At 37.8% G+C, this 72,089-nt stretch overlaps 2 long non-coding RNA genes and 1 other non-coding gene across 5 annotated transcripts; 1 reads left to right on the top strand and 2 right to left on the bottom strand.

Annotated features, from left to right (window-relative positions):
- Positions 1-21,274: 21,274 nt before the first annotated feature.
- Positions 21,275-23,686, bottom strand: LOC110878998. 2 transcript variants are annotated; one of them, XR_002558366.2, is made up of 5 exons: positions 23,446-23,661; positions 23,172-23,346; positions 22,270-22,624; positions 22,012-22,071; positions 21,275-21,584 (listed from the first exon to the last, which is right to left on the bottom strand). It is a non-coding gene; the product is annotated as an uncharacterized LOC110878998 (long non-coding RNA). The 2 variants fall into 2 exon arrangements; XR_002558364.2 differs by having other exon boundaries at positions 22,270-23,346; positions 23,446-23,686.
- Positions 23,687-38,493: 14,807 nt separating this feature from the next.
- On the bottom strand, positions 38,494-48,915 carry LOC110878997. Of its 2 annotated transcripts, XR_002558363.2 has the most exons (6): positions 48,740-48,915; positions 48,551-48,649; positions 48,019-48,155; positions 47,890-47,927; positions 47,521-47,628; positions 38,494-38,609 (listed from the first exon to the last, which is right to left on the bottom strand). It is a non-coding gene; the product is annotated as an uncharacterized LOC110878997 (long non-coding RNA). The 2 variants fall into 2 exon arrangements; XR_004867409.1 differs by lacking the exon at positions 47,890-47,927.
- On the top strand, positions 40,680-44,346 carry LOC110878996. Its single transcript, XR_002558362.2, has 9 exons — positions 40,680-40,834; positions 41,148-41,259; positions 41,468-41,535; positions 41,649-42,163; positions 42,376-42,442; positions 42,876-43,051; positions 43,140-43,205; positions 43,609-43,677; positions 44,123-44,346. It is a non-coding gene; the product is annotated as an uncharacterized LOC110878996 (transcript).
- Positions 48,916-72,089: the final 23,174 nt, after the last annotated feature.

The following is a 72,089-nucleotide window of genomic DNA, read 5'->3' as shown; positions in this document are numbered from 1 at the left end:
TACAATTTTTGCAAACCACAGGGACCAACCAAGCATCTAACTCTTTTACAAAATTACCCTACAAGATCAAAATTACCATATTTGTAGAGTAATTTTGATAATTACTCTACGCGTAAAATAATTACAAAAATGCCACCACTTTTTCAGGAAAACCTTCGGTTCGTACGTTTTGTACGTTAAAGATATTTGTATTTGATCTTTTGTCCATAATTATAATAGATTACTTTTATGGCATCATATCTACTTTTGCTTTAACCCTAAATCACCCATAGCTAGGGGTGCAAACAAGCTGAGACGAGCCCAAGCTTGACCAGGCTTGAGCTCGATTAACTTATGAGAGCTCGAGCTCGGCTCATTGAAAGTTTCTCAAGCTCAAACTCGACTCGTTTATTATCTATTAATTAATATATTAAATAAAAATAATATAACTAATTGACTTGTGAGTTTGATAAGTAAAGCTCGTGCTCAGAGTCATTTACTAAACAAGCTTATTTTTAGGTTCGGGCTCGAATCGTAAACAAGTTTAAATAAGCTCGGCTCATTTACTAGACAAATTTAAATAAGGGATAAATGTTAATAAATATTAATAGAAACTAATATTACACTAAGGCTCGACGAGCCTGACGAGCTTCAAATGGCAGGCTCGAGCCCGGGCTCGATAATTAGACGAGCTTTAATTTAGGCTCAAGCTCAGCTCGGGCTTGATAAGGCTCGACCCGTTTCGAGCTTTTTTTCGAGTTGATCTCGAGTAGCTCGTGAGCCACTCGGCTCGTTTGTACCCCTACCCATAGCCGCCATCATAATATTCATCATCTGCCTTCATATTTAACAAGAAACGACCTCAGCCATGACTGAATCGAAGGCTCTTCATCCCGTTTATTCTTTTGCTAATATATAGAATAAAGTTCATGTCTTAGATGGTGCTAAAACTAGCTATTTAGTATAGGTAAAACTGTTCAAACTACATGGAAATGAACATAAAGTGTCAAACCACATTGATGGAACCCCCGCTCTGATGACATCCGATAAGGAGTGTGATACATGGGATGAAATTGATGCCCTTGTCTTTTAGTGGATACATGGCACCGTGTCTGATGATCTCGTGGTACGACTATTGGAAACATATTCAAAGGCTCATCATGTATGGACCAAGCTTAAGAATATTTTTTCTCAATAAAATAAACTTGTGTGCAGCTCGTGTCAAACATGAGTTTACAAACATTAACCATGCAGCATGCTCGTGTATAGATAGCACTTTAAAGGTTGAAAGACTTGGCGGAACAACTCATTGATGTAGGGCATCTGGTAGGTGAACTACGACTGATCATCTTGCATATGGTTCAAGGACTCCCTCCTAAGTTTAATACAACTGTGTCGCTTATCATTCAAACTCACACCACATGAAGGATGAAAGAAATATGATACATATGGAACAACAGAGGTAAGCAACTCATCAATCCCCGAACCAATTTGTTACCCCTCTAACCAACAGTCAGACGGTTCCCCACCGGCCGCTGCTAGGTCAGTTGTCACCATCGAGTTTCTCTCAACAACCTTATGACTGTTAGAATTATAAACTTAATTATGTATATTTATTATGTAATTAGGATAATTAAACTTATGTTATGTATATATGTAGCAAATAAGAGAAGAGGTATGACGGTTGATGAATACCGGTTCAAACGGGCAGTTATTCCCACCAAAGAATAACCGCCATGTCGACCGACACCTCTTCGTGTATAAATAGACATTTGCCGGCAACCTTTGCCGACACCAAGATATTTTCACAATATCCATTTCAGTTTTAGTTTCCATTCTGTTTTGTATGTGTGTCCGTTATCGTGCACAAGACATAGGTTAATATGGAATTCACTTCCAAACCTTATAGATCCAATTCGGATGTTAATGATTATCAGACAAGTGATAATCTTCCGCTGCCAACAAGTGGTATCAGAGCCACGGTGGGAAATCGAAGAAAATCGATCGATATTACACGATTTCGGGCACAACCGGATGAAGAACAAAACAGAGGATACGGAGACGGAGACGAATTCAACCCCGATCGCACAACTCCGCGATCACGAATGTTTGCAAGAACGAAGCAAGAAACGATGCCTTGCAAACGGTGTTCCGATGAAGTGAATGAAAGACGAAGATCAGAAAGGGTTGAAGACGGCTATGGTATGGGCCGTAGTATTCACGCAGACGGGGAACCATTCAAGAGTACCATACGGGGAAAAGATGAAATACCAAGTATGAAATTCGCAACACGTGCGGATGACGAAGAAGACGTTCATTCGAAGGAAGATGAATCAAGAATTAGAGAACAAGAAACTGAAGAAAGCAATCATGAATTGCAAGTCTCTGTTTTAGAGAATGTATTCATGCATCGACAGAAAAGAAATAGAGACTCAGGGATACACTTTAGCGACAAAGAAAGGAAGGCTTTAGTGATAGAAGAAGGATTTTACACGACAGAAGGACGATTAGCAATGAAATTGGAATTTATGAGGCTGATGTATGCAATATATTTAAATGTTTTAGTTTATTACTATAAGTTTAAATATACTCGGACAAGAGTGCATGAGAAAGAGATAGTGAAGAAGGTGATGGATCTGAGAAAAAGCCGAAGTCAAGATGATGAAATCCAAGGCACTATTGCGGATCAAACGGAGAGGAACACAAGGAGTGACAAGGCTGCTGAACATGAAAGAGAACACTATGCTTTGTTTGCCGATAATAACTGGGAAGGGATGAAGAAGATGCAGGCAAAACGACCCGGAGTGTCCTCATACATGCTTCTAAACATAATTAAGTTTAGGGGAGTGTGTTAGAATTATAAACTTAATTATGTATATTTATTATGTAATTAGGATAATTAAACTTATGTTATGTATATATGTAGCAAATAAGAGAAGAGGTATGACGGTTGATTAATACCGGTTCAAACGGGCAGTTATTCCCGCCAAAGAATAACCGCCATATCGACCGACACCTCTTCGTGTATAAATAGACATTTGCCGGCAACCTTTGCCGACACCAAGATATTTTCACAATATCCATTTCAGTTTTAGTTTCCATTCTGTTTTGTATGTGTGTCCGTTATCGTGCACAAGACAGAGGTTAATATGGAATTCACTTCCAAACCTTATAGATCCAATTCGGATGTTAATGATTATCAGACAAGTGATAATCTTCCGCTACCAACAATGACTTCAAGGCACATCAAATCTCAAGGGGAACGTTTGTGCTCACAAGGGTAACTACCGATGAGCCCGGAACTCAAATAATTGAGGCTTCAACTCATGGCCTTGGTGGAACGGGCCTCCCCTGCTCTCACCCCGCTCAAGCGACGTGGACCAACCCATGGAACAACAAGTCTCAATCGGCCCACTATGGATATTCGGCCCCATAGATGCAGTCAGTTAAAAAATTCTACTCCCCAAAAGTCGGAAATCAATCAGCCAAACTACCAGCTGGAAGCTACATGATCCAGCAACAACCCTATATCAACCCCTTGAGCCCAACTAAACTTGGTGTAGCCACTCACACCATGGCTCTCAATATAGCTTTTTATGCTTGGTACATAGATTCAGGAGCTACCTCTCACATCACTTCTACCAAGTTGAAATTCATACTCCTTTTACTATATATTTAATTGTGATATATTCGTTGGTAATGGAAATACGTGGTATGTTACCCTAGTCAGGTCATGGCTCGCATCATGTTACCAGTCAAACCTTTCAATCAAACCACATTCTTCTAGGCCCTCAGATTGTTAAAAATCCACTTTTCGTTCATTAATTCACTCGTGATAATTGTGTTTCCATTGAATTTTACCCTTACGGTTTTTATGTGAAGGATCTCAAGACTGGAAGGATCCTCTCTCGCCATGACAGTTTAAGAGACTTTTGTTCGTTCACGTCACCTCCAATTGCTTTTATCCTTTCTTCAAATGGACATAAAGTGTGAAACCTCATTGATGGAACCCTTGCTCCGACGACATCCGATAAGGAGTGATACATCGTATCTGATGATATCGTGGTATGAATATTAGAAACATATTCAACGGCTCTTCAAACATGGGTAGCAATTGATGAGAATCCATGTATGACAACAAGTGTTGTGCAAGTGGGACAAAAGTTGGAAGTAGTGTGATGATGTGTTTCTCATTTTTTTGGATATCGAAGTTACAACCTTTTGTAGGGATGTTCTGGCCATCTTCATTCCACCGGTTTCGATGGGAACAAAGGGTTCGAGCACTGGTGTAGGTGTTAGGTTTGGTGGTGGGACGCTTATTGGCGCCGATAGTATAGTTGTTGGTTTTGGAGTTGGTGGAGGTGGCGGTTTTAGTGGCGGACGAGCGACTAGTGGAGGTGGTGGAGGTAGACCGAGGCTAGCGGTGAACTCAATGAGGCATTGTTGGTTTTTCTCGATAGTAGCTCACATTTTATCGAGTAACAACATGATTTTTGAGGCCATGAGGGAGGTGAATTGGGAAATGAAACACAAATGATAGAGATCCGTTGATTGGATCAAGCTCAAAAGATAGATAACCATTAGGGGTCAAACTCCAAAGAACATAAATTAAGAAGACAAGAAACTTTGCAACAATTTTCTGATTTCCTTTCTTTATGCAAATGAGATCACAATTTTAAAGGAATGAAAATGAAGCACGTTCCCCTAAGTATTAGGGAAACTGTTGCAGCATGGATAAAATGCTGACGTGGATACTAATGATAGAGATCTGTTGAGTGGATTAAGCTTCAAAGATAGATAGCCCTTAAAGGGGGTCAAGCTTCAAAGAATATAAATTAAGAAGAAAAGAAACTTTGCCACAATTTTCGGATCTCATTTTTTTATGCAACCGAGATTACAATTTAAAGGAATGAAATAGAAGCATGTTCTCTTAAGTGTTAGAGAAACCATTACAACATGGATAAAATGCAGAAGTGGATATGAAAACGTGCTACTTTCGTATGTGGATGTAAAAAATGTGATACATAGAAAACGTGCACTAACAATAATAATAAAAGAATTTTGAAAAGCTATTATAAAAAACGTTCAATGATCTTTGGACTCTAACGGGTCGGGTGTGGGGCGTGGATATGATGGTAACACTCTTCGTATTAGCAAATAGAAGAACTTAAAATCAAGTGCTTCAATTCGAAACTCACGTGGGTGGGTTGGGAATGAGATTTGATATTGATGATGTAAAAAATGAGATACATCATATTAGAGCATTTACAATGGTGGTCAAAGTCCATATTTGAGACTGCCCAGTTTGCATGCTATATCATTCCAAACTCCATTTTTTCCTGCAACAAGAAACCATTCCTAACCTCCACATCACACCCCATTTTTGACACTAAAAAAATATGTTTGTGATTGGGTGGTTCCCACCATTTCGGACCAAGCTCGTTCACTCAAGCAAACCAGACCGCTTGGATCCGGTGGGGGGTGGTCCGCTCTGCGAACTTGCGCAACGGACGCCCCATTGTTTACGCTCTTAGCTTATGTCGTAAATGCTAATGGTAAATGACCGCATCTCCCGTCACCCTAATATCTCCTATAACCTCTTCTCATGCTTAGGTTGTGGGGAGTGGGGCGTTGGTTGGGGCGGGAACACATCTGATAAAAGGCGCTAATCCTTAGTAACTAAAAATAGTTCTATAGAGGAACACATCTGATAAGATAAGATAAAACAGAATCATTAACGCAAAAACGCAAGATTTAAAAATGCACAGTGCCAGCCTTAGGGCAAGTAAACTAAAGCCCCTTGCTTTAGGCCTCCTACTCATCTAAGCCCCCATTTAAAAAACCAATTTCTTGTTATTTAGGTTCACAGAAGTCATCAGAAAAGAAAATGAAGGGGCAACGAAGGATTTATTTTTTTTCAAGTGATTTTTGGGATTCTAACCCGATATTTAACGAATATGATCTTCTTTTTAATTCGTACTTTTATTAGTCATTTTTTTTTTCATTATGAACAACACTTTGTTGTTGAAGCAAGCTATAGAGTTAATATTTTTATCCTCTTTATCATATTGAGTTAATATCTTTTCTTTTCTCTTATTATTTGTGAGTGTTTTTATTAAATGTCGCAATAGCGGCTAATTTTTTATAATAATTCATATAATATTTTTTTTTCCTACAAGATTTTTGTATAATATATAAGAATACAACGGTTAAAACCGAAAAAGGCCCCAAACTTTGAATTCGTTTTAGGCCTCCAAAAATGTTGAGCCGGCCCTGAAAATGGATGTATATACTTTAATAAGAAAATCATTATGCACAACACAATATAGAATGCATGCAGGGACGGACCCGCATTGGTGCCACCGGGGTCCCCGGACCCCAATCTTTTAAAAAAAATAGTAGATTCGGCATATTAAATTGTATATGGACCCCATAAATACAATTAGGTGGACACCATAGAAATAAAAAGAAAGCTAGTGTAGTGGTAAATCTCCCTCTTTTCCACCAAGAGGTCATTGGTTCAATCCTTGATAAGCCCATTTTTCTTATTTTTTTTAAAAATCTAGTTCAAACCTCACTTTAACTCGACCCGAACGAGGACCGACCTGAAAATGGACCTCATTGAAATAAAATCCTGGGTCCGCCACTGAATGCATGTATATACTTTAATGGTTGACCACTTGACCGACGATACTTTATGCACAACACAATATAGAATGCATGTATATACTTTAATAAGAAAATCATTATTTCTTTTGAACAAAACAATACAAAAATTCCAATGGGTTCATTTCCTTGAATCAAACTCATGATGTGTTTTAGTGTTTTACAGGTTCATTTAACCCAATGAATCATTGGGGGTATTGAACATGTTGCCATGAGCACAATAAACACCAACTGTTTCAAAGATTCAATTGCTTGTCTTGTCAATTTGCGTCTCTGCTATGTATATCTACCTCGGCTTCTTCAATCAACTCTAGCTCACTTACTTATTTTATTTTCAAGGGATCGATGCTACAATAATGAGAGAGAAACCTAAAATGGTGATCTATTGTGCGGGCCAGTTTTTCGCTGGTCATTGTTTGTTTAAGTTAATTGTTTATCGGTGTTTAAAAAAAATAACCTAAAAAACATGATTTGGACTCTCTAGTTGTAGCCGTCAAAGAAGATAGCCTAAAGATGACTCTCTGATAAAGAAGTTCTGTTTCAGACACTTAGACCACCATTTATAGCGCCCCATCCCCATTTCCTAGGCGCCAAAGAGGGGGGGGGGGCTATGGAGGGGGCTCCATCTCTTTAACGAGTGCCAAAGGGTTATGCATGTGGGGCCCATTCATTCCCACCAATCAGTTTTCCTCTTTTTAGTTTCCTTTTGTATATTGTTTAAAAGGGGCTTTAAATAGGCGTTATCCCATACCGTGCAAGGTAACGATAAATCACCTCGCTTATATGGCCTGTAAGTGGTGCTGACGTAACATTATAAATCCCCTACCACACAACTCAGCTTTATATTCAGCACCAAAAAAAAAAATGCACATTAAATATAAGCCAAAGCAAAAGTTGTTGAAGAGCTTAAAAACAATTAATAAAAGATGCGACTACGTTTTAATGATAAACTATGATTAGACAAGCCATGTCGATCTTCGGTTCACTGGTAATACGCACTTGCTTTTCGAAACAATACCTTGGGAAAAGCAATAGTGATTGATCGATTGATGGGTTAGATTAACTAGTTAACGGTTGTTAATCTCATGACCCAAATCTTAAAGTTTAATCATAGCTTCCTTTGAAACCTTTTGTGTATGCAAGTGGATCATAATACTTTTTGTGTATGCAAGTGGATAAACAGTGTAAATGAAGATCCTAAAAACCAAAGGTGTGTCATGTAGTTTTGTAAAAGTAAATGATATATGATATGAGTAATGTTCTGTATCCAACAAATTAACATCCTTTCGACTCTTTAAGACTTTAGACTAGAGAATGATGTAACTATAAAGTGTAGCTCCCTCATATTTCCGTGTATGAGAATTGATTAGAAGGCCACAAAAAGATCGTAAAAGTTGAATTTGGAACAACTTTTGACTTCTACGCTCTTTTGTTAAATTATACGTTATAAGATAGAGTTTTGACGCGCATCATGTAATCCTATAAAAGATTTGAACAAAACTAAAAAAAAAAATAGCTGGTTTGTTTATTGAAACTTGTTTAGATCTATTCTCATAATTATTACAAATTTTTAACTATAAAGGTTTAATAAGTAAATATTTCGTTACCGATAAAAAATTACATAAGACTGACAGGTATACGGGCAACAGGCTGCACCGCAACTTCCTTTTGAATAGCAAATCCAATATTTAAAAATTTGGTTATTGGCGTCGAGAAATTGCTATGCACGACCCTCTGCACTTTGTCCAAAAATAAAAAAAACTTCACTAGGAAGGGAACCAAAGGTATCAAAGGCAAAAAGAAAAAAAAAACTATTTAATTTACTAGATTAGTTTTTTTTACTAGATTAGTTATAACAGAAAATAATGGTTATTAAATGGTTAGTTTTTTTTTTTTTTTAAAGTAAACTTCATTAAAATACACCTTCGATCCAAACGGACAAAGGTCAAACAATAAACAACACCCTCGACTCAATCGGGCAAAGGGCCGACAATTACAACCGGTATTTACACAATTCCACCCAATTAATATATTTACAAGGAGTTCTATTTCTAACCCACCCATAACCCTTCGATTTAACCTCCCCTAAAATATCTTGTGGACTCCGTCTTAACTGCTTGAAAACCAATTCATTTCATCCTTTCGAGATACACCAACACGCAATCATCACCAAACCTTGAATGATACTCTTTGCTTTCTTACCTAGACGCGTGAAATTGTTCATCTCCATAATGTCTTTGAAGTCGAAAGCATATATCTGTGGCACTTTACACCAAGCGCTGAAAGCCGACCAAGCTCTCTCCACCAGCGAACAATCAGTAAATAAGTGCTCCACCGTTTCATCAAAATCTTCGCAGAAAGGGCACAAAACCGAAGAAAGATTCACATTCCTTCTTCTTAAGTTGACTCTCGTAGCTAATCTATCCATATTGCCTCTCCAAGCCATAATGTTGCATTTGATCGGCACCCATTTACACCATTCAAAGTTAGGGAGATGGCTATCTCCTCTATCCTCAATTAGAGCCATCTTAACTGCCGTCACCGAGAATCCTTCCCGATTGTCGTCCTTCCACATCCACAAATCCTCATTCTTTGAAAATGACGTCCTACTGAGAACCTCTTGACATTCCTGCCATTCCTTAAGCTCAATATCTGATTTTGGTTGTCTAGACCAATTCCACATAAAACCGCTATTTCCTTGATTTCCATCCCTTCTGTCTGCAACCCTGCATAATTTAGACAATTCCAAACCGAAAAGTGTGGCCATCTTTCCACAAAAGGTGTATCACCCGTCCAAGTATCCAACCAGAAACGAATCTCCTCCCCGTTCCCCACCTTACCCAAAATCAGACTGTTTAAACCTTTCCCGTTAATTTTCAAGTTAGAAATCAAATTCAGAATATTTTTTCCAACATCCCGTAATTTTTCCATTAAGCGGAAGGAAGCTCCTTTGATTGTTTTTATCATGACAAGCTTCCACCACCTTTCTTCATAAATTTTTATTTTCAACTCTATACCTCCACCCCCATTTAAAAAGAAGAGCCATATTGATTTCTTTAAGTCTGTTAATACCCAACCCCCTTTTGATTTAGGCCACGTGAGCCAATACCAAGCCACCCAGTTCATTTTGTTATTTTCATTTGATCCCGCCCAATTTTTTTCTCTTTTTCGCTTCAAAAATCTTTATAATTCCCTCCGGAACCTTGTATAATGAGAAGTAATAGATAGGGAGACTTTCCAGCACATAATTAATCAGAGTGAGTCTCCCCCATATAGAAATAGTTTTAGCTTTCCACACCGACAATCTTTTGAACCATTGGGTGTCAGCCCAATGGCCACCAGCCCGCATTCTCACCCGGAGGTGGCGGGTTCGAGTCTTGCTCGTTCCCAATGCCCCTACGGTAGCGGATTTACCCCAGACTCAGGCTTGCTGGGTGGCGGTCTGCAAGGTGGGATCACCTCGGCGGTTGGGAGGATCGTGGAATATCTCCCCCCCCCCCCCCGACAATCTTTTGTCAAAAGCTTCAATAATCGGAGTCCAATAATTAATTCTATTCATGTTAGCTCCCACCATAATTCCCAAAAAAGTGAGCGGGATTTTATCAGAATTTGTAACACCCCGAAATTTATAAAACTTTATATTAGTATTTTGAAGTACAAAATAAATGAGAATAAGCTAACTAGGGAATAAATAACCTAGTTAGTTAGTTGTCTTGTAGTAACACATGAAGGAATTAAAATGCCTAAATTATAAACTAAACAAAAGTTGAAGGGCTTATGTTGTAAAACTTGAAACTTCATTTAATAAAAATAAAATAACACACGCCGAACACACACAAAGGTGTGTCTGGTCGATCAAGAACACAGGGGCGACATAAGGCTCCCCACCAAACCCTAGTTCTTGTCAAAATTGATCAAATTGAGAGTTCAAATCAATTCCAAATCGAATTTCAAGCACGAATTAGTGATCACCTTGTTGAAGGGGTCATAAGGTATGCAAAATCTTGATGTTTTGATTCATCTTAAATTCTAGGTCAATTATGAAAATCGAAATTGAGCTTGATTATGTGTTGTATACATGAAATTGGAAGTGATATAATGTTTAGGGATAAACCCTAGATGATTTCTTGTTAAAATCATGCATGATACTTGTAGGGTTCATAATCACCATTGTAGGTGATTAATGGGTTTTGTAGGAACTTGATAAGCACTAAGATTATGATTCTTGTTCTAGTGTAATCCGAGTTTTATGAAGAAATTCCTGAAATATTGATGCTAAAACATGTGAAAATCGCCTAATCAATGTTGATTTAGATGAAAATGACAAGTCATGAACTTGGTTCTAACTATGTAAAAATTTGACCCGCTAGGTGTTTGTTAAAAGGCCTAAGTGAGGATTAAAATGTTAAAAATCGGATGAAAACGCAGATTTGATTATTATAGCAAATTATGCGTTAATGATTATGAAAATAGTTCTAAATTAGTTGTGAATTGAACTCTTTAGGCAAAGAATCTGGATCGTCGAGCGGACAAGCCGGAGGGGATACGCGTTTGAAGGGTGTGCTCTAAAGGTACGTGACTTTAGTCCCGTGGTATTATGCATAAATGTTAGAAATTAGTGTAATTGGTGTCATAGCGTAACGTACGTGTTTGATGTGTCATTGAAGTGGCGAAGCCCACTCGACAATCAAACGAGTCAAAATAATGGTTGTAAATAGTTTTGCTTGTCATTAAAGTGATGGTTTTCACTCGACAACCAAACAGGTCAAAACTATGCTTTTAAAGTGATCATGTGTGAAGAGGCTTGAGAGTCTCATATTGCATTAGTATTGGATAGTAATACGTCAATGAATTGGTATGCTAATTTAAGTTTACAAATCCGTGATATCGGGTCAAACGGTAGAAATCAATTGTAAGTGTTGGTTGAAGCGGTATGCTTGAATTTTGAGAAACAAGCATAAAATTCTAATTAGAGCGTAAATCCATGGAATGGCGCGGATACGCCAAGACTTATAAGCCCGGGGATTTGGGTAATTACGTCTAAAAAGTTTTAGAACTGAAAAATGGTACTAAGCACATATCGCTAATGGGTTGAATAATTGAAACAAAGATTTTGTAAACTATTCGTTCGTAATTCGGTTTTCATTGTGTAAAATTTACATTGTTGAATCCGTAATTTTATTACGGACTCATAGGAAAAAGAATTGACTAAAACAGACAACCGAGTAAAAAGTTATGATGGTTTAAAGTTAGATATTTACAAATTTTCGCAGCTGGGCAAATATGCAGGTCCAGAAACAGGATCTGCTGAAAAATGCACTCCCCCGCGCCACGCGACGGGGCAACTCAATTCTGGCACGACATGCGGGGCCACCCGCGGCACGCGAAGGACAAACATGGGTCTGGCGCGTGGCGCGACAGACCAAGATCCATTTTTTTTATTTTTCTGTTACGTGTATGTTATTGGAGCTTGTGTATGCTCATTAATAAGTTGTCAAAACTAACATTTGATATGGTTTTGACCTCAGGTGATGCTCGTTAGCTATGGATGTCGATCAAGCAAGGGGATCAAGAACCGAACACAAGTTTTGAGTGCTTCCGCGCTAATCTAATTTAGTTTAAACCATGATGTTTTGTAAACAATACTGAATGTTGAACATCTTTATCTAGTTAGTTGACTATGTCTAAACTCTATAACAATGTATATCCTAGTTCTAATAAAGTTTTTCGCTAATTATGCATTTTGATTTAAAAAGTCGGTATTTTATGATTAAACAAATGAATAAATAAGATGAGTGTTATAAGTTGGTAATCAGAGCTCAAGGTTGTTAACAAAATGTGTTCGGTTCAAGCTTGATCAACATCCGCTAATAGTTAATTATTTTAGTAGGTTTATTAATGTAAAAGAAAAAATATGACGTGACGTGCACGGGAAGAGTATGTTAACACACTCAAACCCGGAAAGTGCACTAAACAAGAACGGTTAAAGCAAGTCGCGAACTTGGCTAAACCAGAGCAAATAAAGTATATGTTATAGGTGAGATGTTTAACGGTTGGTGTAAACATTTCAGTTTTAAAGATGACGGATGAAGGTAATGTTAATGCGGTGCCGATAGTCACCGAGCAAATGAAGGAAGTGATTGCCGAGGAAGTAGGAAAGGCAATTGAAAACAACGTATCCGGCTTTATTGATAAAATCCAGAACACTGTACTATCGGTAGTTGATGAGAGGATCAAGAAGTTGGAGGATAGTACCAACATAGCTAAAGAAAAGTCGGGAGAACGCAAAGGCTGCTCATATAAGGAATTTATGGCATGTAAACCACTCCTTTATAATGGAGAGGTGGATCCGATAATATGCCAGCGTTGGTTAAGCGATATTGAGGGAGTATTTGAGAGAACCCACTGCGACACGAATGACTTCGTAGCTTATGGTATGGGTAAACTTAGAGGCCAGGCAAAGGATTGGTGGGATAACAAGAAAAAGGAAATTGGAAGCGAAGCGGCTAGGGCAATGACCTGGGACGAGTTTAAGGTACCATTCCTTAAACACCACAGTCCCAAGGCGGTTATCAATCGGATCAAAGAGGAATTCATTCAGCTTAGGTAGAAAGGTGAATCTATCGATAAGATCACGGGGATCTTTCTCGATAAACTGAGGTTTTGTGATGAGTTGGTGATTTCCGAAGAACAGAAAGTGTATTATTACTATAATATGCTAAGTGCAGAATATCGGGAGTTTATGACTCCCACGAAGTACGAGACTCTCACCGAAATCATTAATACTGCTCGGGAAAGGGAGGTAGAGCTGAAGAAGCAGATAGAGAGAGGGGAAAGAAGGGCACAAGTTGTTAATCCAAGCCCCACAAAAAAGGCACGTACGACTGAGTCATCAAAGAAACAGGAGGGAAAAAGCGGGTCGCCAAGCTGCAAGGTATGCGGGAAAGGGCACAAGGGTGAGTGCCGGTTTAAAGATTAGCCATGTCCCATATGTGGGAAGACAGGGCACACGGCTGCATTATGCCCCGGGAAGGTATCGGTGTGTTATAAATGCTACCAACCGGGTCACATGAAATCGGAATGCCCGGAGCTAGTCGGGAAAAAGGATGGCAAGGATTCACATACGGAGACTCCAAAAGCAAAAGCCAGATCCTTCCAGTTAACGGCAGCCGAGGCGAAGGTGGAACCCGATGTGGTCTCATGTATATTCTCCATAAATTCAATTCCTGCACATGTGTTATTTGATACGGGTGTGAATAAATCCTTTATTTCACATGGATTTATTCGAAATCCTTCATTCGAACTGACGAAATTACCTATGCCTTTAGAAGTAGAAATAGGTGACAACAAAAGTTTTATCGTATGTGACGTGTGTCAAAATTGTAAAATGAGTATCGACGGTGAAGAATACTCGATATATTTGATTCCAATGTCGATGGGAGAATTCCAAGTAGTGGTCGGGATGGATTGGTTATCCCGACATCACGCGAAGGTCGTGTGTTTCCGCAAGGAGATTAAGTTAACATCTCCAACTGGAAAACACGTTACCATCTATGGCGAAAAAGGGGGTAATCCCGTTATGTGCTCAATGCTAAAAGCTCACAAACTCATGAGGCGTGGATGTAGAGCGTTCATGATATACGCAAACGAACCAGATAAAGAATAGCCAAAGATTGAAGACGTACCGGTGGTACGTGAATATGCCGATGTATTTTCGGAAGATTTACCAGGAATACCTCCAGAACGGGAGGTAGAGTTCGGAATCGAATTGATTCCGGGCGCGAAACCTGTGGCCAAGGCGCCGTATCGGCTCACGCCATCAGAGCTACAAGAATTGATGTCTCAAATCCAAGACCTGCTTGACAAGGGGTTTATGCGGCCAAGTGTGTCTCTGTGGGGTGCACCGGTGCTATTTCTGAAGAAGAAGGATGGGAGCATGCGCATGTGTATCGATTACCGGGAGTTAAACAAACTCACGGTGAAGAATCGATATCCGCTCCCAAGAATTGACGACCTATTTGACCAATTGCAAGGCGCAAGTTGGTTCTCCAAGATCGACCTTAGATCGGGGTATCATCAGTTGAAAGTCAAATAGGAGGATGTACCGAAAATGGCCTTCCGTACACGTTACAGACATTACGAGTTCCTCGTGATGTCCTTCGGATTAACTAATGCACCCGCGGCTTTCATGAACCTCATGAATCGGGTTTGCAAGGCGATGTTGGATAAGTTAGTGATAGTATTCATCGATAACTTTTTGATATATTCAAAGAATGAAGCAGAACACGCAAGTCATTTACGTAAAGTGTTGGAGACGCTCAGAAGAGAGAAGTTGTATGCAAAATTCTCAAAATGTGCTTTCTGGTTACGAGAGGTACAGTTTCTTGGGCACATCATTAGTGCAAATGGGGTGTTAGTAGACCCGTCAAAAATAGAAGCAGTTGCGAGATGGAATCCACCGAAGAATCCTTCGGAAATCAGAAGCTTCTTGGGGCTTGCGGGTTATTATAGGAGATTCATACAAGATTTCTCCAAGATTGCTATGCCATTGACCAAACTAACCTGTAAGGATGAAAAGTTTATTTGGGGCGAAGATCAAGAAAAGGCGTTCCAAAGGCTTACGAAAAAATTGACCCATGCACCTGTATTGGCATTGCCGGATGGAGTTGATGATATGGTGGTTTACTCGGATGCGTCGCATTCGTGCCTTGGGTGCGTTTTGATGCAACGGGGCAAGGTTATAGCCTATGCCTCGAGACAACTAAAGACTCATGAAAAGAATTATCCCACACACGAGCTCGAGTTGGCGGCGGTGGTATTTGCCTTAAAGATATGGAGGCACTATTTGTATGGGGTAAAATGCACTATTTTTACCGACCATAAAAGCTTGAAATATTTCTTTGATCAGAAGGAAGTAAACATGAGACAGAGGCGGTGGTTAGAAACTGTCAAAGATTTCGATTGTGATATACATTACCACCCGGGGAAGGCTAATGTGGTGGGGGATGCGTTGAGCCGAAACGTAGATTATACGCCCATTCGAGTGCGATCAATGCAACTAATTGTAACATCGGGTTTACTTGAACAAATCCGGAAATCTCAAATCGAAGCATTGAAGGAGGAAAATGTAAAAAAGGAAAGGATAGTTGGGCAATTGAAAGAATTGGCAGATGATAACCAAGGGCTAAAGACGCGTTTTGGGAGGATATGGGTTCCAAATTCGTGTGGAGCCAAGGCGCTCCTACTTGACGAAGCCCATAAATCCCGTTATTCAATTCATCCGGGGGCAACCAAGATGTATAATGATTTAAAGCAAAACTATTGGTGGCCCGGAATGAAAAGGGATGTTGTAAAATATGTGGAGAAGTGCATGACGTGTTTGCAAGTCAAAGCAGAACATCAAAAGTCGTATGGTAAACTGCAACCGTTAGATATCCCAGTCTGGAAATGGGAACAAATCACGATTGACTTGTTGACCAAACTGCCCATAACCAACCGCGGTTTCGATGCTATATGGGTAGTTGTGGATAGATTGACAAAAAGTGCTCACTTCATTCCGATTCTTGAGACTTATACATCCGAAAAGATGTCAAAGGTGTATACTAAATTACTAATGAAATAGTGGCACGTCACGGGGTACCAGTGTCTATTGTGTTAGATAGAGATACTCGGTTTACTTTGAACTTTTGGCGCGAATTCCAAGAATAGATGGGAACTAAATTGTTCATTAGCACCACGTACCATCCACAAACGGATGGACAAAGTGAAAGAACAATACAGACGTTGGAGGATATGTTACGGGCATGCATTATCGACTTCGGGGGTAGTTGGGATGTCTATCTACCATTGGTCAAACTTTCATATAATAATAGTTACCACGCAAGCATCGGTATGGCTCTATACGAGATGCTTTACGGTAGAAAATGCCGGACCCCGGTGTGTTGGGGTGAGGTTGGTCCGCGAGAACTTGCTCATAAGGATGTAGTCCGAATCACGAATGAGAAAATTGACTTGGTCCGAGCTCACTTGAAAGCGGCTCAGGATCGACAAAAATCGTATGCAAACAAAAGAAGAAGACCAATTGAGTTTCAAGTCCGTGACAAGGTTATGTTAAAGGTATCACCGTGGAAGGGGATTATCCGGTTCAGAAAAAGGGGAAAGTTAAGCTCGAGGTTTATTGGGCCATTCAAAATTATCGAACGGGTCGGTAAGGTAGCATACCGTCTGGAATTGCCCGAGGAGTTGAGTGGGATACATAGCACGTTCCACGTGTCACATCTTCGAAAATGTCTAGCCGACGAAACTGCTTATATCCACTATGACGACATCGAGGTGGATAACAGTCTCAATTACGCAGTAAAGCCGATTGCAATTTTAGATCGTAAAGTGAAGAGTTTAAGAAACAAAGAAATTGACCAAGAAAAGGTCAAGGGGGAGCACAGGAAAGGTTTGGATACCATACGGGAGTCCGAGGAGGAGATGAGACGTCTCTACCCTACACTTTTCGGTACATATTCTGGTTTCGGGGACGAAACCCTTTTTAAGGGGGGTGGACTTGTAACACCCCGAAATTTATAAAACTTTATATTAGAATTTTGAAGTACAAAATAAATGAGAATAAGCTAACTAGGGAATAAATAACCTAGTTAGTTAGTTGTCTTGTAGTAACACATGAAGGAACTAAAATGCCTAAATTATAAACTAAACAAAAGTTGAGGGGCTTATGTTGTAAAACTTGATTTAATAAAAATAAAATAACACACTCCAAACACACACAAAGGTATGTCTGGTCGAACAAGAACACAGGGGCGACATAAGGCTCCCCACCAAACCCTAGTTCTTGTCAAAATTGATCAAATTGAGAGTTCAAATCAGTTCCAAATCGAATTTCAAGCACGGATTAGTGATCACCTTGTTGAAGGGGTCATAAGGTATGCAAAATCTTGATGTTTTGATTCATCTTAAATTCTAGGTCAATTATGAAAATGGAAATTGAGCTTGATTATGTGTTGTATACATGAAATTGGAAGCGATATGATGTCTAGGGATAAACCCTAGATGATTTCTTGTTAAAATCATGCATGATACTTGTAGGGTTCATAATCACCATTGTAGGTGATTAATGGGTTTTGTAGGAACTTGATAAGCACTAAGATTATGATTCTTGTTCTAGTGTAATCCGAGTTTTATGAAGAAATTCCTGAAATATTGATGCTAAAACATGTGTAAATCGCCTAATCAATGTTGATTTAGATGAAAATGACAAGTCATGAACTTGGTTCTAACTATGTAAAAATTTGACCCGCTAGGTGTTTGTTAAAGGCCTAAGTGAGGATTAAAATGTTAAAAATTGGATGAAAACGCAGATTTGATTATTATAGCAAATTATGCGGTAATGATTATGAAAAGAGTTCTAAATTGGTTGTGAATTGAACTCTTTAGGCAAAGAATCCGGATCGTCGAGTGGACAAGCCGGAGGGGATACACGTTTGAAGGTGTGCTCTAAAGGTACGTGACTTTAGTCCCGTGGTATTATGCATAAATGTTAGAAATTAGTGTTATTGGTGTCATAGCGTAACGTACGCGTTTGATGTGTCATTGAAGTGGCGAAGCCCACTCGACAATCAAACGGGTCAAAATAATGGTTGTAAATAGTTTGGCTTGATGGTTTTCACTCGACAACCAAACGGGTCAAAACTGTGCTTTTAAAGTCATCATGTGTGAAAAGGCTTGAGAGTCTCATATTGCGTTAGTATTGGATAGTAATACGTCAATGAATTGGTTATGCTAATTTAAGTTTACAAATCCGAGATATCGGGTCAAACGGTAGAAATCGATTGTAAGTGTTGCTTGAAGCGGTATGCTTGAATTTTGAGAAACAAGCATGAAATTCTAAGTGAGCATAAAAAGTTTTATTCGAATCCTGATGGCAATTTGAGTAATTACGTCTAAAAAGTTTTAGAACTGAAAAATGGTACTAAGCACATATAGCTAATGGGTTGAATAATTGAAACAAAGATTTTGTGAACCATTCGTACATAATTTGGTTTTCGTTGTGTAAAATTTACATGGTTGGATCCGTAATTTTATTACGGACTCATAGGAAAAAGAATCGACTAAAACGAACAACCGAGTAAAAAGTTATGATGGTTTAAAGTTAGATTTTTACAAATTTTCATAGCTGGGCAAATATGCAGGTCCAGTGACCTGCTGGAAAATGCACTCCCCCGCGCCACGCGACGGGGCAACTCAATTCTAGTGCGACACGCGGGGCCGCCCGTGGCACGCGAATGACAAACATGGGTCTGGCGCATGGCGCTACAGACCAAGATCCAAGATTTTTATTTTTCTGTTACATGTATGTTATTGGAGCTTGTGTATGCTCATTAATAAGTTGTCAAAACTAACATTTGATATGGTTTTGACCTCAGGTGATGCTCGTTAGCTATGGATGTCGATCAAGCAAGGGTATCAAGAACCGAACACAAGTTTTGAGTGCTTACGTGCTAATCTAATTTAGTTTAAACCATGATGTTTTGTAAACAATACTGAATGTTGAACATCTTTATCTAGTTAGTTGACTATGTCTAAACTCTATAACAATGTATATCTTAGTTCTAACTAAGTTTTTCGCTAATTATGCATTTTGATTTAAAAAGTCGGTATTTTATGATTAAACAAATGAATAAATAAGATGAGTGTTACAGAATTACACCCCACCACCTTTGCCATATCCCTTATCTCACCATCTTCCACTCCCAACCCGTATAAGTTAGATTTATGTAGGTTAATCTTTAAACCCGAACATATATAAAAAATTCTCAAACATCTAGTCACATTTAACACATTCACCATATCCCAATCCCCCATCAAAAGAGCATCATCCGCGTAAAACAAATGAGAGATTTTCGGACTATTATTAGGAGTTTGAATTCCTTTGAATAATCCTTCAACCCCAGCTTTACAAAAAATTCCGGATAGAGCTTCCATAACCAAAACGAACAAAAACTGAGACAACGGGTCTCCTTGCCTAACACCTTTGGAGCAGCTGAACTCAAAAGTAGGGGACCCATTTACCAGGACCGAGGATCTAGCTGAAACTAGAACCCCTTCAACCCATTTACACTATAACCCCGGAAAACCCATTTGATCCATGATATCTAAAAGGAACTTCCAATTGACGTTATCATAAGGCTTTTGAAAATCAATTTTTAAAAGTAAAGCCTTTTTATTCTCTTTTTTAATCCAAGCGATAAGTTCATATAACATTAAAGGGCTATCGAGAACATATCTTCCTTTAAGAAAAGTTGTCTGATTTTCCGAAATGATGCCCCCGATCACCTTCTTTAACCTATTTGCTAGAATCTTGGATATCGTTTTGTTAATCACCCCAATCAAATTTATCGGTCTATAATCCTTTAGTCAACAAAATAACTACACCAAATTGAAATTAGTGGACCAAGAAAAAAGAATTATAAATAACATCATTGGGCTTAGACCGTGGGGTATGGTGGGACTTGGGTTGGGCTTGGGTTGGGGCATTTGTTGACACGTGGAATGGGAGCCCCCCACCGCCTAGTGACGTGTCCGCGGGGTATGGCGGGGCTTTGGTTGGGTGCACCGCGTGGCAGATTGTTAAAAAAAATACAAAAAATTTATAAAATTCACACAACATTTATAAAAAAAACCTACAACTTCATTAAATTTTTAAAAATTACATAATCCTAAAAATTACATAATTTCTAAAAATTACAAAATAACAAACCTAGAGCGTTAGATAAATTTCAAAAAGGGCGATCTTGTCGAACGCCTTTCGCTCTTTGCCTCAAAACTCTATGTTTGCCACCGCCACCAGGTCCTCGTGGCTTAACTCGCTGCTCGGAACGGCTTCGTAGTAAGCTTTGAAACGATCGAGCTTGGGCCGTAGCTCGCGCCATTTGTGTTGGCACGCGTTGAGGTTGTGGCGGTCGTTACCGACTCGGTTGGTTGTGAATGCTTCCAGCCAACATTTTGTTTGGCCCGGTTGCCGCCTCTTCATAGCGTCAACGACGCTTGTGACGAGAGCCAATTCTTCCTCGTGAGTCCAAGATGCCATGTTCTTCGTGGGATGGGGGGACCAGTGGGTTAGCGGGTTCGAGAGAAGTGGGTAGCCGGTGGGGTAACGGGTTCGTGGGATGGGGGGACCAGTGGGTTGGGGGTTACATTTTATAGGGGTTGTTGGGAGACCCGAGTGGCGGTTTGGTTTTCCCCCAAACGGTTTGAATTTAAAATTCAAACTTTTAAATGGCCGCTATGACATGGCGGGGTGAGCGAATGGGAGGCAGCCAGCTAGGTTGTCAAGACCGCCCCACGCCCGGCTTAAAACCCAAGCCCCAAGGGCCATGCCCCAAGCCACGCCCCAACCCAAGCCCCATACCCCATAGCCTTAATTAAGAGGTTGGGTCGAGAAAGAATAGTAAGATCTTAGGGTTTAAATGTAGCTGGTTGACCATTGGGATTGAGATCCGGAGACGACCATTCATTCGTTAGGAATAAATGCTATAATGGTCCATATAGATTTTTAAAACGCATTATTTTTGGTAAATTACGTATAGAATAGTTTAATTTACAATATGTATACACGGCAAGGTAACCTGTAAAATTAATCATATATTATAATAACTAGTCTAAGTTCTCGTGTGTTACACGGGTGGACCAACAACAAAAAATACCATTTACGAGTGTTTACATAAAACTTTTAATAAAACAAACGTTCAAGTAGTAACGTAAATATTAAAATAGAAAAGTAAACGTTCAATCCATTTATCTCGTTCCTATTTAAGCTTCTTATTTGGTTGATCTTTTGCCAAAATCTGCTACTAAATATCCTTATGCTCATGCGTTGTATCCCCATATGTAGTGAGACATATGTTGGTCACTTCTCGGAAACGTGTCGGAGCCTGCAAATACCAAATGAGAAACATTGAGATCACAAAAACTTTCCATTATCCAATAGTAATCTAAATATTTAAATTATGCACTAACAAAAAATTTTAAGCAACTTTCAACCCGTTCGATCCATTTGAACCAGTCTTCTTTAAGTTTCTTTTTATGTTTGACTTGTTTGACCAAACCCATTTATAAGTAAACAGGTCAATAATTACCGATAAATAAAGCTGTATTTCGGGGGTAAATAAATACCAATAAATAAAGTTATATTTCAAGTTCTTCACCAAAAGACTGCATGATAGTTAGGCCTAATATTTTATCCATCAACCACACCCTTTCTTCATAAAAATAAACATCAATAAGATGAAAGAAATATTTTTTAATTGGTCACGTCCTTTTTGGCTTCAAATAACTTACTATGTAGTTTGCATAATGTACCTCACAATAAGTAAGGAACTCTTGCTTTATAATGTATAATAGCACAATTTGCACCAGAACCTGCAAGTTCCAACGCTTGTTTCAAATTGTCTATGGTGCAAATTAAAGATCAAAAAATCAGCAGTAAAGATAATAGAAAAGGTAAGCAACAAAATGAACATACACTTGAAACTAAACAACCCACCGATTCCAAGCAAACGCTTATATGAACTATTAAATAATTAAACGTTTTCTTAGTTCAAATGTTTTTGCTTATACCTCTTTGAATCCTCCATTTCTATTGTTAAACGAATCTGACATGTCTCGTCTCTGTTTACCATAGTTGACCGAGTTGATTAAGTGTTGAGTCATCTCTACAGAAACCGTATAAGACTCCTAGCTTCCGGTCACCACCCGTTTATCATCCAAATAACCACCATCGACAACCACACCGTGATCATCATGTAACCACCACTTGTCATCCGGCTTCCAGCGGTTAGGTCAACGGAAACAACACCCGTCAAACATCACCACTCCAACCATCGTGTAAACCTCTTTTGGTCTCCATCATCCAATTGACTGACTGATGACATATAGATCAAACTTTGCTTGCTTTGAAAATCCATGCCTTAATCTAAAAGTGTGATGTTAGTAATACCAATTCTGTGAAATCCATACCAACTGGTGAATAAATAGTTGTGATATAAATTTTGTGTATCGAACTATTTATATATACAAATATAACTTTTGTTTCATTTTTGTTCTAAAAAGAGAACATAATCAAGATACATCAGGAGGATTATTATGGTAAAGTAGTTTATAAGTTTTAGTTGGTGTGTGGACCTCACCCACCACTCTGTTGAGATGAAGACGTTTATTCCTATATTACAACGCTTTTGTCAAATTAATGAGTGAATTTACAATTCACAATTATATAATTACATTTTGAAGTAATTTGTATATTAATTAGCTCAATTATGCAGTAAACGTTTAGTCACAACGTGAAGTTAGACATCTATTTAATAAAGAATATATTAATTATGCCGACATTCTTGAATGATGAATAATTTATACCAAATGGTGGGAAAATTTAAATAACATGTGAAATTGGGTCTCTAATTGAAAAAAAAAATCACTACGTCTATAATCAAAATATACTTGTGAAATAAGAGACAACAAACCTTAGTGTTCTTGCGAAAAATTCACGACGATCTCGCCGTCCATGCTGGGGCTTGCCTGTTGGAGGGTCAGGATTTGGCAGTTCCATCAAGTGAATCATCTTAGAATCAACCCAGGGTCATGCATCTCCTATATGGGAGCTTATCATGAGGTCTTGCCTCTTTTATCTTCACACACCTGGTTATATACAACCTATAATGGTTAGTTTTTATAAACCAGAAAGAGAAAGAGGACGATACATTAAATTATGGTCTAGAAAAGGAAAATGCCACATACCCAATAGGAATAGGTTCTGGTAAAAATCAAATGTTTGCTCAAGGTTTTCCCATAATATTCCCACATGGTGAAGATTTAAAATGCCAAAAGCTGCATGGATTGCTATTGCAGTCAAAAGAATAATTTCATTTGCGCCATTTGTCGGTTCCCTTGTTTTTTTTTTTCATTTTGCTAATTCTACCTATATTTCTGTTTATAGATTCTTTATTTTAATGACAAACGCTCTAAAATCCACGTGTTGCCCACTTTGGAGGACGTGATCCCACACCACTTTTGTGTGGATAAACACATAGGTCCACACCTAGTACCATTGAACCAAAATGTCGCTGGCTTCTACTTTTAGATCCAGGACATTTTATTTCTTTTATTTTTATGTGGATTAGACCACTAAAATAAAACGTCAACTAAATTAAATAAATGATCCCTTAACATTCCTACACATTAGCTCTTATCTTAACATATAATTCTAAGATCATGCAGCTAGAAACTAACAAAAGATTGAAAGATTTACCATTCTGAGGTCATGCAGCTACAATCTAACATTGTTTTGAACATAAGTGTTTAACAATAAACACAAATCGTTTTCATCCTTAATATAGCCAGTTAATCTTCAAATGCTTTATTTGTTGATCATACTGAGTCAAAGCTCCAGGACCACAACTGTTGCAAAACACCAAAAACACACAAATAATAAACTCAATTCATCATTAGTGGTTGACCTTTTTTTAACTCAAATTGGTCATTGCTGGATATTTAAATATTAAAAGTAATTTTTAATAATAAATTGTACAATTAAAGAAACTTACAATCTGAATCGGTTGTGATCCAGCTTCCTAATCTCAAGGTTACGATGCTCAAATTGCCATCAGGATTCGAATAAATTTCAAAGTTAACATGTTGGTCGTTCTTATTTGTCAAAGAAACCAATAATGCCGACAAAAATGTCGAGCAACTTTCTACTTCCCATCTAAAACTAATCTTTACAGAGTAGTTGGAAGAGGAAGCATAACCATTGCAAGCTTCTCAAATAATAATGACGAATACTACAATATATAGCTATAAGCTACATACCTGTGCAAATTAGTATAAGACTAATGGAATATTGCTAGTGAAAAAGGTATCCTTTTGATCATAACAAAATGCTTGTAGTAGAAAAGTCTTTCAAAAAACCACCAAAATCAAGTTTGCAAAAATAGAAGAGGCATGCTACTCCATGGACTAAAACAACTGCAATTTCCCAGTTAAGGCTTTTGTTGGTAGTTTATAGTGAAAAGGAGACATAGCACAGCGATGCAACCTGGAAAATAAATACACTTGCAACTCTTAACTAATCATCTTTTTATGGAAAAATAAAGTAATCTACTCTAATAAACACCTACAAAACCAAAAAACCAAAAGCAAAATTCAACTAGACATTTCAACAAACACCTGGCGGGCAAAACCCAAATTCAATTAGACATTTAATCGAACACTTGGTGGACAACATAATTACCTGTTTCGCAACAAATTCATGACATTGTTAGTTTCAATAGATATCATGTGTCAAATCTTCATATTGAGAAAATAAAACATAATTAGTGGCGTTTTAGGATAAAGATGTTAAAATTTTAATACATATCACAACAGCCCATTGATCAAACATTTCAGATAGAATAAATAACTATATTGATCTAAATATTGATCCAATACGAAGAAAAATATTAGAATAGATATCACATATTAAGATTAAACCAAACGAAACCGGATCCACACACCTGAGGAATTTCAAAACCCGGTTTCAAACAGAATCAAGTGAAATTGATGAAGAAAGTAATGTTAAATCAATATTATACACATAATAAACACGAATCATGAAAGAAAGCATACACTGAAATACTGAGTCCATTAGAGATAGAAGAAAAGTGAACTTGATGCTTGCTTGCGATGGGAGACGAATAGCTCTAGGGTTTGTTTGAAGTATTTAGGGAAAACGAATAGAAAAATGATTGAGAAAGATACAGGTTCTAGTGAATCAATTTGTATGCTGAATCAATTTGTAGAATAACAATAAAGATCGAGATTTAAACATACCTATTGTTGCTTTCTTCATTCAGATTGAAGAAGGTTCACGCAGAAGTGGTAAATGCGGCTGCGGCTGCACCGTATCAACCTCCTACATCACATCCACCACCGTATGCGTCGCCTCACCACCATGTAACTGAGCCTTCAACGAAACATCTGTACTCAACATCAGCGATTGGTTGAAAAAGGAGAGATTGATGGACATTCTGAATAAAAAACCCTAATTAAGATTGACGGAAACATTAAGCGATAGAAGTTATACCTGAAGAATTGGATAAAATTCTCCACCATTTGCATCTTCTTTCAACATCTACTATGTTATCCAAGAAATAACCCTAAATACTAAAATATACAGAACTCACAAAAGCAGAAGAAAAAGGAGAGGATGATTGAGAAGCGTGTAGAGGAAGATAGAGGAATTTCAACTGATTGATTGGGAATTGATTGGGTTTCCATATAAACATTCTTCATTAGGCGGTTTCACAAATGAGGAGAGAGGGGGAAAAGCATTTTGCCGATCAAACACCAATTCTCTGGCCAAAGAGCATTGCAACATCAAGGTCAAAAAGTCAACATTATTTTGCTTTAGTATAAGAGATTGACTAGGCTATCACCCGGGAACATCCCGGGTTAGGAAAATTTAGTTTTTAATAATAAAAAGTACATAAACAAACATTTTCAAACTCAATAATAAAAATTTGTCTCCCTGTGTATTCATAGTTTTCGTGTAAGGCTAATAACCTTTTAATTCTTAATGAGATCTCAGTATAAAAGTGTTTCGTAAACCCATACAAAATGTTATATTGTTTGTTTTTAAATTATATTATATTATGCTTTTAATTGAATTTTCAACTAATAAAATTCATAAACATATTATAATAACGTGATGAAATCCTTACACGACAAATGATAAGTTGATTAAGTTAAAAAGAAAAAAAAATATTGGTTAAAAAAGGATAGTTCATTCATATATATAAAAAAAGCATATAAAGATCAAACAACCACGTCAAACAAACTGAAATATTTAAAAAAAACCCAATGTTTAAAACGTAAAAATCATAAAAACTACTTTGAATTCATAGAGATAGGAGCTAAGTTTCTTTCTTGCTAACTTTCTCCGAATCCTTGACGTTACTTGGAGTTAGAAGAGTTGTAGATGTCAACCTAACCTATGTAAATTTGCTAAAAAATTTAGTGAATGCCTTCTTCTCTATTATATAAAATGAGAGTAGCAATCATCTAATGCATAATCTGAAAAAATGGTTTTATGATATGTTTCCATATAACTTTTTTCTTTCTCTGAAAGGTTAAAATAGGAGAGACATGTACTTGATATTTTATGAAAAAAAGTAGTCTTTAAAACGTTATGATATTTTATTCACAAAGATTAGAGAATAATTGTCATAAAAATCTAGACATGTCTTTCTTTATACAGCAAACAAAATTTGTACATCCAACATTTAAATGTCATTGAGCCCACAACATGCAAGTCTTAAAGAATCTACCAAATATTTTGTGGATATCCTTTTTCATTTTTGGGTTTTGTGGTCCTTATATGAAAGATAAGCCTTTATTGAACAAACGTTTCAAAGCGCTTTAAAGGTAAAAGGTTGGTTTCCATTTGTATTTGACTCCGACCAAAAGCATACACAAGTTGTAGGGACAAAGTTACCAATGACGGTTCTTTATAAAAAAGAAAATAGAAGTTGAATTCAAAACCAGGGTAAGGATAGTGTAAAAAGGGCCTAAAGTGTGAGAAGTGTAAGAAGTGTATTATAACACTATATATAATACTATATAACACCATATAAACACCGTATAACATTATGTAACACCATATAATACCATATAACACTATGTAACACCATATATCATTATATAACAAATATAACACTATACATCTATCATAGACATGCTATCAGACAACCTATAGTGTTATATTTGTTATATAATGATATATAGTATTACAAAGTGTTATATGGTATTATATGGTGTTATATATTGTTATACGGTGTTTATATGGTGTTATATAGTGTTATATATAGTGTTATAATACACTTCTCACACTTCTCACACTTTAGGCACTTTTTACAGGATCCTCTACCTTCAAAACCAAATATAATATCTTCACTTGTACTATGTATTGACTATTGTGTTAAGTTTCTGGACTTTTTAGTTTAATATAATTTAATAAAATAGATGTTGTATTGTTGTAAGTTGTAACCTAGAAAATAATCTAGGTTATATTTTTAGCAGACTGATGACAACACCATATAACCCTTTTTTACGGTTGAGTATGATAAGTTAATATTATTCAGTTCCAAACAAACCACCGAACTCTATTTCAAAACAAACAACATGGAAATTCTTTCATGAAAATAAGTCGGTATTAAAAATTCTTTATTTTTATTAGCTTTGACAAAGTAAATGTAAAGTCAGAAAAGAAAAGTTGATCTGACATGCTGAATAATGCTCTATGAAGTTGATTGAACTACAGCATAATGCATCTACATGAAAACTCTATTGGTTGCATAAATTTGGATTTTAAGTTTCTGATAACTGAATTAACCTTAAAGTATAAAAATGTTATCAGACATTAAAAGTTAGATTAATAAAGCTAGATATAAACAAAATCAATGTTTTGACAAACAGATAGATCGATAACCATATCGTTGCAATACTAATTCATCGGTTGAACTATCAAACCAGTCTCAGAAAACCGACTGAGCCACATGATTAACTTAAAAACTATATAAATGCTACTTAAAAAGTTTAATTAGGAAAGCTACGTTGTTATATTGACTATGTTTAAAATAATTAAAAAATAAAAATATATTGCGAATTTAAAGATATTATCTAATAGAATTATCAAGAAACAAAATACGAAGATTTTAATGTCTCATCACACTAGAACCGAATCTTTTTGTCAATAAATATGGAACTAGAAAATCATCCACATCGCACAAATATTAAACCCAAGGGTTCTCTCCTTTTACAAATTGGATACTAAAAAACACAAATCAACTTGAATCCAAAGGATCATGCATAGTGTTAAATAAATTAACACTTCAATTTTAATACCATACCAATTCTTATTATTTGTCCTTTTTACTTTAACGGTCCTTTTCTGTGTTACAAGGTGGGCCAGATCTTATCTTGTCTTTGGGCTTTGCTGGGCTCCTTTGAGCTGTGGTTGTGTGTAGCTGTGAAGGCCCTTCTAGGGTTCGGTTTTTTGCTATTTATGTTGCTGGTTGGTGTGTAAGTCATCATCAGACACACACTTTGTCCCTCTATCAAAATACTGCATCATCTTCTACTCGTAAGTTCTGCGCGAGATCTTTAGTGGCTTAGTCGTCTCTGTTTTTTGCCATGTTATCTCTGTTTCTTCAGTCAATCAATTTGTGATGACTGAATCTCTTGTAACCTTGAAGAGTTTTTGATAATAAAGTTCGAGTTCTTTGATTGTGTTCATTATTATTGAGTTTTCTGATATGGTGTCAAAGCTCAAAGGGTGAATCATATTCTCTTGGTGTTTTCCGCTGCTGATTATTGTTGACTAATTTGTCTCTGTTAGTCGTTTGTCCTAAGCTCTGAAATTAGGGTTTCTGATCTTCATCGAATCTGGGTTGTTCGGCTGTTCGTCGGATCTGGGTTGTTCAGCTGTACGGGTGCAGATCTTGTCGTCTTTGCCTCACAATCTGTAACCCTAAGTGAAGGTTACAACAATGAGTTTTTTTGGCGAACTCTAACTTGGGAAATCCCCTCGGTGAGACCTTTCTATTTTTTCTTCTCTTAAGTGTTAAGTTGTAGGTAAGTGGCTCCTGCACTAAGACCTGCGCTGGCACCTATTTAGTGACGAACCAGCGATCGGGAACACTGGTGCAGTTTCGCCGACCCTTGTTTTCTGGTTTTCTCTGTTTATTTATTCGTGTTTTTTTGTGTCTTATTGATTATCTACTTGCTGGTCTTGTTGATTATCTGTCTGTGACTTATTTTTTTTTCTATACCTACTTGCTGATCTTGTGTTCCTTACTACTTATCTGTTTATTGTGTTGATTTTCTATGGGGGATAATACAGAAAAGTCCGAATCATCTGTCACTTTGGTTAGTAAACTTGATGCTAGTGATCCACTTTATTTACATGCCAGTGATTCTAGTGGTCTTACTATTGTTAATATCAAGTTGAAAGGAACAGAAAATTATGTGGTATGGTCAAATGTTATGCAACTTGCTTTATTGGCTAAAAATAAACTAGGGTTTATTGATGGATCTTGTAAAAGGTCAACAACTAATGAAGTCTTAGCTAGTCAGTGGGATAGGTGCAATTCAATTGTTTTAACTTATATTTTGAACTCTGTTTCTGATGAACTGTATGTTGGTCAAGTTTATTCTAAACTTGCATCTGAGGTGTGGGATGATCTTAAGGAAACTTATAATAAAATAGATGGCTCGGTTGTATTTGGCTTATTTCAAAAAATTAACCCAGTCAGTCAAAATGTAACTAGGGTGTCTGAATATTATCACAGAATTAATACTATGTGGAAACAATTTGATGCTATGCTGCAACTGCCTTCTTGTACTTGCCATGCTTCTACTAAGTTCAATGAATTTAATCATTTCATTAAACTCATGCAGTTCTTGATGGGATTAGATGACATTTATCAGCAGGTTAGAACAAATCTTTTAACAAGAGATCCTCTTCCAACTGTCAAAACTGTTTTTTCTATAATATCTAGAGAGGAATCACATAGGGATTCAAATAGTTCCTCTAAGGTTCCTAATGTTGGGTTCGCTGCTAAAACTAATCAATTCAATGAAAATAAAAAAAAAAACATTTTTTCAAAGGTTCTAATCCTTGAAGTGCACTCACTATAATAAAATAGGAGATGTGGTGGACAAATGTTTTGAGCTTCATGGATACCCATCTAATGTTAGACAACGACCTAATCAGGATAACAATCAATGTTCTAAACCTAATTGTTTTGCTAATTCTTCTATAAACAGTACTATTAATCACTCTGTTAGTGACAAATCTGTTAGCAATTCTTTGAATTCTCTTACTTCAGATCAGTTCACTAAACTTCTAGGCTTGCTTAATGAGAAAAAGGCTGATGATGGGTCTAAGACAAATGTTGGAGGTAAATGTCATAATGTGATCTCATCTTTAGGTTGTTACAAGAGATCTTATTCTTTTAACAGTAAAACTTGGTCACAAAATAATATGAGTTGGATTATTGATTTTGGTGCTAATCAGCACATGATTATGTCAAGTGAAAATATGTTCGATAAAGTTGATGTTTCTGATTATAATATAACGGTTAAACACCCTAATGGTACTGATGCCAAAGTTACTATAATAGGGTGCTACAAATTATCCAACTCTGTTATCTTAAGAGATGTCTTTGTGGTCCCTGAATACTGTGTCAATTTGATCTCTGTGCATAAATTAGCCAAGGATAATCAACTTAGGGTTGTGTTTGATGAAGATACTTGTTATATTCAGGATTTGTACTTAAAGAAAACCCTGGTGCTTGGTAGACAAACTGATGGTCTTTATTTATGTGGTAATTCTTTCAATTCTGTGATTGTCTGTTTTAATAAAGCTGAAACTATAAAGCTCTGGCACTCACGACTTCGTCATCCTGCTGATCAAGTCTTAAATGTTTTAAATTTTAAATCTGATAAAACTAATATTGAACCTTGTGAAGTTTGTCATGAAGCAAAACAACACAGAGTCCCTTTTCCTTTAAGTGAACATAAAACATCTAGAATAGGTGACTTAATTCACTTAGACGTTTGGGATCCCTATAAGGTCTCAAGCATAGAAGGGTTCAAATACTTTCTCACTGTTGTGGATGATTATTCTAGATCCGTTTGGGTGTATCTCATGAAATCTAAGGTTGAAGTTTTTGAAAATATTCAAAGTTTTTATAATCTTGTGAAAACTCAATTTGAAGTAAATATCAAGGTTTTTAGGAGTGACAACGGAACTGAAATCGTAAATTCTAAAATGTCCAACTTTGTTAAGTCTCATGGGATCATTCACCAAACATCATGTGCTTACACTCCTCAACAAAATGGTGTTGTTGAGAGAAAGCACAGACACTTACTCAATGTTGCTAAAACTTTATTGTTTCAGTCAGGTGTTCCTCACTGCTTCATACTTAATTAACAGGACACCCTCTTCTGTGTTAAATGGTAAATCACCTTATGAGTTACTTTTTGGATTTGAACCTTCTCTTAGTCACTTGAAGATTTTTGGTTGCTTATGCTTCTTTACTGTTTTGAATAATCCTGATAAACTTGATGAAAGAGCTGAAAAATGTATTTTTATGGGATATTCAAATTTAAAAAAGGGTTACAAAGTTTGGAGTCTAGACCAGAAGAAATTTATTTTTTCTAGGGCTGTCAGCTTTCATGAAAATGTCTTTCCCTATAAAACTAAGCTGTTTTCAAAATCTGATCTAGATAACACTGAGTTTTTAAATAATTCAAATTTTTTGACCTTTATGAATCTTCAAGTGACATAAATCCCGATGATGATGAGAAGGTGGAAACTGATTCAGCTACTGTGACTCAGCAACACAGTAGTTCAAGTGAATCAACACCTCATGTTGATACTCAGCAGCCATCCTCTGGTGATGGTATGGCTGGTAATCAACAAGTGGATGAGCCTGAACCTAATTCTGTGAGGGTTGAGTCTAGTAGTAGCAATGAAGAATCAAACCTTCCTGAGGGTACTCATACCACTACTAGAAAATCCACGAGGTCTGTGTCTATTCCTAAGAAATTTGGTGATTATGTGGTTGAGGGCAAGGTTAAATTTGGTTACGAGAGAGTTGTTAATTATGCTAACTTACCTTCTGATAATATTTGTTTTGCTTCAAATGTCAATAAAATTATTGAACCTAGTTCGTATCAAGAAGCTACTAAGGATAGTAATTGGGTGAATGCCGTGAATGAAGAGCTCAGTGCTCTTCATAAGAATAATACTTGGTCTATTTTTTGATCTTCCTAAGGGGAGAAAACCTATAGGCTGTAAATAGATCTTTAGGGTTAAATATAAGTCAAATGGAGAAGTTGAGAGGTACAAAGCTAGGTTAGTAGCTAAAGGGTTCAACCAAAGAGAAGGAATAGACTTTGATGAAACTTTCTCCCTGTCATAAAAATGGTAACTATTAGATGTATAGTTAGCTTATCTGTTCAAAATGATTGGCCTCTGTATCAACTAGACGTTAACAATGCGTTTCTCTATGGAAATTTAAAAGAGGAAGTTTACATGTCTATGCCTGAAGGTCTGAATGACAATCATCTTAATAAGGTGTGCAAACTAAACAGATCCTTGTATAGTTTAAAGCAAGCTCCTCGAATGTGGAATGAAAAGCTTGTAAACGTTCTCTTGAAAATGGGATTTTGTCAGTCAAAATGTGATTATTCTATGTTCATAAAATCTAATGAAAATGTGTTTGTTGTTATGCTAGTTTACGTGGATGATATCATTCTAACTGGTAATAGCAAACAAGAAATTGACAGTGTGAAAAATTTATTACAGTCTGAGTTTAAAATCAAAGATTTAGGTTTTCTGAAGTTCTTTCTGGGAATTGAAGTCATTAAAACTCAAGAAGGAACATGTTTAACTCAAAGAAAGTATTGTATGGATTTCTTGAATGAGTTTGGTATGAGTGGATGTAAACCTATTTCATGTCCTATTGAAGCAAACTATGTTAACACAAATCTGTGTAAAAAGGAAGAAAATAATTTTGTTAATGTTAATGATTATCAAAGGTTGGTTGGGAAACTGATTTACTTGTCTCATACCAGACCTGACATAGCTTATGTTGTTCATTTTCTTTCTCAATATATGCACAAGCCAACTATGGCTCATTCTTAAATTGCGTTCAAGTTGTTGAGGTATTTGAAAGGTGCTCCTGGTACTGGTTTAATGTTTAAAAAGGGTGATAAATTTGAGTTATCTTCTTATGCCGACTCTGATTGGGCTAAGTGCATTGATAGCAGAAGGCCAGTTACAGGATTTTGTATATTTCTGGGAAAGTCTTTGATTTCCTGGAAAAGTAAAGCGTTGTATCTAGATCTTCTGCTGAAGCAGGATACAGATCTATGTGTGCTGCCTTATGTGAGATAATGTGGCTGGTTAACATCTTACAAGAGTTACAGGTCAAAGTTACTTTGCCTATTGAGTTAAGATGTGATAACATTGTTGCGCTGTCCATAGCAGCGAATTCAGTCTTTCATGACAAAACTAAGCACTTTGAAATTGATTTGTTCTTCCTTCGGGAAAAAATTGCATCTGGAATGGTAAAAACGGTTAGCGTCTCTTCCTTAAATCAATATGCGGATCTTTTTACCAAAGGTTTACAACCAGTTGATCATCTTAAAATGTGTAAGTGTTTGGCGCTCTCTAATCCATTTGGTATTAAAATGGGGGGGGGGGGGGGTTTGTTAAAGAAATTAACACTTCAGTTTCAATACCATACCAATTCTTATTATTTGCCTTTTTTACTTTAATGGTCCTTTTCTGTGTTACAAGGTGGGCCAGATCTTGTCTTGTCTTTGGCCTTTGCTGGGCTCCTTTGGGCTGTGGTCGTGTGTAGCTGTGAAGGCCCTTCTAGGGTTTGGTTTTTTGCAATTTATGCTGCTGGTTGGTGTGTAAGTCATCATCAGACACACACTTTGTCCCTCTATCAAAATACTGCATCATCTTCTACTCGCAAGTTCTGTGCGAGATCTTTAGCGGCTCAGTCGTCTCTGTTTTTTGCCCTGTTATCTCTGTTTCTTTAGTCAATCAATTCGTAATGACTGAATCTCTTGTAACTTTGAAGAGTTTTTGATAATAAAGTTCGAGTTCTTCGATTGTGTTCATTATTATTGAGTTTTGACATTAGGATCTGTAGATGTAGTTTCTAAAAGATTTGGTTTTGCTATTTAAAAATGGGTAGCGATATAACTTGTTGATCGTTTTTCTTCTATTTCGATGTAATTTCTATTTGAAGAGTTATTTTGATTATTATATCTCTCTTTTACAAAAAAAATGAAGATTACACATTGGTTTTTTTACTTGAATCCAGTTCAACCTCTTCTAATGGTTTCTGGTTCAATCGTGTTTTATGAGAAAAAACCGGTTTGATTGTTAACAATTTAGCCGGGTATTAATGTACTGGATCCGTGATTGGTTTACGTCTGATCAAGTTTCAATAACATTATAAAAAGTGATTGTACACTTCGTTCACTAGAAGACTAAAACCACAGATAGTCGATATTCATTAAGAACTTTGAATTGAATTTACAAATCACATAGCTACTGCTTACCCAGTTTTTGAATTAAATTTACAAATCATAGCTATTGTTTACCCAGTTATATAAACAGATTTTGATTTTACATTAAAACTATAACGTACTTGATTTTCTTTTTTTTTTATTATTTTTCTTTTTTTGTTATTATTAACAATGACCTCAGTGGTGACAAACATCTTTAGATTACTTTTTCTTGATTTGCTGGTTTAATAATAAACAACTTTAAATTCCAACATAATTCAAACAAAAGATATTACAAAAGCATCATCTAGTTGATATGGTTACGTAAAAATGGCTTTCTACATATGCATGACTTTCTTTTATGACAAATAAAGTCTAAAAATATTACAAGGCCCACAACCATGTGTAAAGATAGTAAACTGACGATCCAAAACCACCATTTCCACATCCTTCACTCAAATCAATCCGTTCTTCTATCTAGTGTGAATTTACCAAATAACCCCTCATGCACCAACTATAAAACCTACCCTTCAACATTCAAACTTCATAACTCATCAACACAACTACACAACCATTACAAACAACTCGTTTTTGTCTTCTAACAAAATGGCCCATGCAACTGACCTCAGCTACACCGCTACCACCATCGAAGGGCGGTTATCTAGCTGCTCTGAACGTTTGTCGCAGTCTTCCGTCTCTGACCATGAAGAGTACTCATGGACAGATAGTGGCTTACGACGGTCTAAGTGGAAGAAGCTGATGAAGAAGGTGATTGAAGGAAGCAAGAAAAGCATCTATGGATCTTCAAAGCCTTTGAAATTCCAGTACGATGCTGTTAGTTACTCCCTTAATTTCGATGAAGGAAATTACTGTGATGAATATTATTCGTATAGGTCTCGATGCTCTCAAGGATTGAGTGAATGCTAGGAATTAAAATGAGTTATATAGTATAGTATAACGTCATTTTGTACAGTATAGAAATACGTTTTATTTGTTTTTATCAAATCCATGAGCATATATTGAAGGGAGTGTCAATATATATGCAAATTAAGTGTGTAAATGAATTCTATTTATTTTACATGTTATATTTTGTTCCTAGCTGCTTAGGGTTATTTTCAAGAATTGTATTAATTGCTTACTGAAGCTTTAAGGGTACACGGGGCGTAATTCGGGGAGGGAGGCGGGGAGTGGTTTCACCGATTAGGTGGGTGCCGCCAACCTCACGGTGAGGTAGAGAGAGGGTGTTTCACCGGTGGGGAGGTGCCGAAGAGGGGGGAGGAGAGAGGGAGGAGAGAGAGAGGAGAGAGGGAGACTTGGTCCAATCAATGATTTTCTTTTTTTTTTCTTTTTTCTTTTTTAAAAAAAAAAAACAATTCACCTAAGAGGGGAGTGGCGCCATCAAATGGGGGTGTTAGGGGAGTTTAAGAGGGGAGTTGACGTGGCACACGGGGATTGGTTTGGCGTAAGAGAGGGGACTCACCTATTAGGTGAGCACCCCCTTCACCCTAATATGAAATATATATTTATTTAACATTTCCTTTTTAGTAAGTTCAGTTATTTTAATATTTTTTTGACTTTAATTGTACTGAATTATGTTCATGTCATGATATAAGGAATTTTATGTGTGGCTGGAAGTTGAAAATTGTTCACTTGCTGCTTAATGTCACTACTAGAAATATTGAAATTTTTGACGCCGTTTTCCGTCGGAAATACGTCTCAAATCACGATAACGAATTTGCGACAAATTATGTATCTAGCAAAACCCCTGGTAGAAAACTGGTTGCGTACGCATTTTCTACGCAACTTCCTACTCATTTCCGAATAAACTATGGTGTCAGAAATTCCTACCTTTCCAACAGATTTTCTTAAGTATTATAACCAGGATTAACTTCATTATTTTTTTATTAACAATTGTATGTTAGTTATTATCTTTTATTTCTTACACCTTTCCGACAAAAGTTATAACCAGGATTAACTTCATTATTTTTTTTAGAGTGAATTGCAAGTATTGTCCTTTATCTTTATACCTATTTGCAGGCGCTGTCCTTTATGTTTAAAATTGACGAGGTTTGTCCTTTATGTTTTCAAATCATACACGTTTTGTCCTTTAGCCCTAACCCAGTTAGATTTTTCTGTCAAATCTGGTCATGTGCAATGCATATGAGGGTAAAATTGTCTTTTCACCCTATTCTTTAAAAATACATAAAAAAGAAAAAAATATATTATATATCATAACAAAACCATCTTCTTTCCCAAATCAATCACATTTCAAAACCCTAATTTCTTTTCAACAACCTGCAACAATTCTCTATATTCATACATAAGTTGAAATATGCCAATTCCACCTGCATAAACCAAAATCCGATTGTATGTTCATTAGGGGTGTTTGTATGTGTATTTTAAAACAACTAGTAGGGAGCCCGCGCGATGCGGCGGGGGCGACACTTTGCATAACTGTTCGTTTATGGCAGTTTTCTAATTCGTATGATATTTTTACAAAAGTTTATTATTTTTGGAGGTTTTAGGTTAGTAGCATCACTGTGGTGGATATACGTTTTAGGCGTTACACATGTCTAGTAAGTAATAGATTTACCATCTAAATTATCAAGTAGTTCAAGAAATCACTGATGCAATTAAGTAACACACGAATGAGAAAAAAGAAGTCTTAAACATAAAAGTTCATGTACCTCAATTTGGTTCAAACCATTTAGGCTATAGGGTGTGGTCATGACCCTCATGGTCACCATGATCCTCCACATTGGCACAATGTCACTCACTTCCAATCTATCATCCAAAACCACTACCTTAAGGGTGTGGTCATGACCCAAACCACTATTTTCTTTTTTTAATTTACTTTTGTGGAAAAGGAAAATGAAATATTGAAAAAGGAGAGTAGGCTCATGGTTGCCATGGTTTAATCCATGCCAACCATTGTGAATGAAGCAAGGGGATGGTGTAGCAATCCATTAATGATCCTATGTGGCATTAATGACCCAGCCCATGCTCCCCACACCCTTTAGCCTTATTAATAAAATTGATGTATTTTAAATCACTCATATTCAAATAATAATGATATGCTTTTTTTAAAAAGAATTATTATGGTACATACTAATCCATTTCATTCATCAAATTATCATTTTTAAAACATCAAAAATACCAAATTAATTGTAATTATTCGTTTGAACAAAATGATGTTTCCATAACATGTAATTTATATATTAGTATAAATTAAATTTTAATTGTTTTAATAGTAAGGTGTTTATTATAAATTATAAAAATTTGGTTAGAATAAAAGTGGGAGGACTCGAGACGTTTAAGCTAAAAAACAAAACAATTTGTTGGGAAAAATGGAAGGTGCATAGTTCCTAATCTTAGAATATCTTGAGTTTCAAGTTTTGAAAAATTGTTCTAACAATGGAATTAAAAGTCGGATTTCAAATGTCATACATAGCAAAGTCATATTCAAAGAACTTAACGGATGTTCAAAAAGGTCAAATGAAACGAATCGACAAAAATAAATACTTTAATATTAAAAAAGAAAAGGTAACAAATCCATACCTTAGACGCTTAGTTTTAAGTTACATTTACGTCATCCTTGAAACCTCATGATAATATAATGTATAGATTATTATAATATAGTATACATGATTTACATTAGGATTAGATTCTAGATTACTAAAATATGTATGAGAGGTTTATGTGAAACATGAGTAAAGAAAAGGTTTCTATGAGTTTTCCTAAGACCCAAAACATATGAACTACATTAGCAATGGACTTTAAAAAAAATCTTAAACTTCATATTTCTCTCTTATCCATGTTTTCTGGATTACCTGTAAACATATAAGAAAAACACAACAAAGAAATTAAGGCCATGTAACATTCTACATACAATTGCATTATTTTTTTACAAAAACAAGCATAATGAATACAAATTCTAAGACCTGATACAAATATATGGAACGGAAACAAATATCGGAAATAAAGGATATTTATCAAAGGAAACCGAATATAAGAATATGTACAAAAAACTTGTACTACAAAGTAACGGATACAGAGAAAAACATACCATAATGTAAACAAATAAGAATCCATAATCTATATATATTCTAAAGTTTAGTTATATGTTCTATTTTAAAACCAAAATTTATGGTTGTTTTAAATGAGGTCATTTACATATATCCCCCTCCTAAGATCATTTATTACATATATACCCAACCCATAAAATCAATTACATATTTCCCCCTTTTAAACCATACATATTACATATTTACCCATTTTATTAAAATCACTCCTATTGAATTACTGTTTTACCCTTAATGAACTTATTAAATGATTATTACATTTTTCCCCTTTCTAATACCATTACTTACATATTTTATGATTTAATGTGTAATATAATTGTTTACAAATAAGATATTAACCAAATGATATGAATTCATTTCTTTATAAGCCCTGCCTATTTTTTTATAAGCTTCTGCCTCTGTTATGTGAAAATTGAAAGTTTTGCTTATATATAATACGTCATAGCTCTTAAGCATTATATTTTTTTTAAAGAAAGCAGTCATGCGACCATGTGAAAATTGAAAGTTTTGATAGGTCTTGCATATAAAAAATAATTATCTGAATATAATTTATTTCAACTTCAACTTTCAGTAAACAATTTCTTAAGTTTAGCTATATCTTATATTTAAAATCAAAATTTATGATTGCTTTAAATGCATTACAATTAACTTTAATGAAATAGTACCAGCCTTTATGACCATGTTTAATCAATGAGCCTCTTCCTTTTCTCCATATATTAATGTTTAAGTTAGGGTTTATAGTACGAGCCTAACTTAAACATTAATATATTAGATAACTAATAATTAATATTACAATTAACTTTAATGAAATAGTACGAGCCTTTATGACCATGTTTAATCAATGCGGCTCTTCCTTTTCTCCATATATTAATACTAATTGAAATAGCTCTAGCACGGGATTTCTGGACTCTGAGATACACTACCAGTTTAGCAAATGGTAGTCTTGAGGTAAGTTTATTGTACCATTGACGGTTCACCATTATCTTTAGAAATTTACTTCTGATGTATATGTTGCTTCTTTAAATAACTGAGAAATAGAGGCGAAACGAGTTGGTTAACGGGTATTAAAACAACATCACATGACTATAAGCACAATGACAATTGTCACAAATAGAGGACTACATTGTACATATGCGTCAACTAAAAATAAAATTTAATTAAATGGACTAAACAACTACATTAAGTTTGAGACCAGGGTAAAAATCTAAAACATCATTTTTGTTTATCTTTTACTTTTATAACCAGATGTGTTGCAGGCATCTGAAAATGTTACCCTGGAGTCGGTACACAAGATTGGCAAGCTGGAGTGACATACGTGTCCAGATAACACTTTTTAAGTCCTGCATACCCTATTTATTAAGTATTGGGTTAATTGTAATAAATTTTAGTAAATAAATATATAGATTATATAACTAAACACTTGAAGAACTGTTAGGATTTGTTAATTTTGTTGGTTTATAAACTGCTTTCTGATCTATAAAAGGGAACAAAACCTGCAATTTGACTTTTAGATGTTAAAACTAAATTTATATGTATATATGTATGTAGTATAATATGTATATATATATATATATATATATATATATATATATATATATATATATATATATATATATATATATATATATATCTATTATCTATATTAAAACAAAACATTTTGGTGCCACTTGGCACATTCTTATCCCACTTATTGCCACCTGGCACTCTAAAACCATTCCCTCAAACTCTTTGAGCGCCAATCTCTTACTTGCCTACTAATATTTGTACGCGGGATCCGAAATCATAAGGATAACCCGATCACATTTTAAATGGATCCAATATATACTCTATTCATCAGATCTTCGTCATGAGTTATCCCATCCTCTCTCAAACCCTAACTACAACCTCTCCATCTTCTCTGAAACCCTAACTAGGCTCCTATACGGTCGTCTTCAATAATCTTCGTATGTTCTTCGCATCATTCTCAACGACTGGTATGTTTTTTATCTTTCCCACACGGCCACAGATCAGAATCTTACTTTTCTCAAACCCTAAATCACAAATATGCTTCTTTCGTTCTTCATCGATTCATAAGTGATATCGTAGTTATGTTGTTTCGTTCATTCATTATATGTTGTTTATTGTTAATCTAATCAATCTTTGTTAATCGTATACCAAATCATGTTTATATTGTTCATGTATAATAGATCTTTTCTTTGTTTTTTATATTATAATATAATTATAATCTTATTTTGTTGTTTGTTTTCTGAGTTTTAATCTTATATATGTTGATTATATCTTTTGAAGGAATCGGTACCTCTGGCCACTCAATCGACGACCATTGAGATCCAAAACCCTAAGTTTTTCGTTGACCAAAGTGGTTGAAAAATCGGAAGAACAACCATAAAAATCGAAGAAGGTATATTGTTAACCTAATTTTAACTCAATGTTCTCTTGGTTGTCGGTGATTACATGTTAGTTCGCTTAGAGTCAGATTTGTCATTTTGTATATGGGTTTGTTTGGGAAGTCTTTTCTTAGAAGAAACTTTTGTCATATATTGAAGTTGTGCATTTATATGGTATTGAATCTTCCCTAACAGTGGAAACAATAAAATTGGGATTTTTAGGTTAGACGCACATCAGACACACATCAAGGATGCAGCGGATCGCTATGGATGTCAATTGGGATTTTTAGGTTATACGTGCACCCTCTTACATTTCCCATTTTTTAAACTTCATGTTTATATATGTGTGGCAGTGATGGACATAGGTTTATGTAATAATATTTTGTGGATTGTATATGAACAGGGAAGTATTAGTATATTGATGCTATGCTAGAAGGAGACCGTGTGATTGTGGACATAGATTCACATCAGAGTTTGAAATTGCAAGATCCACAAAAAGCTATAGAGCCGTTCTTTAAATGCTTCCTCATATAACTGTGATATGACCCGATCGTCGACAGAATATCCTCAACATAGTTTCTGATGCTGCAAAATAGAGCTTAAAGAAGAAAGGAATGCCTCTGTCCCCTTGGTGAAGAGCCGATTATGTTAAAGCTAAATGGCTCTCTCCTTGCAATCGAATGGTCAACAATCCGACTAATGATAAGAATAACCAATCTTTTACTGAAGTTGCAAGCAAATCTAACCAGATTCCAGACGCGAAAGACCTGATTTTGATGGAATGCTGGGTTGACTAATCAGTCTTATTCTTCTGGATTAATTGATATAAATTTGGTGGCAGATATGATGGATCCATCTTTGCCTCCAAATCCTAAAAAAGCTCTTCTTTATCGACCATCTGTAACACACCTATTATCCGTGAGTATAAATTTCTTAACATTGTTTTAGCTATATATTCTGGAAGGGATTAAAAATAATATAATCTGTTTGAAACATGTGAGAAATGTGTGTGGTGGTTCGAATGAAGGTTACTGGGTAATAAAAACCTTTCAACGTGGATAAAGTACTTACAAATTATGTGAAAATGTATTAAAAGATTATTCTTAATATTTACTTTTCTGTATTTGCAGGTTATGGCTACAATGTGTGACGGGCTTCCTCCCGATAGTGTTATGCTTATATACATAGCAGCCTCAGGTTAGCTTTTCTTTTTATCATCCAGTGGAATTGTAGTCAAGCTTGAATGTATATCCGGTAAAATGGTCGGGTTGGGTAACACGTAAGAAAAAGAGTACAGGGCAGGCAACTGTGCACATTTTTTGGCAAGTTTTATTTATTTATCTATAAGTAATTAGTGTCCCAAAGTGATTACTAAAGTTATATTATTTCGACAATAATATAATTTTTGAAAATATTATTTGGGAGTTATTTACATTAGAATTACATTTTGCTTGGTGATTGACCTGGTTGACCTGTTCAACCCCTTTGACACATTTCTTTTCTTAGCTAACATTACTTCTTCTACCCGTATGACTCGCTAGAGATTTAACACACTCCGAATGCTCCAGTCATGAGTAAATGGGCTGAATTGCTATTAGCAGCTGATACTAACAGATGGTACCCCATGCAGGGAATTCTGGTCAAAGTCAAACCAGTATTACACAGAGGCAAAAAATATCAAAGTGCAAGGACATCTAATGTTATTGAAACTATATGGCCCTTTTTTATCCGCAGTACTAAATAGCTTAAAAGAAAGTTTTGATCAAGCCTTACAAAGGGACGACGTGAAGGCCATAGTTGTTACAGGTAATTTCAATCCTCAGTTACTTGATTATTTTTTAATCATTAATCGTTGTAACTCATGTAAAGTTCTTACTAAACATGATTGGAGCAGGCGCAAAAGGCAAATTTTCTGGTGGTTTTGACCTCAATGTATTAGGCGGACTGCGGGAAGGAAAAGGTATGGATATTACATTGCATTGCATTGCATTTTGTTTGTGTGTCAATAAGAACTGGAAAAATGGGTGGCTTCACAGGCCAAAAATGGTAGTTTTTGTATGGATCGGGTTGTCCCGGAAGACCAAAACACTTTTTGTTCTATTTTTTAAAGTAGTTATAGTGTTAAATATGTTTACAAAACTTATTAATCTAGCTTTTGGAATGGATGATTTAAAAGTTTTTTATGTTTTAGGCATTAAGATTAGACTTCATGCGACTTTTGACCCGTTTAACCAGTTCGACTGGTTTTCTCTTATCCAAATTTTGAAATCAAGATAAAACATAACCCGAATTAACCCCCTTTCGTTAACCCGTTAGTTTTGCTAAAACTTTATTACTTTTTCATGTTGATTTACTGCTTACAGCCATGACAACGGGACTGGAAGAAAAACATGGTTGTGAATCGGTTCATATTCTGTCGGATACCATGGAAAGTATGTTTTTTCAATTTTTTTCTTATCTTTTAATTATATCTTTTTGATGGTTTTTACTGTTAACTACTTATTATTAGAATTTCTTATAAAAAATGTTGGCTATGTTGGCTTCAGCTGCATTAGAATTTTTTTCTTATCTTTTAATTATATCTTTTTGATGGCTTCAACCCGTCGCATTTTTAAAGAAAATTAATTTTATATTTCTAAACATATTTGCAAAAAATAATTTTTAAACAAAAAGAATTTATAATTTATATACAATAAAATTTTGGGTTATAATTTACATGTATTAAAATTAAAATTTGGGTTTTAATTTAAATGAGCCCAATGAGCGAGCCGCCAAGTGGAGCTTACCTTGGCCCGTGCTCGGTCCTTTTACAAACGAGGCAATTTCGATCGAGCCGCGAGCTTTTTGAACAACCCTTACTTTTTTGCCTTTTTGCAGTGCCCAACGGTTGAATGACTTGGGTGAAGAATCAACCAGACTTCCTATATATTGTCTACTTCACAACCACAATACTTGACTTCATAATTTTTTTTTTATTTCATCATTTATTTACTTAACAGGAGTTGTATTTAAAAGTGTAGATTGAAGATTCTTTTTCATTATAGTTTTACAAGTGAAGTTATGTTTTTAACATGTTCCAAAGTTTTATAAAGCCCAAGTAGTCGCGCATAGTTTTCAAAAGTAAACTAAATGTATAGTGTAGTGGCTAAATGTATAACATCGTGTTCTTTATAACACCCCCTTATGTTACTTTATTTCCATTACTTTTATTTATACACTAATATAATTTTAATTTTCCAGCCCGGGTTGCTACCCGGGTGATCTGGAATGTTAGATGATATTATAAATGATGTGTATACACTAATTGATTTCATAATACTTGACTTCATAATTTTTTATAACAAAAGAAGTAATGTAAATTAATAAGATACCAGACAAAGGGTCAAACGGGTCCGCAGGTTAAGTGGGTTGTAAAGGCGTTATTGCGTGTTTATAGAGATTGATGAAGAATATCTTTTACATATAGGATTATCAGTGAATGTCCTCACAAATTTAAAAATTATTAGAGATTAAATTATTTGTCTCATTGTAGCTTACTAATTTATTATTACTTGAACGGTCATTTAATACAAACGATTAGTTCAATAAATTAAACTTATTCATTTGTGTTTTAGTCCATCCGCGAACCTCGCGGGTTCTTAAACTAGTATATATATATAGTAGGAGTTGGGTGGAAAGTCTATTTTCCTAGAAAGTCTAGGAAGGAATAAGAATTGGACATGTGTCATTGAGGGATTTTAAGTAGAAGGGCTATCATGTAATTTCACATCTTAATTTTATTTTTGGAATGTATCTTCATTAACTAAAATTCCATGATTTTCGGAATTTTTATTATTTTATAATTCAAATCTGGAAGTCAATGTGTTCATTAACTAAAATTCCATGTCACATTACATCGCATATTCCATTGTTCAGAAGATTACTGAAATTTATCAGCATGTTCTTGGTGCTGTGTTTTAATAGTTTACAGGGCTAAAGTCAATTTTTTTTATAGATCCCACAATATAAAGATGGTAAAACACAGGGTATGAATCTGATTGCTGTTAAAACACAACTGTATGAATCTGCTTGCTGTTAAAACACAACTGTATGAATCTGTTTGCTGTTAAAACACAACTGTATGAATCTGAATGCTAAAACACAGCTGTATGAATCTGCTTGCTGTTAAAACACATTGGTATGAATCTGGATGTTAAAACACATCTATATGAATCTGCTTGCTGTTAAAACACATCTGTATGAATCTGCTTGCTGTTAAAACACAGCTGTATGAATCTGCTTGCTGTTAAAACACATCGGTATGATTCTGGATGTTAAAACACATCTATATGAATCTGCTTGCTGTTAAAACACAGCTGTATGAATCTGCTTGCTGTTAAAACACATCGGTATGATTCTGGATGTTAAAACACATCTATATGAATCTGCTTGCTGTTAAAACACATCTGTATGAATCTGCTTGCTGTTAAAACACATCTGTATGAATCTGTATGAATCCGGATGTTAAAACACATCTGTATGAATCTGCTTGCTGTTAAAACACAACTGTATGAATCTGCTTGCTGTTAAAACACATCTATCTGGATGTTAAAACACATCTGTATGAATCTACTTGCTATTAAAACACATCTGTATGAATATGTTTGCTGTTAAAACGCATTTGTATGAATCTGAATGCTAAAACACAACTATATGAATCTGCTTGCTGTTAAAACACATATGTATGAATCTGGATGCTAAACCACAACTGTATGAATCTGCTTGCTGCTAAAACACAACTGTATTAATTTGCTTGCTGTTAAAACACATCGTCAAGAAAACGGAGATGATAAGAACAATATTTGAATGGTGACGATGAACTCGGAGATGGTGGAGATGGAGAAGTGTTTTAATTTGATCCGGTGCTCTCCATCGTTTCTAAAGTTATCTTCTTCCATGATTGTAGTTATTTTTGGTAGGGATTGGGGTTTCCAAGATGGGTTTGGAGAGAGAGAGGGGGAAAATCACTTGAATTTAGGAACTGGCGATTATCTAATGAATTTAAAACACGGCCGTTGACAAAATTGCCCCTACTCATTTAAAACAATCAATTAATTAAACTCAAATATTACAAGATTGCCATTGATTTAATCTCAACCCTTAAACACACCAATCGGATGGACCAGATCGCTTCCTAGACTTTCTAGGAAAAACACACTTTCCGTGCGAACCCTACTATATATATATATATATATATATATATATATATATATATAACATCTATTTTACACCATTTAAAACACAATGAAAAAGAAAAAATAAAAAAATTTGAAAACTGTGACGTCTTTTGAAGAGGATTGAGAAACCACACGTCCATAGATTTGAAGTTTGTGAGACCACATGTGGTGGGGCGCAAACCTCTCTCAAATCGTCTTAAAAATGTGGGGGAACACTGTACCCTCGAGTGTTTTGGGCCTTTTTTGACTGGTGGTGCTACCACAAAGCGCCGAATGAGGAGTGGACTTTGGTCAAAATAACCATGGTCAAACGGCTAACTTTAAAAAAACCCGATTTTTGTTTTAAAAATCTATACTATATTCGCACTTTCGTACCGTGTCACGCACTATCTATATCAGTCGTCGTTCCAGGAAAAAACAATAACTATTATGCATGTCGTGCATCGCACGGGTATTCCCCCTAGTTTAAATAAAAAATATTCATAAAAGCTTTAGTCTATTAATTGTTTAGTGCAGTTAACTCGTCACATCCTACTAAAACTAATAACATATTATTTGGAATTAATAACACATTATTATTAACACAACCACCTAAATAAAATCCCAACATATACTTTCTTAGATCGTGAACTAATTCTATTCCATCTAATTTGATAGTACTTTTCAAAATAAGAAAATATTAATTTTAAATAAAATATACTAATTTGTTTCTTAAACGCATCATTTAAAATCAGTAAGGTTTTATTCTTTTAGTTTTGTATGTATAGTTTATATTAGGGTTATATTTATTCATATCAAAATTTATATTTATTATGTGTGATACAAGAAATTATAAGAAATATTAAAAAAAATCAAATTTTATAATTGTTTTGTTCTTCGAACACAACCAACCTCAGCTATAAAATATTTATTTTTAAAAAATCATTCAAGTTTATATAAATGGAAAGCACAATTTTTCCGAAGAACTCATGTAATACATGAGTCTATAACCTAGTATATAACGACCTCCAAGTGAAGCACTGTAACAAAAAAAAACACATAAAAAAGATAGGAACTTACAAGATGGCTGCACTAACAAACGTGTATGTCCTGTTCCAGACAAGCCATCTTCTTCCTCCTTAAGATACACCTCATTCTTCTTCAGTCATTTTCGATGCATGACGACCCCTGGTAACCAAAACAGAGCAGAAACAACAATTAAATATGTCCATGGTATACTGACCAAAGTTGTTACATATAAATCTTTTTTACTTATTAACTATTAATAATAGAAACATAATAGCACCTCATAAGACGAAACAGACAAAACACTATCACCCCAACTCATTTATGATTTTACATACATCTCAAATATATTCTTAATACTTCAGATATAAAAAAAACTCCACTATGAAGTTACAAAGTCCACCAAGTCAGTAAAGTTATTACCTTCCCTTCAACTTCAATTTTCCTTTTCCCTTGTTATTCTATCAATAGTGTAATGTCAGTAACACACTCACATTTACCTAAGTTAACTTAAACAAAAAAGCAACAAGTATAAAATCCTATATAACACACCATATCACTATATCAGCCTCAATACAAGCATTTTGTTGAACCAGTATATCTTGTATCTTTTATCTTTTCAACCTTTGCATTTCCTTTAACCTAGCCTTTTCACGATGACTAATGTCGTCGTTTGCCTGTTCACCATCCTGAAAATAACACATAAAAAAACCATTTAACTTATTTTATACACACAAACATAACAATAGCAATGTTGTTTCACCTCATTTATCCTTCAGTTACATACAAAATTACTTAAATCATCTCACCAATGTAAATAATGAAAACCTTGACAAATCCTACATTCCTACATACATATCCCTACTACCAGTGACGTAAAACTCAATTACATCAAGCATATCAAAGCATAAGTTCTACAAATCAATAAAAAAAAGTTATGCATACTCAAAGCATATACAGAATACATACAACAACAGAAAATGCATGTATTTTTTAATGTTTTTGTCGCCAGATAAATCAAAACGAAACTAACATCCGTATATTAATATGTGAATCAGAATCAAAAGAGGGTTCCATTTGGTACCTTAATAATAGAACAGAGCCAACCGGAGACACAATTAGCGGTTCGGATGGTCACACGGAAGTCGGAACCGAACTATGGTGAGCGGTAGTGGTGCGGTTGCTAGTTCACCGGAACAAGATTATAAATTTTCAGATCGAAAAAAGACACCGAAACAGAATCAAACAGAAAGATACAAGCATAATTCGATACCTGAATCGTGAGTTGAAGGTTTGATTGTGGCGGCGAGAACTTGGAGTGGTTGTGTGGCGGTTGTCAAAGTCGTTGAAACACAATTACTCAATTAGATATCAACAAAAGTAAGGCTAAGCAGGATTGGTGATTAACAGAACTTAGTATGGCTAATAAAATGATTATAAGTGATCATCAACGTGGTACCTGGTTGCAGATTGGAGGATTCGAATGACGGAATTTATTGTGGTAGACGAGGTGTGGCGGTTGCTAGCTCTAACGGAAACAGAGGTACGATGGATGACTGATGAAAATGAGGGTAAAGAAAGAGCCTGAATGGGTATAAATCGGTTGATGATCGAGTAGTCATCCCCAAAATATCGGTTGATTAGTTTAAAAGAGATACAAATTTTGAATTTGAGAGTACTCGGTAAGCTTGAACAAGGAGGTTTAGGGTCAAAAGTAACTCGGTCAATCCTCAATCGGTTTTCTTTTGGTAAGATGGGTCATACCATTTTTTAGTATGGGTTGTTAGTATTATAATTTTTTATTTAAACCACAGCAAAATATATATAACTAAGAAATATTTCTTAACTTTGTCCAATAACTAAAATATAAAAATCTGTTTAGATTTTTATCTATTCAATGTATTTTATAAGTATAACTCTTATTTAAAAGTTTCTATCTTTTAAGTATCTAAAATTGTCTCTCTCTCATATATATTATAATATAGTATAGTATATATATTATTAAATTGATAATAATGATAACAACACAGAGAGTCTTGAACATGTTGAAATGTGATAGGACACATTGCTTTAATTACGTGTACACTAATGCATCATCTATTTATACATTTTAATTCACACGTCAATACTGGCCAAAACAACTATCAAAACGTCGACAAAAATGAGTAGGTCGTCACGGTACCTTTGGATTTTTAAAAACATTATAGTTTACAAGATATGGCAAGAATACGTAAAAGAATTATAACTTTGTTGTGGAAGGGGAAAAGTGTAACTAACTATCTATAAATTTGTTAAAACTCAAGGATTTAAGTGTAATAACTTTAGGGGCTAAAAAATAAGTTGTGTTTAAAAGACCAAATTACCCTCATTTTAGGGGCCCATCTATAAATAAAAAGGAGAAAAGTTCTTATTTTTTGGGTATCTTAAAATACTCCTCCCTCATGCATTATAGTATAGTATAGATTAGCCATTACTGTAAAATGAAATTTGTTTGTATTAATCACCAACACATCATCCACTTATCACTATGTTTTTATTTTAGTCCAAAATGAAGACATGTGGCTGTGTTTTCAGCCCACCCACTTATCACTATGTTTTTATTTGTTTAAGATAAAGGTTAAATAGTAAGAATCGAAAATATCGAAGGAAAAAAAAAATACGATGCAAAAGTATTAAATAATAAGTGTAATAAATACGTGTGTGTTGCAACATTAAAGATTCTTTTGAATTATAAAGAGGGAGGAAGTCTAACTAATTACCTATAATTATGTTAAATATCAAGGATCTAAATGTAATAGATTGAGGGACTAAAAAATAATTATGGTTTAAAAGACCACTTTACCCTCATTTTAGGGGTTTATTTATAAATAAGGGGGGAAGAAGTTCTTAACTTTTGGGAATCCCTCCCTCATGCATTATAATATAGTATAGATTTAATTGTTTACTAAGTATTCATTTTCATACCTCTGTGTCAAAGCGGGCGGTGCATGTGAACGACTTTCCATTATCGGTGGTGACAGTGACATCTTGACCAGGCCGGATTTCATTGATATTGTTTGGGAGGTCAATGTTATACCGTTCATGACTAGTCAACTCTAGTGTGTCTGCATCTTCACCAGCCTTGAAACAAAGAGGAATGATACCCATTCCCACTAGATTACTGCGATGGATCCTCTCAAAGCTTTTAGCAATCACTGCTTTAACTCCGTGTCAAAATATCCATAACCATTAACAATAAAATTCAATCCAACATCTTCACAAATGAGAATAAAGGCGGTAATTTTGTCCCACTTATGTATGAATAATTCAATCCAATTATGTATGAATAATTGGACTCGGAATATGTTTATTGGCCAGGTGTGTAACTTAAAAGTATCCCCTGTTTGTATAGATAATTATAGAGAATTGTTGTAGGTTGTTGAAGAGAAATTAGGGTTTTGAAATGGGATTGATTTGGGGAAGAAGATGATTTTGTTATGATATATAATATTTTTTTCTTTTTTATGTATTTTTAAAGAATAGGGTGAGAAGACAATTTTACCCTCATGTGCATTGCACATGACCAGATTTGACAGACAAATCTAACTAGGTTAGGGCTAAAGGACAAAACGTGTATGATTTGAAAACATAAAGAACAAAACTCGTCAATTTTAAACATAAAGGACAACGCCTGCAAATAAATATAAAGATAAAGGACAATCTTTGCAATTCACTCTTTTTTTTAATAACAATTGTATGATAGTTATTATCTTTTATTTCTTACACCTTTCCGACAAAAGTTAGAGCCAGGATTAACTTCATTATTTTTTTATTAACAATTGTATGATAGTTATTATCTTTTATTTTTTACACCTTTCCGACAAAAGTTATAACCAGGATTAACTTCATTATTTTTTTTATTAACAATTGTATGATAGTTATTATCTTTTATTTCTTACACCTTTCCGACAAAAGTTTATTAATTTATATTTTTGCTCAGTTTTTAGATGACTGAGGTTCGGGCAAATATTCAAATGGCTTCATGTTAGGTGTGGTTTATCCGCTTTGCTGTGAACTTAATTTATTGGAAGATTATGGTTTGCCAGCTGCCTAATAGATTTCTAATTTCACATTTGAGGGAACCAAGTAACGTCTACAGGATTTTGATAATTTTGATTGTGTTCTGGATATTTTTTTTATTGTAAATAGATTGATGAATATCTTGATTTTGCAACATTGGTACTTCTTTCCTTCAGGTTTATAATTGTAAACAAACGCAATACGATTACAAACTAATGGCAGGTAGACGAGCAAAAAGCTGCGCCGCTACCCCTTTCTGAATAGCAAACCCTACCCTGCTAAACACAAAATTCTGCCCCTTAACATGTGTGGTGTTACTGCTTATCACATTGGGGTTCTTCATGTACAACATATGTTTGGTAATTTCTTCAAGTGAATTTCAAATCACATATTAAAAGGAAATAGATGTTATAATACCAGCTTTTCAATCAATTTTGGTCCCTTTTTTCTTTGTAGGCACCTCATGTTTATAAATTCAAAGGTATCAATTGTTTTATTGCAATTGATATTTTCAGTACATCAGAAGGAGATAAACAACTCCCCTATAAATCTTAGAATGATAAATGTAAATAAGGAAAAGGCAATAAACAGGGAACAATTCTAGGAGCCAGATCCGTAATAATCAAGGCAAAATATATGGACCAAAATAGCAAAATCCAATACTCCCCCTCAAGCTGAAGCGTGAAGATTAACAACGCCCAGCTTGCCAAGCAAGAAGTTCAGTTGAGCAGCGCCAGGACCTTTCGTGAGAAGATCAGCAAGTTGGAATTTAGAATCGATAGACATAGTGCAAGTTTCTTTAGACTCAACACGTTCACGCACGAAGTAGCAGTCCATCTCTACATGTTTGGTACGCTCATGAAATATCGGGTTATTTGCAATATGACGAGCTGCTTGATTGTCACAGAAGAGAGTAGTAGGACCTGTCTGAAAAACATTTAGTTCATGTAATAGCCATCGTAACCAAATAACCTCACTAACAGTGGAGGCCATAGCGCGATATTCAGCTTCAGCGGAAGAGCGGGAAACAACAGATTGTTTCTTGGTTTTCCGTGAAATGGGAGCTCCACCAAGAAGAATAATGTAACCGGTCCGAGAGCGCCTAGAAAGCGGGCAGCCAAGCCAATCCTAATCAGAGTAGGCAACCAAGCCGGTACCGCCTTCTTTAGATAGAAGTATGCCTTGCCCCGGGGTAGCCTTGAGGTACTGAAGAACTCTCATAATAGCATCCATATGACTTTGACGAGGGTCCGAGACGAATTGACTAAGAGTGTTAACCGAATAAGCAATGTCTGGACGAGTCGCTTGGAGATAAAGAAGTCGACCAATAAGGCGCCGATAAGTACTAGCATCAACTTTCGGATCCTTTTCATCAATGATGAGTTTGAGGTTTTATTCAATGGGAAAAGAACTCGGGCGACAACCTTCCATGCCACTATCTTCCAAGATATCAAGAGTGTATTTTCGTTGACTTAGAACAAAACCTCGGGAGGTTCTAGCCACCTCTATCCCCAAAAAATATTTGAGTCCTCCAAGATCTTTAATGCTGAATTTATCATGCAAGCATTGTTTGATTTCTTGGATCTTGGTGTGATTATTTCCAACAACGATAATGTCATCGACATAGATCAAAATAGAGATGAAAGTGACTTTATCTTTGTATAGGAAGAGAGAATGGTCAGCCCTTGATAATGTAAACCCGAGATCAAAAAGAGCACTTGTAAACTTTTGATACCAATTGCGAGAGGCTTGTTTGAGCCCATAAAGAGATTTACGAAGACGGCAGACATGATCCTCGTTTTCTTTGGAAAAACCTTGTGGAATTTTCATGTACACTTCCTCATCGAGGTCACCATGGAGAAAGGCACTGTTTACAACTAGCTTATGAACGAACCAATTCTTTTTAGTGGCTACAGATAATAACGTCCGAACTGTGACAAGTTTAGCTACCGGAGCGAAAGTGTCATGGAAGTCTTCTCCTTCAATCTGAGTGAAACCCTTTGCCACAAGTCTCGCTTTATATCTTTCGACCACCCCATTGGGCTTGTATTTGATCTTGTATACCTATTTGGAGTCGATGGCTTTTTTTCCCTTTGGCAAGGATTCGATGGTCCAAGTATTGTTTTGTTCAAGCGCTTGAATTTCTTTTCTCATTGCTTCAATCCACCTTGGATCTTGCATTGCTTGCTTAATTTTTTTTTGGCTCATCAGTGGTGGTGATGGCCGCTAAGAAAAATTTGTGAGCATGAGAAAAGTTATTATAAGAAACATAATTGGTTGAGGGAAGTACCGTTGAGGCAACCTGAGATGATGCGGTATGTGCGTGGTCAACCGAAGGGGGAAGGTCAACCACAAAATCATTCAAATGCTTAGGTGGAGCTCGATCTCTTTTTGTTCGTTCATGTAACACCCCGTGTTTTCGAATGTCAAAGTCAAAGTCAAAGTCAAAGTCCAAGTCAACTTTGACTTTCCTTGACTGTAAATAGTCTATTTTCAGTTTTATTCGTATTATGTGGAGTAAGTGTTGTAATCAGAAAGAATCGAAGTAATCGAATGTTTTAACGCGAACCGACTTACAACTGTGAATAGTAGGAAGTAACAATGCGATAAAGTTAGCTAATCAGTAATCAAACCGATCTAACTATCATCGAACTCGAATCTCGAATTACGCGAACTTTGGTTGCTGTTATACGTGTGTGTGTGCTTTATGTGTTACCTGTGCATGTTTACTTTATGTTTTGTGTGGTGATCAATCGAAACTCGAAACTCAAATCGAATGCAATCGAAATCGAACTACGACAAATGGTAATGTTAGGATAGGGTGAAGTATAGATGATTGTATGTTAGATATAGTAGTTGGGACTTAAAGTAATTTGAATAGGAAACTCTATCGTACTCGTATCGTCTTCAATCGAAATCGAAATATCAAAAATCGTCGCACCGAACACTCGAACCAGGCTGCTAATCGATCAGGCTGTCAGCCGATCGAACAGCCCAGCCGATCGAACAGACTGTTCGATCGCGCAGGCTGTCCGATCGGGATGCCAGCCGATCGACCAGCCCTTTCCTCTTTTGGAGCCTATAAATAGGGCTGTCATTGTCACTCTTTACCACTTTTGGAAAGCTCTCCGACCAGCCCGTGCTCCTCTTCTTTTCTCAGATTTCTTTTGATTCCGGTAAGTTTCCATCCTAAATCTTGTACTTTCTTGATCAAAACATGCTCCTACATCTTTCTATCTTTCAATTTTTGATTTCTAACCGTGAAATCACCAAGATCTAGGCATTCTTGGGTGATGTCATCATGGTGTTCTTCAAGAACACCATGTTCGGGCTTTAATCCACCATAAATAGCTCGGATCTAACCGATTTCCACATAAACAAGCTAAGATCTACCGAAGATCTAAACATTTACACGATGTGAAGGATTGAAAGAAGGAATTCCAACTTTCTTTCAACTCTTTTACACTCAATGCCTTCGAACCGGTAGAAACGGAGCTTGAAACAACTCACCAATCATTCTAGTGGGTGAGTGGTTCAAGATTCGGATCCTACCCACGAGGTTCACCGACTTCGGGTTTAACGTCAAACCACCATTCCGAATGGTTCACTGACCGGACTTGGGTGATTCCTGTCCGAGCAGGAGAAACCAGTAAGAACGAAGGTTCCCTGGTTAAGCTCGTTGTCAAACTACCTCAATATAACGTCAAATAATCAGAACAGTCAAATGTTAGACGGACAGGCCGACCAGGTCAGGATGCTGGACGAACGGTTAGGATGCTCGAACGAACAGCCCAACCGATCGGACATGCCAGCCGATCGACCAGGCCAACCGATCGGCTAGCATATGGCCCCACCCTTAACAATTTCATGAAGTAAGGTATTGAACGAGGTACTGTTCGATCGAACAGCTGTTCGTCAACATTACTCCTCGGATCATGAGATACTATGCTTCAACACTTAGTCGATTTTCAATTCGTTTGTTGTACAGGAATGCCACCCGATCGAGCATGATATTCGATCGAGTAGGCTGTTCGATCGAGTGACATCCTGATGAGGACTACTACTGGAGTTCCTAACCAATCGGTTATGCCGACCGATCGAACGGATCGTTCGATCGATCGACCTGAAAGGTAAGAACACTTCAGTGTTCTCAAATACTACAATGAAAACTTCAAAACTTCAAATCCTCACACACAAACACATCTCACTCAAAGGAAGAAACAATCCACTCGAATAGTCCAGCCGATCGAGCCTACCGGCCGATCGAACGGACTATCCGAACGGATTGTCTAGCCGAACGAACAACCCGTTCGATCGAACCTGCTGCTCGATCGACCAGGCTATTCGACCCATTTACACTTGTTTCCATTCTACGTGTTATTCATCGTTATGCTATCAAACTGTTCAGGCTAACCCTACTCTCAAGCGCTCCCTTCAATCCATCAATCAATCGCTGTGAGTATACTCGATCCCTTTTTGCTTTAGCACTTTTGGGTGTTACATACGTTACTTATCAAAAAATCACAAATCGATCACACTACTCAATTATTTGAACGCTAACCAATATGCATGTATTACGTGACTAAATGAATGCTTGTTGATTGTGTTTACACGTGGAATGCTGTTTACCTGCCTTTACGACGTAGTACTATAGTTTGGACTCAGCACCCGTTCACACGGGGGTTGTTAAGGACAATTACTTGCATGGATTACAGTGGTAATCATGTATTGCGAACTGTCTCGGACAGTCAACCCGCCGTCACTGGTATCGATAGGTCCATGTCGATAATTAACATGCTTCGTTTTCCTCTGTGTACGTGCTGGTTATGCGTAAACTATTCGAACTCTATATGCTATTATCAAACTTGTATGCTCACCTTCACATTATATGTATTGACTTTATTTTAACGTATGTGACATGTGTTTAAGATGTTTGTTTGCTAGGAAAGCGAGGCTAGAATAAAGCTCTAGAGGCCCCCAACAAATAGTTGTCTGTCAGGAAAGAGCAACTAGAGCATAGTTGTCTGAAGATCTTGTCAAGCTGGGTCTTTAGGAGCATTTGAACAATATTTATTTGTTTCTATTTAAAATCTGAGTTGTCGGAACAGAATATTTGACTAGTCGTTATCTATAATAATTTGTTTGTTATTTGGGACACGGTATGGGACGTGTTAATTTAAACTGAATAGTGATGATAGTTGTTATGGAAACTTCTTGTCACACCCCGATTTCCACGTGTCTCACCGGTGGGCCCGGTGGGGGATTACCGTGACGATGTTGGCAACAATATAGTCAAACCACACAATTATATAAATGCACAGCGGAAGCTTAAGATAAATATATAAACTTCAACCTCTGGTTGTAATATCAAATGTATTACAGAAGTCGAATATATCCACAGCGGATCAAATAATAATAAAATATTGTTCATTCAGATACGGCATCGAGTTTGCGAGACTATTCGTGATGCTTAGGAAGCTAATACCAGCCCATTTCGTATAGTACCTGCACTTAATCTTTTTGGGGAAAATACGTCAGTTTACACTGGTAAATACATTCAACTGACACATTTGAAAATGTTTATTAAAATTGATTTGAATGCACAAGGCACAAACTCTTTTATAACTTGGGAAAATTATTAAAATCTTGTGAACGTTTTACATGTTCTTTTATGCGTTCAGTAGCCCGGGTCGTGCCGGGTTAAAGATTTATAGACACACCACATTGCGTAAAACCGTAGTATAAAAACCAACGGCTACGTCTTTTAATTTAATGTCGACAATATATACCGGGTGTACGCCTACACCGGGATGTCGATGGTCGTGGCCATTTCGTAAAATGATGCCAAGGATATCCGTGACAACGGTCATTAAACCCCCCAAAGGCTTTTAAGAAACAAAACTGTTTAAATGAGCCGATCATATTATTTAATTAACCACCTAAGCGATGGAAAAATATAATGCTCAATCAAGCGGTATTAACATACCGTAACCCAAGCCCATATAGGAGAAATAAGTTAAAGTATTTACCTTTGCAAGTATATTTCCTTAATTTGGATTAAATCACCGATAGCTTTTACTGGGGCTCCTAATCTGGAACGAAGGTTTTAATTAACCTCTTAGAATCCTAACGAGTCGTTATAATGGCCGTAGCCTAGACCGGTTGGTTCCGATATATATAGATATGGTTTAATCGCGTGAAAGGCGAAAACCGAGAATGGAGTGCGATTCTGACCCAACAAGTTCAGAGACTTGTTTTATATGGGTTTATGATTCACACTCTGGATTTTGGGGTCCAAACAATATAATTTGACCCGTATCGGCTAATTTATGAAAACTAGTTTCATAAGCCGAGCCGTGCGCGCAATAGGCGAAACGGTTAACCATGAGAGTCGTACGCTTATTTCCTAAGTCAATATGCCTTAAAGAGGTTGTGGTATCAGTAGGATACCTCCCGTGATGCCCGTAACGAGTTTAAGTTGATATTACGCCCCGTAGGGACTTTTCGGTAATTTTAAAGACTTTAAAAAGGGCTTTTCGAGTTCTACAGGAAATCTGAGTTTCCCGTACAGCTTATAAAGCTTAAAATACTTTATTTATTATTTAAAATCAGTAGCAACTGGAATCGGGTCAAAAGACCTTGTAGAACTCATGTTTTGGCCGAAAAGGGCATATTCGGTATTTACCGAACCGTAGCCATAACCGCAGGTTATGAGCGAGGTAAAAATTATTAAAAATCTTTAAAATTCCCAAAATATTATTTTAATACAGTGGGTAAAAGTTTTGGTGACGAAATATTGGTTTAGATAGGTGTTATGCTAATTGCGCCGTTAATTACTAAAGTTTACTTTAAATGCGCCATTTAGCATAACTCTCATTCTAGACCTCGGATTGACGTGAAACTTTAAGGACATGCTTATAATTTAATAAGCAAGGTTCTGGTCTGTTCACGTGTCCGAAATACTCGTTTTATTTTCAAAATGGCGTTACGGTCAACTTTTAGGCGATTAACGGAAATGCGTAAAAGACTCGGATAACTCATGAACCGATTACAGAGGTTTATACCATCATGTAACCTGGCCCTAAGAGAGTCCTAAGGTATGTCTATACTTCACTAAAACGGGTCAGAACTGAAGTCAATGCAAAAGTCAAACTTTTGCGACATTCGGCTCCGAACCGGTTCAATATAGCAAATGATCGATTCAAACGAGCGCAAACAAGTTTATATACTTAATATCATATTTTATGAGTGTCAAAACAGGTTTCATAACGTATACATTACAGATTATGCATAAATCGCTAAAATAGCTCTCTGTTGACTTTTTAACCGCACGTTTGACTCGATATTTGACATAGTTAGAGTGGTGATCAGGGAGAACCCTTTTAGAGGTTTATTATCCACATTAATACCAACTCAAAACCACTTTTGATCCGTCATAAGACTGAACCATTTGTAAGTTATCGTAATGACAACCGTTAGTTACGACGGTTGTGTTTATAAGCTATAACTAAGGAAATGTATGATCAAAATGGTTATGAACGACTTACAGAAGTGGTATCTTGCTTAGAGAGCAGAAATGGATGCTTGGGAGCCTTTGGAATGATCAGATAGAAGAGTTTGAAGTGTGGTGAACTTATGAACCAAATGTGCTTATTTATAGTGTTCACAAGCCCACAAGATCATCACAACTCAGTCTACATTTGATCATGGATCATGGGCAGGTGTCCCTAAGTGATATGGGTCGAGTAGGGGGCACCCATGCTCCATTAATTGGTTGTTTGGTCGTTCAAAGGCTCCAAAAGGCAAAATGTTACAACTTTCTGCATCTGGGCGCTTTACGCGACCCGCATGGAAGTTCCATGCCATTTTAATGCGGGTCGCCTAGGATTCAAATAACAGACGCGTAATAGAGGAGGCTCGCGGCCCGCCTCAACTTATCCCTAACCTTCACGCGGGTCGCGAGAGGTTATAAATTCAGAAATTTTAAATCTTTTGTCATGATTACGAAATCCTGGTAATTAATAACGAAATCTTTCGTAATGATTTACCTGACCTTTCGGGTTCGAAGGGGTAACTTTGCGGTTTGGCCCTCGGTTAATTACAACTAAGGACCTCGTGTTATTTATCCGCGTTGTTAAGTCCCCGGTTAGTTTATTAATTTATTCAGAAAGCCTTCACTTTCATTATTGACGCTTTTAACCCTTCTCCTATGAATTCGATCGTAACTTTCTCGTTTCATAACGAAACTTTGCGAAATTTATATATTATATCTTGGTGAGTGTATAATACCGTTACAAAGCCTTGGGAACGTTAAAGGGTCACTCAGAGGTATAATTATACATGTTGACACAGTTAACCCCTGTAGCTTGTAATCTCTCACTTTCTTTCGTGTTTCGCTTTCGTACGATCTATGATACATTCGTTTGAAGGTTCAAGCATTTATTTAGGGTTACTATACAGTATATTTACCCTTGTTGACATTTATAACCCTCGAATTTATATACTTTCAAGGTTTGTCAAAATTTGTCCTTTATTTAATATAAGTGCCACGTGTAATCAAATGACACGTGTTAACACATTATTGGACGCAAAAATTCGAGGTGTTACACTTCTGGACAATCTGTTTCGCTCAGTGCCATGCCCCGATGATTCCGCCATCGGTTGGGGTGTGACAGTTCACTGTGTGTGTCACGGTTAGGAGGGAGGACCTCCTCATTGACGAGACTTGGGCCTTCCTCATCAACGTTGTTGCTTTCTGGACTGGGCTCAAGCTCATCACTTAACGCCTCATTTGGAGTAGGCATTTTCTCGCCGTCTGGACTGGGCTCAAGCTCATCACTTAACGCCTCATTTGGAGTAGGCATTTCCTCTCCGTCTAGGCCCTCAATGTGTTGGGCTTCTAGAGGAACAAAAATGTCATAGTCATTTGCTAGAGGGGTTTGAACCGGAAAAGTGAAGTTGTCTTCGTGAAACTATACATCACGAGAAACCACCATCTTTTTGTCTTGAATGTCAAATATTTTATACCCCCTAGTCCCTTGAGGGTAACCTAAGAAAATGCCAGGTGATGAAACAATGGTTAACCGGGCAGGGTTAACTCACTAATCTCGTCAAGAAGGGTTAATCCCTTCCTCTCGAGGATCGCTGGCTGGGTCACCGGTGGGTTGATCTCCTGCACAAGGAAACAAACCGTGACTCGTAACAAGGAGGATGGGGTGGGGGGTGCTCCTTGTTACCACTCTCCGGCGTGAGAATCAGTAGTCTGCTTGGGAAGCAAAGTATGATAGTAGTAGTAGTGAGAGAGTTGTGAAGAGATACCTTAAACCTGGTTTGGGGTTGGTATTTATAGCCGAGGAGTGAAGGAGGAGGATGATGGACAGACTGACGACGTGCTGCACCTTTGCAGGTGTGTCAGGCTTGTCGGGTGTGGAGGTTACGCCACGTCAGTCTGTTACTTACGTGGCCCTGACAGATGACTGTCATTGGTGCTACTTGCACTGTGGTGTCAGTCCCACTTGTTGGGCGTATAGGATGCGGTGCGAGCTGCATCGCTGCCTGCGGTAACATCTGATGTTACCGCGTCCCTTGCTTGTGATCAAGAAATACGCGAGATGCGGTGCCAGCTGCATCGTCGCCTGTGGTGACTGTTGCTGTTGTCCAGCTTCCTTGTATTGATAGAAGTGTTCACTGGACGCGGTGCCAGGCCGCATCGCTGTGAATACTTCCGTTTTCATACACCAGATGTGATGCTATGCCGCATCACTCTACCGCTCTCATATCCCAGGTAAGTCCTCCTCTATCAATGGGCAGTTTGGATTCAACCCTTGTGTCTGTGCGTTCCCGCGTGGACATAGGTGGGTTGTTAGCTAGTGGGGGTTTTGATAAGGGTAATGGTCACTCGCGGTCATACCGGTGAGAAGATTTCGTCTGATGCGAAATTCTCAGCCTCAAGTTTTGATCCGGTAGTATGGTCTACCGTTTCTGACGTCTTCCGGGTTGGGTGCCACCTGTTGGTGTGTCGAACCAACCTCTGAGATCGAGCTGGAAGTGTCCACAAACTTTGATCCAACCTCTGAGATGGTGGTTGAATTTGTCCTGCACAAACTTCGAACCAACCTTTGAGGTGGTGAATGAAGAAGAGAGTGGTCGTCAGTCGTAATTGGACATGAAATGATGATCCCTTTTGTGGGGTTTTCATGTTCTTTTGATTAGCTCTCAAGTAACCGCACGTCCTTTGCGGTTACCTCGTTGCTGGACATTGTTGGCCACGAACGTGGGAACAATGTTGGGTGTTTGCGTCATTGTTGGCCATGTTTGGTCGAACAATGCGAATCTGGATAATGGTCCAATAAACATGGTCGTAGGCATGGTAATGCCCACCATTGTTTATTCTATCCATCGTACAAGTAGGGTAACAAAGTCATAAGCAGACTTGTTACCGCTGTTCGGCCGCTTGTTGTTCGACAAGATCTCGTATGATAATTGGGGATCTCGTCCGCATCTCTTCCTTGGCCACTTTCCTTCACGCTCCAATACCGAGGAGTTTTCCTTGAAGTAGTTTCGTTCATCGATGTGAAGACTTAGTTATGGCTCTTCCGTAGCAACCGTTTGCGGAAGCTATGGTTGTGTCCGCAGTGACTCATGAGTGTCTGCGGTTTTGTCACCCCATACTCGCTTGAAACGGGTGTGTTGCTCGGATGTGGCTCTTGAAGGATCAGGAGTCAGGGTTGCTGATGTGCGTGCGCGTACATTCCCTTCCTTCTTCTCGTTGAGGAAGTTGTTCATGCACCCTCTATGGTTGTGAACCGGACATGAGGGATTTGAAGCTTGAAGAGAATGAAGGCAATGCGGTTTACCTGTTTGAGATGCGGTTCAGTCCAAAGAACAACGCTGGTTCTGAGTATCTGACACACCTGTACGGGCTCGTGTGTGTCATCTCCGCATATTCCACGTGTGCTCGTGGGTATGTGCGGATATGTTTATACCCCCTTAACCATGGAAAGATATAATTTTTGGCTATTTTATGGGGTATGTAAAAAAAACGACATGGGGTATGGGTTATGGTGCGGTATACCAGAAAAAACCGCATGCCGCTTATAATTTGGATAATATAGTCGCTTTTTGTTGCATACGTGGCTGATCACACGTGTGAGTTGGTGGAAGTTGGTGAGATTTTTCAGGCATGTGCTGAAATGAAAGGACATTTGCACTGCCCGAGGCATTAAATGCACTGTAGCAAGGAGTGTAAACGTCTCTCTTGTCAGGCGCGTGGGCGGCCACGCGCGCGTGATAACCTTCAGCGGAATTGTTGATGTACACGTGTTGCCGCATAATTGGTACTTTTTGAACGTGATGATTCGTTTTCTCCCTCCGCATTAATTGCGATGAGTATATAAGGGGAAACCGTTCGTGGTTTCCCCTCACTTGCTCGAAATTTCAAAAATTTTTCCGGTGAGAGAAACATTTCCTTTGTCTTCTTCGAAGAGATTTCCTGAACTTCCGGTGAGGTATTTTGAGTTTTTAGTGTTCATCTTTTATATTTCTGATGGCTGAACCATCGAATCCACACAATGTGGAGGGTGAGATCCCTGAACAGCCGGTAGTGGCGGCTGATGAAGACGAAGATGATGACGGTGATGCTCTTGGTGGTGGGTTACCGGTGTTGAAATGGTCGAGGGGTGGTTTTCAGAACTTAATGACCACCGTACAAATGGCTGATGACTGGAAAGCCACTTACCCACAAGAGGGGGATACCGGTGCCGATGCTCCGGCCGGTTATATTACCTTGTGGGCAGATTTTTTCACCGAAGGCAACCTTCGGTTGCCCGTGACGGTGTTTGTTGTGGAGGTGTTGGAGTACTATTATCTCCATATCTCCCAACTTAGTCCATTTGGGATGTTCCGAATCAGGAACTTTGAGTATACCTTTCGTGCCCATGGCTTGGCCCTCACTGTTGAGAATTTCCGGCGGTTTTACCAGTTGACGGTGAGCACCGGTTTTTTTTCTTTTACTCAACGTCATGGGAGTTTAAAGTTGATGACACCTCCCAAGGGTGTGACCCATTGGAAGATGAAATTCTTCTACGTTAAAGCCTGCGCGGTATACGCCAATATGACTTTCCGGGATGTCAATATTGGTGTCCCTGATGAGGATATTCCTGTTGCCACCGCGAAGACTGTGGACTGGTTCTCTAGGCTGCGGCCTATTGAACTCAAGAAGTTAGACAACAACCAGCTGTGGGTGTTGCGGATGATGCTTACTAGGCCGGACAGGAAGGCAAGGCCCGTTCTGCGGGAAAAGAGTGGTGGTAAGCCTGTTATTCTTTATTGTTTTCCTTGCTTCATTATCCTTGTAGTAATATGCATGTGTTGTATCAGAGACTGCGGTTGGTCTGTGGAGGATGTTTGAGCCCGATTTCGAGGGCAAAGTTGAGCTGATTCCGGTTGAGCTACGGGAAGGTTTTAATCTAGAAATTGTTGGCAACTTCCGCGTACCCAAACGTGATGTGTTGAAGGCACCTGTACCAGAAGGCGAAAAAGGTATTTTCTAAGTTGTACTTGTTTTCCAAGTTCACCGTTGTAATTTGTTTGCTTGATTTCTCCAATGCAGCTGTCCTTGCGGACTTGGGGAAGTTTGAAAAGCGCATCCCCAAGAAACATGTGGAGAGGAAGCAGGTGAAGAAAACTACGTGAGGTCGTGGTAAGGAGAAGACTGAGGGTTCAGTTGTCCCTCCTCCGGTGTCTCAGGCCGCAGGTACCTATCGATCTTGTTATCGCAGATATACCGATTACGTGGTAGTATCTGATACCCTTGAGGGTTTGGGTGTTCTAGGTAGTGGTGCGGCTGCGGGTGGAACCGCTACGGCCCCCCCGTTGTTGGTAAGAAGAGAGAACCAGAGCAAAAGGCTGCTGTTGGTGGTGAATTGAAGCGTCGGAAGCTGCAGTCTAAAAGGGCTGCTCCGGCGCAAAAGAAACCTGCGGTTGCTGCTGGTGAGTATAACTTTTTTTTAGTGTTTTGCATGCACAACTTGTTGACTAATAGTTATTGCTTTCTTTGCATTGCAGAACCACAAGATGCAGGATTTTCTTTCTTTGATGCTCCTTTGTCTCCCTCGCATACCACAGATGTGGATGCGGGGGTGCCAAAGGAGCCTGCGGCACCTTTTGTTGAGGTGATTCCTGATCCCACCGTGCAGGTGGAGAAGACGGTGGAGAAGACTGCTTCCCAGATTTTTGATACTGTGGATTCCTCCAACAACCTGATCAGCCCAACTGATGGCGATGGGTTGGACTTGAGGTTTTCGGATGCTGGGAAGCAGAAGTCGGATGCTGAGCCACAGAAATCTCCAACTGCGGAGAAGGTTTCTGGTTCTGCATCCGGGGGTGCGGGTTATGAAGGACCTCCAATTCAGCCTGGAGAGTCGGAGCTGGAGTACTATTACCGCACGTACACCCCGGAGCGGAGTACGAGTTATCATCGACCCCCCTGGACTGTTTTGCAGGGGGATGATATTTCCAATGATCCTTCTTCATACAAGGAAATTTTGGGTGGTCTGGGCACCCCGTTTGAAGTTGATCGCGCTCGTGCCGCATCCCCTAAACTTCGCATCAACCAACTCTCCACCATGCTTGTGGGGAGTTCCATAGTGGCAAATGCCATTATGGAAGACTATAAGTTGTTGAGCCGGAGGGAGGAAGAAGCTGCGCGGATGCGGGCGGAGGCTGAGAAGTTGGTTAGGGCTGCTCGCGCAGGTGCGGAGCAGCTTGAAAAAGACAAGGCTGCTTTTGAGAAGCATAAGCAGACTGAGGAATGGGCTGCGACTGCCGAGCTTAAACAGGTGCGTACTCTTGCCAAGTTACTTTCTGAGGAGCGTAAAAGTTGGAAAGAAACCCTTTCTGCTGAGCGCAAGACATGGAAAGAATCTTGGGGTAAACAGAATGAAAATCTGTTTCGTGCTCGTCAGGAGTTGGCCAATTTGAAGGCCGCAAATGCTGCTTTGGCCAAGGAGAAGGCAGCGGCTGAGGCAGTTGCAGGCAGGGCTAAGGAAGATGAGGCCCGGACCGCGAAGGCTCTTGAAGAGGCCAAGAAAGCGGGGGCTCGTGTTGCTAATGCCCTTGATGAGGCGAATGCTGACCGCACTCGCCTAAACCAAACTGTTGTGAGCCTCCAGGTATAAGTTGCTTTTTCTGTGTTTATTTTTCCTTCTGCCTTTTGAGAATGTTTACTGATGTCGTGTAGACTGTTTCTTGCTTTTGAAAGGCTGAGGTTCAGACCCGGGAGGTCGCGGTTAAAGACCTTACAACCCGCGTGACTGTAGCGGAAGAGCGGGCTAATGCGGCCGTTGAGGCCAGAGATGCTCTGACTTCTTCGTTCCACCAACTGGAGGTTGAACGTGAGTGGATGCGGAGTCATGGCATTGCACATGTAAGTATTTCGTGACTTTGTATCAAAAGTTGACCACATGATGACCTTATTATTCTTTTGTTGCAGATTGTTCAGGCCATCATGGATGCTCCTGAAACCGCAACTGGCATAGATTTGATCAAGCAGCGTGCTCGTGACGCTGGTTTCAAAGCTGGTTATAGTCGCTGTGTCGGTCATATAAACATCATGTCCAAAGGCGGCTATACTGACCAACGGTCCGGGTTCCGTGACGTGGACACCGAAGCGCTTCTTGATGTGGCCGTTGCCTCCTTTTATGATACGTCTCTCTCTTGCGTGGAGAAACTGGACAAATGTTTAGAGGCCGCGGATTATGTGGACCGGTTGCGGATGCTATATGCCGATGCGGAAGAGGAGAATCCTGCTGGTGGCGGCCACGATGGCGCGGTTACCAGTGGTTCAAAATAGGGTTTAGGCTGGCCTGTGTGCCCCTTTTTTGTTTTCCTCTTGTATATGTTGGAAACTTTATGTAAATCCATTATGCACCGCGTGGGTGTCTGAATTTTTTGAATATAAAGTTTGTTGTTCAATTTGTACAAGTGTTTTTACTTTTTGCATGATTGAACGTGTGTATGCGGGACTCTACCCATTGTGAATGGGGTTGAGTATACTCCATACCGTTGTCGTATGAGTATGCGTCAATTCCATTGTTTACCTTATTAGGGCTTAGGAATTGTGTAAGTTTAGTAAAAACTTGTCCGGAACTCTACCCATTGGGAATGGAGTTGAGTATACTCCATACCGTTGTCGTATGAGTATGCGTCAATTCCATTGTTTACCTTATTTGGGTTTAGGAATTGTGTATGTTTTGTAAAAACTAGTCTATCCAGTTGGATAGACACTTAATATTCTGCCTTTTGCAGGCTTATTACAATATTTGTGTGTGGTTAGCACTTTGCGTGGGTATCGCGAATGAAGATTTTGCAAATCTGTTTTTGCGGATACCGCAAAGTGGAACACACATTTGTAATAGTAGTAACAAACAATATTGCATTGAATTGCTCGTTTATTTATTTGCAAATGGCCTGCGGCCCGATAGGTTACATGAAAATGTAAAAACATGGCTTACATGTAACAGCGTCTAAGCTGTTGTACATTCCATGTACGTGCGATAAGGTCGCCTTCTAATGTTTGTAATTTATACGCCCCTTTGCCCAAGACCTCATTTATGAGGTAGGGTCCTTCCCACTTTGGGGCAAGTTTCCCTGGGCGTTCAGCATTGGATGCCTCGTTGTCACGGAGTACGTAGTCTCCTGGGTTGAAAGTACAAACGCGGACACGCGAGTTGTAGTACTTTTCCAGTTTGGATTTGTACTTAGCCTCGTTGATGGCAGCGTTTTCACGCCTCTCTTCCAAGAGGTCTAAGTCAATCCTGCGTTCCGTACTGTTGTCTATTTTTTCAATAGCCAACATTCTGGGTGAAGGGAGGCCTACTTCCGCGGGGATCACCGCTTCTGAGCCATAAACTAGGCTGAAAGGTGTCTCCCCGTTGCTCGTTTTTGGGCTTGTGCGGTGAGCCCATAAGATGTTTGGGAGTTCGTCAACCCAACCACGTCTGGCTGTTCCCAACCGTGCTTTGATCCCTTCGACTAGGCTTTTATTGATACTCTCAACTTGGCCATTCCCTTGCGGGTGTGCCATGGATGAGAATATGTGCTCAATATGCAGTTCTTCTAGCCATTTTTGGAATTCGTCGGCAGCAAAGTTGGTGCCATTATCGGTGACGATGCACATTGGTAGACCGAAACGGTAGATGATGTGTTCCCATATGAATTTTCTTGTTATCATAGCAGTGGTCGAAGCGAGCGGTTTTGCCTCTACCCATTTTGTGAAGTAATCAACCGCTACTATGATAAATTTGACCGCACCTGGTGCGTCTGGGAAGGGTCCGACCACATCGATTGCCCATTTCTGGAAGGGCCATGCGGTGGTGACCGGGACCAGGTTGTTCTTGGGGCGCAAAGTTTTTGGAGCATGTCGTTGACAGTTGATACATTTGCGCAACTCTTTGACGGCGTCCAGGTGCATGCCGGGCCAGTAATACCCAGCATTCATGATTTTGGCCACTACCATGCGTGGTCCTGCGTGTATGCCGCACATACCCTCGTGTATCTCTCTGATGAGGTATGTGGCATCCTGGGGGTTGACGCATCGTAGGAGTGGCCCTAGGTATGATTTGCGGTATAAGATACCGTCTCCCATTTGATAATGGCATGCTTTGTATTGCAACTTGCGTGCTTCTGACTTGCTTTCGGGAGTCACACCTGATTGCAAATATGCAATAATTGGTGTCATCCAAGATGTTATGCCGTATTGGATGACATTGACCTGGCGCATGGGTACCGAAGGATTCTGCAGGATTTCGATACGTATCTCCTTTGCCAGGTGTTGGAAGCTGGTGGATGCAAGTTTTGATAGTGCATCTGCGGATTTGTTTTCACTTTTGTTGATATGTCGGATATTGAATGAAGTGAATTTTGATGTTAGTTGCAGGGCTTGCTCGAGGTAGAGGATCATAATATCCCCCTTTGCGGCATAGTCGCCGCGTATCTGTCCTGCAACCAACAAAGAGTCGCCGTGTGCTTCCAGATGTTGTACGCCGAGTTTGACTGCTAAACGTAGTCCTGCCAGTAGGGCCTCATATTCTGCCTCGTTATTTGTGCTTTTGAAATCGAGGCGGATTGCATATGTAAGTTCTTGGCCATTAGAGCTGACGAGTCGTAGACCTGCGCCTGCACCTTCCTCGTTGGAGGCACCATCAGTAAAAAGTGCCCATATCTCCGAGGAAGTTGGTGTTGGCGTAGGATTTTGTGCTGCTTCGCATTCTTGAATGTGATCGGCCGGTACCTCGGCGGCAAAATCAGCTAAGACTTGGCCTTTAATCGCGGGACGCGGTTTATAGTTCAGTGTGTGCGCGCCCGGCTCGATTGCCCATTTTGCTAATCTCCCAGAAATGTCAGGTTTGGATAGGAACGGGCCGATCCTGTATTTGGTTAGCACCGTGATAACATGGTTCGCGAAGTAGCGTCGCAACCGTCGTGATGCGTGCACTAGTGCTAATACCAATTTTTCCATTATTGAGTACCTTGTTTCTGGGTCGTTGAGCATCTTGCTGATGTAATAGATGGGTGTTTGAAGCTCCTCGCGCTCCACTATCAGTACCGCACCTACCGCGTTGTCTGCGAAAGATAAGTATAATATGAGTGGTTCACCCTTGCGTGGTACGGTTAGAGTTGGGAGTTGTATCAAACACTCCTTCATTTCCCGGAAAGCATTTTTGGCCTCTGCGGTCCACTGGAATTGTTCTTTCTTTAAACAGTTCCGCAGGGTTTTGATGAAAGGATATGACTTAGCTGCATGGTTGGCTAAGAATCTATTCAGTGCGGCTAACCTACCGGCCAGCCGTTGCATTTCTTTCATCGTTGAAGGCGACGGCATGTGCACGATCGCCTGAACTTTCTCGGGGTTTACCTTGAATCCATCTTTGGTGACGACGAATCCAAGGAATTTGCCTTCTTCCATTCCAAACGAGCATTTCCCTGGATTGAGCTTTATGTTAACGCTTCGAAGAGTTTGGAATGTTCTTTCAATATCTGTGAGCATGGTATCTTCCTCCATGCTCATGACGACTAGGTCGTCCATGTAGATTTCGACACTTTTTCTTATTTGCCCGTGGAAAGTGTCGTTCATCAGTTTTTGGTAGGTTGCGCCCGCGTTGCTTAACCCAAACGACATTTTTGTGTAACAGTAATTCCCGGTAGGAGTGCGGAATGTCGTTTTGTCTTCATCCTCGATTGCCATTTGTACCTGGTGATAACCTTTGTAACAATCGAGGAAACACTTCCATCTGAATGGTGCGAGATTATCGACTTTTTCGTCGATTTCTGGAAGTGCGTAACAATCCTTGGGACAGGCTTTATTGAGGTCTTTGTAATCGACGCACATGCGCCAGCCCCCGGATGGTTTCTCTACCATGACTGGGTTAGATAACCAAGTCTGGTATTTAACTTCCCGCAGGATGCCTGCGGAGAGCAGTTCTTCCACCTGCTCTTGCATCGCCTGGTTTTTGGCGGATCCAAGGTGGCGTTGGCCTTGGATCACCGGCTTGATCCCTGACATGGTATTTAAGTGATGTTGCGCGATATCACGTGGGACCCCTGTCATGTCTGCGGGTGTCCACGCGAAAATGTCTTGGTTCCTGAAGAGAAGCTGCTTCAGGTGCGCTTTGGTGGTCGGGGACAAGGCGTGACCCAATGTAACCTTCTGTCACGACCCCCGACCCCATCTAGCCGGAATCGGTTCCGTGAGCAGTTCAGTGGTACCGGTGATTATTTTGAAAAATATTGCAGCGGAAATTTCATCAGGACCGTGAGTTAGGAAAAATATCAGAGTTTAGAAACACCGGATTTTATTTAAATGGATGGAATAAATTCCAAGTTTTACAAAGGTAGCTTTTAATGAAAACAATATTTCTTAAGTTGATTTAATTAATAAAATAAGCCACTTCTTGAAGTCTTTTAGTGCCGGATCCAATCCTTACTCCAATCTACTGTAATTACCTGAAACACGTTTTAAAAAGATTTTGTCAGCAGGAAATACTGAGTGAATTATTCATTTTACTGAAAACGACACGTTTTATGATTATTCACAGTGTTAAGATCTTTTACGCATGTTTCTGATATCAACCAATTACCCACAGTATTTGTCACTCGACCGAATCTGTGACAGTGGTCATATCACCATTGGCTGCCCCAATGAATGACGTAAATCAATTAAATTAGGTACGCCCACCTAAAATGATTTAAACTGTAATATTGTGCACAATACCCCACATACTGGCTGCAATTTGGTGATTACATCAACTTAATCACTGGTATTATAATCTCGGAAAATGAATTTGGAGTATTGTAAATTAATCACAAACTGTGATAAAAGAATTTATAAAAAGAGAATAACTCACAAATCAGCATGCAGTATTTGAATTAACAAGCTTCATGGTTCAGGTTCTTCTGAGAATTAGCATCTATTCTGATTGTAAGTGTATTAAGACTAATAATCCTAATTTAGGAAAGGATGCACACAAAACAGAGTTAGTGATCAATACAGCAGTTACGATAACTTCCCGAGATCAAATTCTCACAATGAATGTCCAAGTGCAATACTTCAACTCATTTATCAAAATGACAAACGACAAAGTATAGTACTTCAACTCGTATATTGAATTATCGACAACGACAAAGTACAATGCTTCGGCTCATTTATCGGATTACCGACAAACGATAAAGCATAGCCCAATGTGGGCGGCACTTAGGCATTCCTTGGATATATTGATTAATCGGAAAAGGAATCGTAATAGCGATCGAGTTATTACCCTGATTGCGGCAGCGTTTCGAGGTTTGTGTGTGTTAATTGTAGTAATTCGACGATATCTGGGTGTAGGAATCGAATTTTACCGTCGAACCAACGCAGGAAATCAAGTGCCAAACCCCTCTATTTATACCTGAAATTTGGTCTCCCTCGCGTGTCACGACAGGAAAACATGGTCCTGGCGCGTGGCGCGACGGGTCACTTTTAATATGAGGTAGCCACGCGTCCCAGTAGCTTGGGTGAGTCGACGGTTCGAGAAAATTCGATTTCTATCAAAAACTGTTTAGATAATACTAACTAGGAAATACCCCCCCTGAGTTTTAGGGGCCCTGATCCTGATTCCGATTGTTCTGAAAATTTTAGGGTTCATGCAGTATCACTTGGGGGTCTCAATTAGGGTTTCTTATTGGACAAAATATAATAAAATAATAGTTTTGGTGAGAGTTGTTACATTCTCCCCACCTTAATAAAAATCTCGTCCTCGAGATTTGGACTAGGATATTTTCTTGAGTTATGTTTCTTCTTCTAATTAAGAGAAACAATGTATCGTGGAATGGAATCAAAAGATATTTTGAGGGGTATGGACATTTTAAAAATAAAAATGATTTGTTAATGATTACCCGAAAATCAATATTGTTTACTTAAATGGTAATGGACAACAGGATTTAGTGTATCGTAATCTGAGTACATAATTGTACCAAGAATATGACAAATCAAACGAATGACTCATGAATAGGGTTTAACACAGGCTATA

The sequence above is a fragment of the Helianthus annuus genome, chromosome 9, assembly GCF_002127325.2.
Source record: "Helianthus annuus cultivar XRQ/B chromosome 9, HanXRQr2.0-SUNRISE, whole genome shotgun sequence".
NCBI lineage: Eukaryota > Viridiplantae > Streptophyta > Magnoliopsida > Asterales > Asteraceae > Helianthus > Helianthus annuus.
The sequence above is the reverse complement of the archived record's forward strand: the minus strand, read 5'-3'. Positions and strand labels throughout refer to the sequence as shown.